Below are 72,089 nucleotides of genomic sequence, written 5' to 3'. Positions count from 1 at the left end.
AAGAGGGCACAGTTTTAGACAATTTCCCAGCGCTCCAATATAAGGGCTTACTTCAAGTAGTAATGATGGGGATGGGGAAGATGACAGGTCAGACCCATTGAACGAATGGTTCTGTTTTTGAATCAATAGGCAGTAGCGGTTAATTGATGGTGGTGGGACCAAGAAGCGTCAAGGAGAGCGCTCTCAGAAGCTTCTGGTACAGAGTTCTGGAACGGATGATGATGCCAATGTAATCAAGGATACTGGACTTAGCAATTCTGGTAGCGATCTCCAGTAGAGGCTAGGCATATGTCCCTGGACCGCAAGGCAGGCAGACCTGTGCTTGTTGGAAGGCGGGAGTAGCACTGTCGCTGGAGTAGAATATCCTTCCTTCGCTCCTTTTCTCGGACCGTCTCTGAAAGCATGGAAGAGCACCACCGTCTGAAGTTTGGCAAAGCGGCTCACTTTGAATGGAAGAGTCAAGGAAGCAGATTGAAACCAGGGAGACGTAGGAAAGAGTGGGGCCATAGACACCGAGGCATCTTCATAGGGAATGGTGCTTGTGATGAAACAGATAGGACACATCACAATAGAGCAACATCCTTGGGGGAGGGGGAAGGGAATGCAATCCAGTGTCCAGAAAGATGCGCCTTGCCAAGAAAAAAATGGGAGGAGGAAGGACGCTGGAGTGGAGTGCGGCGCTGTAAAGGGAAGAGGCTTTCAACCCTGGGGTTCTTTGATGTTTCTGGAAAAGGAATGCAAGGTGTGCTGCTGAAAGTTGATGGGGGAGAGGGGAGTAAAGACCCGTAACAACTGCCTTGAGGAAGAGGACCAGTGGTTGAGTGGGTGGAGGTGAGAGAAATCACCTGAAGCAGAGACAGCATCCCTTTTCAGCGCCATCAATATGCTCCATGGGGTATCTTTCTCCAGCACTACCACATGGCTTGGGGACAAGAATGGAAAAGCTCCACTGATTGATTTGCACCGAGTTATGGATTGATCCAGGGCATGGGATGGCAGCAGAGTGAAGCGTGCAGACGCAAGGTGGTGGAGATTAAATAGGAATCTTACAACATTGTTTTTCTTTTTGTACTGTAATTTGGAAGGTTCCAGCAGGAAGGCTTGTTTTCTGTTTCACTTTGTTGTAAGAGCTTTAAAAGAAGACAAATAGACAGGAATCCGCTTCTCGTCCCTTACTGGATTCCCCGTTGTCTACGATGACGCAATTGGAGAGGTCCTAGGTTCATTCATTCCACTTCCATGAGTTTCTGTACTAAAATTCCTTCTCAGAGAGTGTGTCCTTTGGACTTTAGCCAGGACACCATCCGTCACTTTCTCTCAACAGCTTTTATTATAATTTCACGAGTCTTAACTCGCATTCTAGTCAGTGCAGGATACCAAAGACCATTGGCAGAGTGTTTATCAAGTTACTTATACAGATTCCATTGTAGATGAGTGACTGATAGTTGCTTTTTACCTATTCTGTTGGCATCTGAAGTCAAACCTTTAATTTGCTGTCATGCAACTGGTTGAAGTCAGTCTTCAAGGATGATAACCTTTTTTCATGAGTATGTTTTAGAGCAGCGGTTCTCAACCTGAGTCGTGACCCCTTTGATGGTCAAATGACCCTTTCACAGGGGATACCTGATTCATCACAGTAGCAAACTGACAGTTATAAAGTAGCAATAAAAATAACTTTATGGTTAGGGGGTCACCACAACATAAGGAACTGTATTAAAGGGCCGCCACATTCGGAAGGTTGAGGACTACTGCCCTTGAGGTTGTAACGAGTACTGTACACTGCATTTGCAGGTCTGATTGGCTGTCCTAGCCTATTTCCAAACCAGATATGCCACTTTACATCCCAGGGCCTCAGTGAAGCCAACATAAAAATAACTGCTTTCCTCCAAGGATCTCGTTTACAGTGTTCTACATAAGAGAAAGATACTTTAGAATAAAATCTCTTTCTTGAGTATATGGGCAATTAAGTTGATAGTTTGATTGTTTGTTTTAATTTATTATTGTATCCTGAAAGAGATCAAATTGCTCTGGAGAGAAAAGTGAGCCCGGTCAGATAGCACTGTCCCTCAGACATAGGTGCAATTGTGATCTTTTCTGGTTTTCAAACAATACATTTTTATTGAGTGCTTACCACCTGACAGGCACTTTTCTGGGTGCCAGTAATCTGAGTATAAATAAGTCTCTTGCAGTGTTCCAATGTTATTTCACTGTGTTGTAATTTTAAGGTGCCCGGGTGGCATGTGGGTTAGGGATTTGGCTGCGAACTGCCCAGTGGGCAGTTCAAACTCACAAGTTAGTCTTCCAGAGAAAGATGAGGTTGTCATGTCCTATAAAGAAATCTGTCTCCTTTGATAAAGATTTATGGCCTCAGAAACACTATGGAGGTTCGTTATGCCTCAGAGTCTACATGATAGCTGTGGGCTTGGGTCTGGAAGTTCAGCATTGAGCGGCTTTTGGAATGTGTTGCAGTTCAAACCCTCTAGTTGTTCCCTGGGAGAAAGATGAGGCAGTCTGTTTCCAGAAGGATTACCTCCTCAGAAGCCCCATGGAACTGTTCTCCTTTGCTCTATAGGGTCACCATGGGTGTGGGTTTGGTTTATAAATATGTATTTTACAGCAATGTGCTTACTGTACCCACTGAACTGCAACTATGTGAAGAAAGGAAGAATGCTTTATTTCTTCAAATCCACATGGTCTAGCACAGTGTGTGACAAAGGCTTCTTGTGTAAGTTAGATTTTAAACTCAGAGTTGGAAGAGATATTTATGGAATACCTAGTAGAGCAGTCTCTTAAGACACGGTGCAAGCTGTCCTATTAAATACAAAATAAGTACATTTAATGAACTTGATTTGTTCTGTGACCTCAAAAGTGAAGCAATTAAGTGGTTCTGGTGAGAAATAACCTTGTACATGAAAACATTTTCTGAGAGCGCCAACAAAGAAGAAAGCACTGAATAATCCTGTTTATGAAAATCAAAGAGAGTTAAGGCCATAGAGAAAATAAAACATTGGTTTTCATTGCTGTCATCTTGTAAATTATTTCTATGAGTCACTTTTTTATTTTGTAACTGAACAAATTGCAAAATGCATTACAAACCCACAAATTGTTATAAATGAAGATGCAACTTCAGATGAAAGTCTATGTGCTTCTATTTAATATAAAGTGGATTTTCAAGATATTTAACATGTTTGGTACATTGTGTGGTTATGCCATCAGTCAAAGAAGGGATTATTGGCTTTCTTTCTGTCATATGTTACCCTAGAAGAGAAGAAAATATTCTTACCAAGGAGCCACTGGTGGTGCCAACTTTGACTATACTTGTCTGCTAAACACATTGGTGGAGATTCAAGTTCACCCCCAACCTTGGAAAAAATGCTTAGAGGTCATTGAACCCAGCCATTGAAAACTCTATTAAGCACAGTTCTCAGATGTTACATGAGATGACCAAAGTAGAAATGGACTCAATAGCTACTAGTACTGGTATATTTACTAGATTGGCAATTATTTATTATCAATGGGTTGAATTAGTCAAATCTTTTATCACATCAGTTGTTACTTTAACCAAATAGGTTACAAGAACAGGTCTTCATGCTATACGACACCAACACCCCAAACCGCCGGTTTATTTTCCTTAGTTCAATTTGTCACTAGTCTGTTTTGACTCCTTGCCATCAAGCAAGTAAATTGTCTGCATTTTCTTAATGTACAATTTGCTCTTTGTTTTGTTTTAGGCTTAACTGAGTAATTGATCCTTGAGCAAAGAAAGTTTATTAACATAGAGTCCATGATTCGGGCCCTTGTTTCTACTTTCTAAATTTGCCTCTACTAGACTCCTTATTCAAAATAATGAATACTCAAAACTAAATTTGAGCTTCAACATTGAAATTTGAAAAAAAAAAACCAACAACAACAATTGTTAAGTCTCTCTCTAAGACTTTGGAGCATAGATGGAAAAACATTTTTATATGAATGGTTCTTTAGGGGATAAATTATAGTTCAATGATTATTTGGGAAATTATAACTCTTCTCCTCATCAGAGGAAATACAAATTATTCTAGAGTATTTCTCTTTAGAAGTTCCTTACCCATTTTTTCCTTTTATATTATCATTTTCATTTTCTGAAGTGAACAGCATGGAATAGTAAAATGAGATGACACTTGGGCTCTGAGAAACCTGAATTGGATTCTCGATCCTGGCATTTAATGACTTGAGACCCAGAGTAAAGTCATTCATTTTGCTGTGCCTCAGTTATCGCTAGCAATAATAGATAAGAGATTTCAAAGGGTAAGTTAAATCACTAATTACAGCAGGATTAATGGTAGAATGAATTTTCTTATAGAGATATGTTTACTTTGTAGTATAAAACTATGGGATGTGGTAACAATAAAATTTCTTTGAATCATTAGGCTTCATAGGCTAACCATACTCACTAATTCTGGTCTCTTTTTACTTTTTGTACCTGGGTGCATGTAGGGAGAGTGTGCACTATTGTGAGCTTTAAAACAAAACCAAAAAGGAAATATTTAGCAAATGCAAAGCCCGATATTTAGATTTTTTACAGATAGCTTGGTGAATACAGAATAGAAGAATTTTATCATCAAAAGTGCAACCAAGCAAAAATCTAGCAGTTCTAATTGACTAAATATTTCCATATTTATTCACGAAATATTTACTGGGTGCCTACTGTGTATTGAGTCCTGAAGATGAAACTATAAAAAATATGAGAATATCTGCCTGCATGGAGCATCTATTCATGTTGTTTATGACTTTAACCTAGAAATCGGCTCAAACTGTTTTGAGAGGGAGACAAAGAGGGAATTCATTTTTATATTACTTCAGTAAATGCGCTATTTAAAACTATAGGAGATCAGGGCTATAATGGATTTATTTTTGCCAATCACTTTGTGCTTTTACATTTGCTTGAGGTCTTACATATTAAAGGGGATATTCATTGCTTGAGAGTATCTTGAATTTTCTGAAAACCATGCACCCTGGCAAATGGCATTCTGTGGATGAGAGAACTGGATAGATTGTGTCCCATAACGAAGAGGATCAGGGGAAATAATAGTTGACCTCAAGCTATTTCGGGACTGATTCAAAGGGAAGGGCGCAGAGTGAGTTTACATTACTCCAAAGTAGGACTAGGACCAAAGAATGGCGTTTGTTTTTCAAAAAATATTTCTGCTAAAAACACCATTTTCTATTTGGAAGAGGCATTCCTTCGACAAGAGGTCGGTCGTTGAGGGGGAAGGATTGGCCAGCTTTCCCTTTGCCAAAGGGTAGCTCAGCAGAGACTCGGGGTTCAAGGTTCAAGTTGGGTGGGGCCCTGGCAGGATGTCCTTTGGATTCTATAACTCGGCAGCACCACATTTTAGCTCTACAGTTCGCGTTGCAATATGTCGTATCCTAAAGAAACCCAGTGCCGACCTCATATTTCCAGATGACTATCCTGAGTGGCTGATGTGAACAAGCGTTGCAATTTTGCAAGCGTGCAATTCCTCTCCGTGCTGGTCAAATGTATGAAAGGAGTCAAATGAAACCTCCAAGATGTTACTTCTTCCTCCTCATCCTCGCGATGATGCTCTATCTTAGAAAATGGATCTAGTTTCCTGATGTGTTTTGTTTTGTTTGAAAATGCTGTCCCCCTGGAGATTTGCCTGTCTAAATCCATTTTCTTGTCATTATTAGAAATGGCATGTTATACTAATGCCCAATATTAATTTCTATGCCACCTCTCTATATTTCATCAGCCAACCCTCTATGAACGTTCTGGATTTCGATTAGCATGTCCTAAATTCCTGGCAAGCTAGATTTCTCTAACAGACCTCAATTCATTCATTAAATGCCTGCTCAGCCTTGGAAGATATATTGATTTTTTTCCTTTTTTTGTCAGCAAAGTGACAAATACCATTTTCATGACTATAATAGAGATTGATTACGTTTCATGGAGCACAGAGGGCTGATCTGAATGAGAAAACCTTTGGGCTTAACAGAAATGAAAAAAAATCATCTGAATTAATAATAAAGTTAATGAATTCACCTGTTGGAAATGTAGTAACAGTATTTTGTAGAAATATAAAGAGAGAAGGTTCTGGAGGTACACAAGTACTGTGATGAATTACGATGAGTTTTGAAGTTTTAGAGGAACTGATTTTGTGAAACTTTTCAAAGAAGTTAAAGGTGATTGTTTCTGAAGCCAAGTTTCGAAAGTTTGCCATCGACCGCCCTCCCCCCAACACACACCCGGTGAGCGCTCGGTGGTGGTCATTATTTTGAAAATCATTTCTCATTAATGTCAGGACAAAAGTAAATTAAGAGTGAAGGGGATTAAATTTGAAATATTAAGGAATCCATGGGGGAACCGTTTACATTTTTTATATGATTTACGTAGTATAAATTTTAATTGGAAGTGGTTTTCTTTTCTATTGGCTTCTTTTTGCAAGGTCTAGTCTACACTGAATATTAATGTATTTTTATTAGTCTACCCTGCTGTCTGATAGCCTTTACTTTAATAGATTTTTAAGAAAAAAATTTCATGTCTCGTAGATTTAAAGCATTATTGCCAGGAACAATCTAGTTGATTTCAACTCACAATGACCCCATGTATCAGAGCAGACTTCCCCAGAGAGTTTCTTTGGCTGGCATCTTTGTGGAAGCAAATAACCAGGCCTTTCTCCCTGGAGAAAGAGTCACTGGATGGTGGGTAGGAATCTTCAGCTTTTATGTTTAGCTGTCGAATGCTTTATCATTTACACCACCGGGGCATTAACAAAAATCAATATAAAGATGATGCCGCATATTTTCTGATAATCACTAAACTAAGTAACACAGTGAAATTATGATATGGGGTTGAAAAAGCTGTGATGGTACTGAAAAACATTGCTAGTAGAGATTATAGAATTATTTTCCTGGAGACATCTTTAAAACCAGAAAACCAGCTCATGTCTGTTTAAGGAATATGTCTATTTTCTATTTCTATCTTGTGCTTACGATAAGACCTAGTACAGAGTAGGTACTCAGTAAGCATCTGATAAACTAGTAAGCTATGTGATGGCACTGACTTGATGGTAGAAAGCTTTCTGTTTTGAAAAAAAAAAGTAAACTAATAAGCAAATTTTTCTCATAGTAGGAAGAAATAAAAAATAAATGCTTTATATGGTATGTACATCTGTCAACGGGTAGTTTGGCTGTTTCCACCTTTGGAAAGATGAAAGATGCCCCATTGAACCCTTGTGTACAGGTCTCTGCTTTCAATTCTCCTAGGTCTGTGTGCGCCTAGCCTGGCATTGCTTGGTCAGCTGTTAGTTCAAAGTTCAGCTCTTTCCGAGCCCCCATGTGTTTCCCAGAGTGCTTGTACCATGTTCCAGTCTCATCATCAATGTGAGGGCACCGCAACAGTAGGACACCTGCTGGCATGCATTCTCTAATTGTTTCACAAGTTTCGCCTCTACTATCAGCTCTTCTTGGCATTCATTTTTAATCCTTTCTAAATGTTCTTTGTATCAACCTGACTGACTGCCAGTTGTTTCTAAAATGGGTGGGTCACTGACCCATACTGGGGAGAAATGAGTCTTCAATTCTATCATTCTGTGCTCAAAATGGCTTGCAATCTCCCCCAACAGGCATGGACTTGGTCCTCTTATCAATATTATATCTGGAGGAAATCTTTTCTATTGTTATCGTTTCATTTTATCAAACTTTCTAACTTTATGTATAGGGAAGGTATGATTTTGCTCAAGAACTTGCTAGACTCGTATATCCTCACAGGGTATAAAATAAGTAGATGGGAAGCTTAAGGGGCAAAGCTTAAGACAATGATGGTGAAATAATTAATTGCAAAAGGAGAGCGAGGATAGCACCACTTGAAGAATGTTATCAATGTCATTGAACAATGTACACCTTCAACAAAGAAAGAAATTTAAAAATCTACGGAAAGAGGAAACATATGGAAAAGTAATTAAAAATGGTATAATCTATATACACATCAGCAAACTATTCATTGCCACTGAGTGATTCCAAATCCCATCAACCCTATGGAGGACAGAGTGTACCGTTCCTTAGAGTTTCCAATACTGTACATTTTTATGGGAGCAGACGATCTCATCTTTATCCTTTCTCTACGGAGTGGCTGGTGGGTTTGAACCACCAACCTTGAGGTCAGCGGTCTGCAAGCAGCACTGTCCGAGCTCCTTATAATAGTTAGAGACCCCCAAAAGCCAAACCCATTTCAGTTGCGTTGATTCCAACTCACAGGGACCTGATCCAGAGTTTCTAATACTAAATCTCTGTGAGAGCAGATAGCCTCAACTTTCTCCAGTGGAGCTCTGGTGGATTTGAACCTCTGACCTTGAGGTTGCCAGCCTAAAGCTTAAACTCACACCACCACCAAGGCTCCTTACAAGGATTGCTAATTGCCTTTACACTACACCAAACACTTCAGTAAGTAATTTTCTCCTCATTTCTGGTCTGCATAGGTTTCACTAGCTATTCCTTTGCTTGTGATGTATAGAGTCAGGAAGCCACACATGTGACTAGTAGTGTTATTAATAAGACAAAGATGTGATTTAATTGACATCAAACTATTTTATATTCTACTTCCCCCTTTCATATTTATTATAATTAGAATGAAGCTAGAATCCAACTTAAAACCAATTGCTAAAGAATAAAAATTTAATGAAATCTAAGAAGTATGTAAGTCTACCTAAGTATAATAAATTTTATAATGAAGCTATAAGGTTTTTAATCAATGATGTTTAAACTTGAAAGATATTTCTGAACTTAAAATAATAATTACTTTTATATTACTTTTAGCTATGTAGGAAAAATTACATAGATATAAAAGTAATCATTTTAATAAATGGCTAGTAAATGGAGATGTTCATGTCCATCATGCTTAGATAAATGATCATATTCTAGAGGAAATAAATAATAATTGAAAGTATGTTTGGAAGTAGGTTTAGAAGAGATATCTAATGAGTGAATAAGTAGCCCAATGCATAATTTAATTTATCCTATAAACTCTAATATAGTATATATCTATTTCAAACTCTTACTCTTTAACAATATAAACTTTTCTCCATGAAATAGAAAGCTTGGTTGGTTAATTAAAATGGAATATTTTGACAAAGTAGAAGTCAATATATACAGCATTAACTTTTCAGTATGATTTTTAAAGGCCAAAATTTCACACCTGCTTCCTTCCATACTATCTTAAAAATTGACACCATTTTCTGAATTTGCTTAAAATCTGTACAAGCATTTAATAGATTTAGAAACAAAATTTTGCTACTTTCAAGGTTAAATTTTCATTAGTTTCTTATTTTTAAATTATGAAGCTCCTTGGTAAATTGCTAGCAAACAAAATCTCAGTGATACAGATATCTGTAAACTATTGCTCTTCACTTTTCTATACATTTCCCAGATCCAACTTCTGTTAACTAAACCTTTTCTAAAAACAAAGTAATAGACAGACACACAGCGATGGATGAATACATGTTACTTTTTAAAATTAAAATTTAAAAATGGGATCAATTGCATATTTCTATAATTTGCTATTTTAATACATTGCTCATATTTCTCCTAAATACTAAGCCACAAAACACACATGAGTTTTCACCATTTCTGACCATAATTCCATAGATTTTCATAATATCTTTGTACCCTGCTATAACCCGCAGTATTCTTGTAGACTGTCTCTCGCGTTCTCTCTGAGTCGTTGTTTATAGGGGTGTGCGTGTGAGAGCGTGCAGTGTATCTGCCCTGTGCGTGTGAGAGCATGCAGTGTATCTGTCCTGTGCGTGTGAGAGTGTGCAGTGTATCTGCCCTGTGCGTGTGAGAGCGTGCAGTGTATCTGCCCTGTGCGTGTGAGAGTGTGCAGTGTATCTGTCCTGTGCGTGTGAGAGTGTGCAGTGTATCTGCCCTGTGCGTGTGAGAGTGTGCAGTGTATCTGTCCTGTGTGTGTGAGAGCGTGCAGTGTATCTGTCCTCTTGCACTCAGGTGGGCTTTTTGCAGACTAGATTATTAGGAGCAAATTTTTGTTTGTTGAAAAATTTGGGTGTTTTAAATTTGTTAGGCATTGCTGATTTCCTCTGGATCAGTTTAAACTCCTGTATAGAAGCATCAATAATTACCTTTTTCCACTACCTTCATCAACCCTGAGTACTGTTTATTCTCTTTACATTTTAGCTTTGCTAATTTATCTACTGATTCAAACTAACTTCTGTTTGTGGGAATGGTCTGAGTTGAGCGAGATGTCTGATAGTGAGTACTTGAAGTAGAGTGATCAGAAATATAATAGTCTGTTTTCAAAAGGATTTTAAGAATCGATAATAGAAATAATTAACTAGAACAATCTGAACATCAGTCATTCTTAAAAAGTACACTGCTATATTGGCATATAGACAAATTTGATGGAGATTTAGAGTAAGGGTTTCAGCTTTTGACAGAAAGGAAGATACTGATGTTCCCATGGGGCAAAGGTGGCGATTACTATTGCACACCTGGATCAGACTAAGGCATTCTGATTTGCATTTCCTTTCCAGAGTGTTTTTCTTAATGGTCTCCCAGCCCTCTCTTCCCTCAACCTACCTAACATTTCCTTCAGCTCACATTTTTCCCAGCGACTTTCAATATCCCTGGTGCTTTGCAAAGATTTAAATACCTAATACGATAGTTTGTGAGTTTGTTCAAAATTCCAATTTCTCATCCCATCTTCAAGGTTCTGATTCACAATGTCTGGAGTGGGTCTGATAGTTTGAGTTTTCAGTTAGAATGTCAAGTGATTCTCAAGACTGCATCTTGAGAAACACTGACTTACAGGAGAGTGAACTTATTTATCCCCTAGTCAAGACTCCTCCTAATTACTTTCCATATCTTTATGACCTCCCATGACTCTCTTCCCATCCTTTGCCAATTGGAATCACATGTGCGCCTTCAAATTGGATTCTATCTTGTTGGGAATCAGAATCAACTCCATGCAGGAATGCCGGTTCTCTATTCTCCACCTTATTCTCAACCCCCTCCCTCTTTAATGATTTATAAGTTTCTATATACCAAAAGGATCCGTTTCTGTAGCACTTATCTGTATCACCCTTTTGACACTAAGAGTTGTGTTGTTATTTATGGTTCACATTTAATTCTTCTCCGTCTCCCTCATAATGCCTTCTGCATAATTTTCACTGTATAACTGTGTTCTTTGAGTGGCTGAATGATAATGTAATTAGACTGCTACCAAGCAGGTCACAGACACTGCCCTTCAACCCCATGAAGCCACTTCTTAACATTTTACAGCTTCCTGTACTCCAGGGAGATTCCATTATTCTTGTTTTAAAGTGAATATTGCTTAGTTTTTATGAATAAAACATATTCTAATTCTTAGTGTTTATTTGGGTCTATTGACTACATATTTAAATCATTCTTATGAAAGTTAATCCACGCCAAGTTTACTTTTAAAGTTTTGATTGAAATCTAGTTTTTTATTTGGTTTTCTGTCTCCAGTAATTTCATATCTGTATCTGTAATATAATAATGTGGTGAGGCCTTTCTAATAAATGCGCTATTTGTCACAGGCACAGAAGCTTCAGTACATTTTATTTCTGTGCTGTATTCTTGATATATTAGGCCATACCAAGGAGCCCTGGTGGCACAGTGGCTGAGAAATTTGGCATTAACCACAAAGTCTGCAGTTAGAAACAACCGTCCACACCATGGCAGAAAGATAGGATTTTCTTGGTATGGTGGTTACAGGTTGGGCAGAGATCCACATGGTTGGCAGTTCAAAGCCACCAGCAGCTCCTCTGGAGAAAGGCTGGACTTTCTACTCCTCTAAACAATTCCAATATGAGAGACCCCCAGAGGGGTTGCCGTGCGGCCACATTGACTCGACGGCTGCGAGTTAGGTTTGAGGACAGACTTACGCTTGCACAATCCTGGAGGGCCGCTTTGAATCAGAATTGAGTTGATGGTGGTGAATTATACTCGCATAATTTTTATAGCTATAAATGAAACTTGCTACTGCATTAGTAAAAATGAGATGTAGTCTCTGTTATCAAAAATGGCAATTTTCTGCTTATGGTGAATGGAATTGGTATTCAGGGAACTACAAACGTTTGTGGAAGGATTTTGCTATATTCCGTTGCATTTTTCTATACACATTTTGGAGTGTCCTCGTCCATTTATGAATTTTATTCAAGATTTTCCAAAAGAAAAACTAGGATTCATTAAGTCACACATCCTGAGCCAGGTGCTTTCCCCGGTGCTGCTTCATAACATCAAAGACGGTCACTCCAGTTGCAATCTTTTGACATGCAAACATTGGAAAAATGGAGGCAATTCATTAATTTTTCATTTTCCTGGACTGCAAAGATCTTGACAAGGAAAATGACATGCACTGGACATAGCTTCCTTTCCCCTAAAACTAGCAATTTTGTACATTGTGGAATGGCTCTGGCCAGGCTGGTCTCCTGTAGGTTTGACTGTAGAGGAGCAGGTGTGGGCTCAGGAAGTCTCTTTACAAGGGTCTCAGTGGGGCTTCCCTCTACTGCCTCCGCAGGAGACAGCTCATCTGTTTAATCCTTATGTTTTAGTCAACCTTTCTTATTATGCAGACAGGCCTTGAAGGCTCAGCTGGGTGCTGACTCTCCGAATGAATTGATGGGGCTCTTTGATCTTAACTGTGTATTGCATCTGTTTCATCTCTCCTGTTAATGTACACTGTTCCAAGTTCCAACTTTAGCTGATGCTCCGAAAGTACATTCATCCATAAACAAACAAATAAGTAGATACATATTGCAATTTGGAAAACTAAGGGACTCATCTCCCTCTTCACTGTGTATTTCTTTTTCTTGTCTTTTTTGGGGGTGTGGATGCATAGTAACCTTTCTGAAAACATCTCTGTAAGCGATCACATAATACACCTTATGATAACATAATACATGACTTCATTAACAGGTCATGTGGGAGTAAAAGGTGTACAGCACACTGTAAAAATAGAACCATCCTGCTGGAAGCTTTTCCCTCCTTTTCAGACTGACCTGCATGTAAACATCGGTTCGAATCAGACCAAATCCATGTGGAAAAGTCATTGTTTGTTATAGGATGCTCAAATTGTTTCATTTTATTTAAAAAATTAAAAATAAAATGTGTAAGTTACTGATGTCTTAATGCAATAGAAAGTGCTGGAGGAAGAGCCTACTGGCTAATGATGGGCTTATGCGTTGGGTTGCTAAGCGCAGGGTCAGCAGTTGGAAACCACCAGTTGCTCTGCAGTAGAAAGACAAGGCTTTCTACTCCTCTCCTCACGACAGCCTGGGAAGCCTCCACGGGAAGTTCTGCCCTGTCCTGTATGGTCACATTGATGCAGTGAGCTTGTTTGTTTTGAGAAGAGGTGAGATGTGGCAGAAACAGCAGCAGATGTTTGCCAACACAGCGAAGCATAGAGAGTTATCACTAGTTGAACCAGAAAAGATGAAGTTTTCTTTGATTAATCTTTGATATTTCAATGGGGTATTTTGTAGACGTGTGTGTGTGTATATATATATATATATATATATATATATATATATATATATATATATATATATATATATATATATATATGATTCCCCATGAATCTTTGATTATTCTTAAGTGTAACAGGAGCCTGTGATGATAATGTCATGCCCAAACTGTCAGAATAAGTTCAGCCAAGCAAAATGAAAATAAAACACAACAAAAAACATCCTAGATGCTTCCCAAGAGGTAGAGGACTTTGAGTTATCAGAAGACTACTCTTTAAGAGGAGGATTATTTTGATATATGTATATATTTATATCCTTCTATTCTAAAACTTCTGCTTTATCTAGTCTATATTCTCCTAATATAGACTAAATAACTTTTAGTGGATTATGATAATACACATTTTATTTTGGAAAATTAAGAAATGAAATTTCATATATCAAGAATTTGACCCCCAATTATAACTCTATAATATTGCTGTTTTAAAAATATCCAGCTAACTGTCTTTTACTCAAAAGTATCTTACAAACCCCCGCATGGTACCCAAGTGTGAACTCGGGAGATTTTTTCATCACTATTTCTGTACTTCCATATGGATTTGTAGAATAACTGTACAGGAAGGAAATGTGAAAGGTTATTCAATCGTTCATCAGGCTGAACGGCTCTGAGACTCACTTTAGATAGTCCTCGGTTTGTCTATCTTGCCACCGACTGGAGGACTGATATTTAGTTCCCGTCTCGATGAGAAACAGAGATCTCACAACCAGCTGAGCAAAGCTCTCCATGGGTGTGGGCTCCATATGGGGGCCATGCACTCTGTTTTCTTTCCATAGCTCATGTGCCTGTTTGCTGTGGATCTTGGCCTGTAATGATCCCCTGCTGCTTGAACTCCTAATGGGTTGAAGTTGGCCATTCCCATGCGACATGAATCGAAACCATCCAGCCTTTCTCCTTTCACCTTGATGCGTCCTTATGATTTGCAAGTCTCCAAAAGCTCTAGTCTACATTCGCATAATGGCCATTTGGCTTCCTGACATAATGCTCAGGTCCACGTGGCTCATTACATTATGATTTAAAGTTGCCAAATTGCTATCTGCACATCCCCTTGTGTTCATCAATTCTGACCAATATTCACTCTTAACTTGCTATCTTATTAGTTTTCCAAGAGTGCCTGGTAATTCAACTGGGCTCTATTTTCCTCCCTAAATGTGAGAGGTGATTCCCTTCTGCGGTCCTTCGGAGAAGATGAAGCAGTCCTTTACAGTGGGTGTGCTGCAGCAGACGTAGTATCTAGCTAGCACTGCAGAGTGAAATGCCCCACGTATGGGCCTTTTCACGTTGCTTTTCTTCTGGGACTGTTGCTTGGTGGCCTCAATTGAGTGATCCATTCATGAAGTCAATCAGCATTTTTTTAAAAAGTAAAAACAAAAATACCAGAGTATAGTATATACAGTCAGAATATTCATTATTTCAAAATATATCTTGACTGTGTGATATTTGAAGTAATTTCTTACCATGCAATGGAAATTTTAGGCAAAAAAAAAATAAACAACCAAAGTACAAATGAAACCATCCAGCATGTTGACTTTTGTTGGGACTTCTGAATTTAGAGTATTTTTTTTATCATATTCTATTTCTCCCTGCTATCCTCAAGTAATCAAGGGAATTAGTTCATGATAAAGAAAATAATAGTGAGCTTAGAAATGCTTCCAGAATTATAGGCTGCAGCAGCTTGCTACAGGAACAATATTCTCACCGATAAAACTGTTTAGCCTTAAGTGGTTGTAGTCAGAATAGATAGGAATATTTAGTTACACACGAGAAGCATCCAGATCACAGAAAAAGGGATTTCATTAATACCTTACTTTGTAGCGTGGCCAAATAGAATGAGCATAAACTGACTGCATGTTTGTGTTATGACAAGAAAGGATGTAATAACTATCACTCTTTAAAGACTCCCCACGTTACAGCCCAGACTTTTCCATTAAAAAAGATTTACCTTTACCACGTGTTACCTTTCTTTTTGTTAGGGACGCATGTCTGCTTTGTTTATTTGTTTGTTTTCGTTGCCTTTGGATTCACCCAAGTTAAGCTGAACTCTTCTATTTGTACACCCATGCATTCTATTTCAGTACTCAGGAATGTAAAGGTTATTCAGTGAGTGAAGTATGAGACAGAGAAGATAACTCTGTCTTTGTGGTTGGACACGGAAGGTTCACTATCCGCATGATGATTTCTAAACCCCAAGGAGCACCATCAGCATCACTGTGGATGGTGTTAGAAATAGAGGGTCAGTTTCCCTGTGCCCCCACCCAGTTCTACCGAATTAGAATCTGCTGCATGGCAAGATCCCCAGGGGATCAAGTCAGGTCTGACTTGCAGTGACCCTGCGAACAGCAGAATGAAACCCTGCCCAGCTTCCTCCTCACAATCCTTCTTAAGTTTCAACTATCACGATAGTGCTTGGTGGCTGCAGCCATGGTGTCAATCCATTACATTGAGGGACTTCCTCTTATTTATTTATTTAAGACCATCTACTTGCGCTGTCCTTCCTCATGGACAGGTCCCTCCTGATGCCAGCTTCAAGTTACATGAGATAAAGCCTCACTGCCGTTGCTTCTGATAGCATCCTGACCGTACAATATCTAAGGCAGATCTGCTCATGGTGGGAGTCCATGGTAGAGTCAGTATTCTCTGGATAACTGTTAGGTGGACATAAAAATTGAAAAAGTGTTCGTAAATCAGTGAAGCAGTGGGTGTGTTTTTTGTCTTACTTTGCTAATTTCTTTTACTTAAAATTAGCTGAAGGAGTCCTGGTGGTGCTGTGAGTTAGGCATTGGCTGCTAACTGCAAGGTTGGCAGTTCAAATCCACTAGCCACTCCAATGGAGAGAGAGGAGATTGTCTGCTCTCAGAAAGATTGGCGGTTTTGGAAACCATATATAGGGTCAACTGTATGGGTGTGGATTTAGTTTTGATTTGTTATAGACCAGTATATATTTTTAAAAGATTAAAATTAACAAGTGGGGGGGGTGGGATTAGGGGTTTTTAGTCCTAGAACTCTGATTGAATATCTATTGGTATTTAAATGAATGACGATAACAATGATGTTTCCTTTGCTGTTTACCAAGTGACTGTGGTTTCCTCCCTTAATTGTATTTGTTTGATAAGAATATACACACAGCAAACCATAACTCCAATCCAACCATTTCTACATTTAAAATCCAGTGACATCAAGGACATCTTCGAGGTGTGCAACCATCTCCCTCTCCTTTTCCGAGTCGTTCCTTCCTCTTTGGCAGCAATTCACTGCCTCCCGAAAGTCCCTGTCAAACCTCTCATGTTGTTATTGTCAACTGAACCCACATAGGTATGTTTTCATCAGAGTGAAGCACTAGGCCGCCATATTTCCTAGTAAAGCTAGTGCTTGGTTTCAGGAAGAGGTAGGGGTTATAACAGGTTTAAGTTTTAAAGCTTATACCAGGGTAATAATTTCAATAATTTCTTCCACCCTCTATGGCTACATAAAGTCAAAAAGCCATGAGATTTTGAAATTCTGTTCTGCCTCCTTCCCGACTGCCTTTTGAACAGGATTCTCTGATTTATTTCAATTTATCTCTAATCAGAATGTCAATAATGATAATCAGCCATCATCTACTTCTGGTCTCGTGGCAAAGGAGGCAGTTGATGGAAGCAATTAGTCTCCTGTCATTTCTTCCTCTGTTTCCCCAGATGAATACAGAGGCCTCCTTGCATCTTGGATGTCCACTTGTCGATTTTTAAGACACCAAGCCCTACATAACAAGGTAGGCAGTAGAAAAGCAGTCCTTACCATGCTATCAGGCCAATTGACTAGGATGCCCTATGAACGATGTTCCTAACTCTCTGACCCAAGGAGCCAAATCCCACGAGGCACTTAAGCAACCTCAGCAGCTACACTCTTCCCTGCTTATTTTAGTCTTATATGTTTATTGTACAACTTGTTGACGGATGTGTGCTTTATTGACAGTAGCAACAATACTTGGCTGTGCGGCTCTAAACTTAACCAAATCTACTCATCAGGATCAAACCCTCTTCTTTCCCTCTCTCCTATCCTGGTTCTACAGATTTGCCTTGTCTGTCTTGTCTTTTTCTGTAAGCCAGCATATACGTTTAGTCTTAATCCTCAAATATCACATTTAACCAACATCTCTCCCCTATGAATTATTCGCCAGTTAACAGACAAAAATAAATAAATAAATCTCACGGCTACTGAGTCGATTCTAACTCATAGTGCTCCTATGGGTCAGGGTAGAACTATTTCGGTGGGCTTCCGCACCTGTAAGTCTTTGCCAGAGTAGAAAGCCTCATCTTTCTCCCTTGGAGTGGGCAGGTGGTTTCAAACTACTAACCTTGAAGTTAGAAACCCAATGTGTAAACTCCAAGACTCACAAGCTGCCTAACCCCCTTGCATATTCCAGTGTTCTGATAGCTCCCCTTAGGTACCCACAAGGTTGTGGTTGGCAGCAGTATCTTCTAAAATTAGGAAAGGCTGACACTTTACAGGTGGTTATGGAAGCACCAGTTCACATTTGTTTAATTGAACTGAAATTTGTAATGAGCAGTGGGTTCTAAAATTGGCATGTTTGCAAAGAAAAGGAGAGCCACTAGGTCTAAGCCCACTTGAGAACTTTCGAGCTACCAGTTTATGATTCACTAATACTGGGAGTGTGTGCACGGGAGACAGATGAGGCTGTATCCTCTCGTCAGGCAATAGGCTCGTCAACATCCTGTGGAGCAGTTCTGCCCTTTGCACGCGGCCCCTGTGCGTCAGAATTGCCTGGGTGGCCGTGGGTAGGAACCCACCAACGCTGGTAGCCTGCACAATGCGGCCTCTCGGGTTCCATCCGAAGTCCTCAGTGCTGGCCATTCTGCTGGCACGACGAGCATGGGCACAGCTATAACCTCAGGAAGGTTCTCTGTACTGGACCTGTCCCCAGAATGGTTCCATGTCAGGAGGCAGCTGCTGGCTTAAACCTTTTACAGAGAAGATGTTTCCTGAGAGGGGGCTGCTGCAAGAGCGTCGTATTTCTCTGTGTATCCAGTGAGGAAAATCGATTCATTCAACACACGTCACTGAAAATAGCGAAATAACTGAGGGCTGGCAGGACGGGGCAGCAAGGTTAGGTGGTGGTGCAGGAGGACAATCCGGGTCCCCTGCTGAGCCACGAGGCAGGTGGCGACTGGGGGATGTTGTCTGTTGGCAGCAGAGAGTGGAGCATTTCTAGTCTTTTCTACAAAGAAACTGGAACAGACCGACTGTCCATTCAAGTAGGGACAATGCTGCATTTAAAAATGTTGCGAAAGTAGTTAATGTTTCACAATGAGAAGTGCCCATCGATGATATAAATTCGCATGTCAGCAAAGACTACACTGAGCAAAGTATATCTTCCTCCAAGCATGTTGCCTACGCCCCGTTTCCCTGCTGAAAGAAAAAGAGGTAAGGCAAGAAGAGGGCTGGCACATTTGGGGGTAGTGACGGTAAAGATAGTTTCTAAACATAAAAACGTTGTATCCTCAGTAAAACACAATAACATAATGTGTGTGGTTATATGAAACGTAGCCTAGAATCACTTTCTATCCGCACGTTCAGGTTCACTACGAACTGCAATGGACTAGATGCCAGTGGATTGTTTTTTGCTTTGAGTATGTTGTATTCTCAGTCATTTTAATGTCTGTCTGAGATTCTTCAGTACGGCTAGAACTTAACCATTGAACCGGTGATCTCTGGTCTTTTGCTCTTACAAATACTACTACAATTAAGACCTTCGCTGATTTCTTTGCTAAGCATATGCATAAGAGAGATCACTCTCTCTAGTTTATATAGATTATATAGAGTAATAAGCATAGATAGTCGATGTCATATAATGTACATATGCAACAGAGCTTAAAAAGTTCATGGAAAAATGGAATTGAGAGATGGTGACATTTTTCCATGACTGTTTTGAAGGCTGTCCTCTACATGTGCATGGAATTATGTCTAGAGGATTTTAGATCTTTCTGTCGAAGGAGCTGTAAGTGACCCTGAAACACTAGCCTTGCAGTTAGCAGCCAACCTCGTGAGCCCTTTCTGCCACCCAGGGATCTGTAAGAGGACTTGAACAAACTTGTGGAAACATGGAATTATATGTCAATGGAATTCTCCCACAAACGTCTTCAGGTTCCTTCGTATGTGTATGTAATAATTTCATGCTTTCAGAGTCCGTGCTTTATTTGTACAGTTTAAGAGTTAAACCAATGGGCAGACACAATAAAAGTTAGCATAATAGGCCGGGTGTTAGTAATCACTGCAAATATCGTCTACTAAGAATGTTACACTGATCGGGTGTTTGACTCTTACACCTTTCTGAGGACTACATCATTGCTATTGCTGTTGCTGTTCGTTATTTACGTCAGGAAGCCGGGACTCGATTTCACCCCGATGCTGGGCTCTGGATCCCTTGCTCCTAATTGCTGTACTGTGCTGCGTCCGCAGTGCAGAGCCTCTCTCGGAGACCTACTGTGGAAAGGAATCTGGGGGTGTAACAATAAGTGATCTGCCGCTAACCCAAAGTTGGTGCTCTGACCCCACCCCGAAGAGGAAGATTTCTACTGTCATCGAGTTCATGTCTTGGAAACCCCCAGGACACTTCTGCCCTGTCCTGCAGCGGCAGTAGGAGTCAGAATTGACTCGCTGGCAGTGAACTTGGCTCTTTGGGAGTTTCTTCAAGAGAAAGATCTGGCTTCCACAGAGATTACAGGCAAGAAAGCGTGGAGGCAATTCTGAGTCAGGATTGACTCCCTGGCACACAACACCAGGTATCAGTATTGCCTTTGCTGTTGGCATATATCATTTGATCTTTGCAGTAGCATCGTGAGGTGGTGGTAGTGTATTGTTTTGCGTTCTGAGGAAGTTGTTATTGTTATGAGGTTTAATGAATCACCCCCCAAATCCCCGAATTATTAGTGGGGAGCAGAATGGAGTGGAGGCAGAACGTCTGACTATTAAGACCACGCACAATGGAAAAGGGGTTTCTGCGTCCTCTCAGGCTTGAAGGGCAGGATGGAATTAGCGTACATCTGAGTTGAATTAACCATAGTCAGGTGAGAATGGGGCTCAGGAATGATTGTAGCAAGAGATGGGTGGCTGTGTGCCATGTGCAAATGAAGTCTCTGAAGCCAGAGTAAGGACCCATTTCTATTGTGAGGATCCACAAGGGATTCTTCTCCATGAAGGGTACTGGCATGTCCCTGGAGGGATTGTTTTGGGTCCACTGACTGGTTCAGCCTTTAAAAAATCCCACACCTATGTGTTGCACTTACATAATAAACAACCCCATGAAATAGAGCTTTAGGTGATTCTAGTCTTTCTGAGTTGGAATCTAGGACCACGGGGAGCAGAAAATCCACAATTATCCACCCTGGAACATAGAAGGGAGAGAGAAAAAGGAAGTGCGCCCAGGCCCCTCACTGGGCTGTCAGCCTCTCTCATTCAGCCTCAGGTTTGCAGCAGATTGCTAGCAGAGCTTCATGTCCACAGGTGCACCGTGACCGCCTTACCAGCTGTTCTCCCTCACTGCCATCGAGGCAATGGTGACGCACAGACACCCCTGGGTTTCTGAGATGGTAACCATTTATGGGAGTTGAAAGCCTAGGCTTTCTAAGGAGGAGCATTGGTGGTTTCAAACTGCTGACTATGAGAAGTGAAGCCTAATGTGCACCCACTGCACCACCAGCGCACCTGGAGATGCTGTTCAGTCAGACTCTTGTGATTCCCGCGTGCAGAGGACCGCTTTAAAAAAAATCGTGATTGCTTGGCCATCTTCTGAGAAATCTCTGGGTGCATTTGAACCTATACTTTTTCTGCTGGTGGTCTACTGTTTAATCTTTATGCCACCCAGGAGAGGAAATTACTTGTATCTGTGATTCTTGCTCTTAAATTCTGTAGAAATCAGTTTGGTCTTCTAGGTCCTGCGTCTGTGCCAGGCCTCTTGTGTTTAAAGCAGCGACATTTCCTTATTTTAGATCGCCTCACCGTTTCTTGGCCTTTTGGCGAAGATCAAGTGTAGATTGCCTCAATGAATTTAGGGGATCTTTGGCAATATTTCATAGGAAAGAAGGACTTGGCATTTGAGGATTGTGTATTTTGTGGATATAATAAAAATAACAATAACTAAGCTACACAGGGAGTGTTTCCTGCTGGTCTGGAAATACACAGACTGTCGATGTATTCTCTGGCTTAACACTGCAACCTTCTCCTCTGGGTGTGATTTGCATTGTTAGTTCCACTTGATGTAAGGTGGTTCTGATAGTCTTTTGTTGCTGTTGAGATGAACACTTACAATAATGTGAAAGTCAGCTTTTGTCAAGGAAGAAACTACCTTTTAATTGGACGGGACACGGTTCCTACTTTGGCATTTCCCCTCCCAGTCTGCCCAAATGTTCCCAATAAGCCATCTACAATTTTGGATTCTGATGGTTTTATTATTATTATTATTCATTGGAATGATACATTGAGTCTCTGAGTTCTCATCATGTACTGACTGCATACGAGTAATTGCTATAATTTATTTTAGGATGTCTCTCTTTGGGGATATTAGATCGTTTCCATTTGCTCTTGCATAGGCTATGACAATGCAAGTCATTCTATGTGCAGTGTATTTTATCCTCTTTGACTCTCTTCGAGAGGGGGAGCAACCCTTTTCCAGTCAGAGTCAGGACAGGTCTTTACTCATTCTAGCTTTTGGGGTTAGAATCATTTATAGGTGTGAAGGGTAAATATCCCTGAAAAACCTTTCAAAATCTTAAGAGAATTGTCTATTTTGAAAGACATATTTGGGGGGGGAGGTTCTTTGTCTGATATTTAGAGTACTTTGATATCATTACTTGATATTTGAAAAGGGTGCTTTTGAAGAAGGTATTGCAATAATAGCTCACTATCGTCGAGTCAACGGTGACTCATAGCAACGCCTGTGAGTTTTCGAGACTGTAACAATTTATGCGACTAGAAAGCCCTGTCTTTCTCCGCAGAGCTGATGTTGGTTTTTATATAGGGTGTGATTTTTTTTTATTCAAATAATATAAAGAAATAGGGCTTTGAGGAGGGTGGTGGGTAGTGTGTGCATCAAACGCATCCATTCTTCATCAACTCATGAGACATGCCATGCGCTGTTCCCCATGATGCTCACTAAGGCTGGTGTTGACTGTGATAGACAGCTTCGACGAGAGGAGTTTATCAGCAAAAGTCATGCGTGACACTTTTACCCTGGCCGTTACATATTCTTTTTCTCTTGTGCTTTCACTCAATCAGACGCATTGCTTCACATGAGCCCAAGACAGGAAAGATAAAGAGTATTTGCTCACAGAAATCGTTTTTCTTTGTTAAAACAATTCTTGCAGTCCTATTTCCCCACCAATCCCAGTTTAGGCAGGATTTCGAAACCTTCTTGTCTTTCCAGGACGAACGCATCTTGTTCTGTGGTTGCAGAGACCCTGAATTCATCTTATCTTCTTGCCTGTATCTTAGGGAGCAGCTAAATACAGTTAGCGATGTCTCAGATCAGCCCTTTAGGCTAAATGAAGGAAGCGCAGGTTCTTTGGACCCGCTGTTCCAGGAACATCCTTATGTGAAAACAAAATATCAGTTTAGGCTATTGGCTATCATTATGCATGGAACGTACTGTAACTATAACGTTCAGATGCTGAGCTCCCATTGCGGACTTATTAGGGAGCCTGGTGTATATCATTCCTATGACAATGTACTTCGCAATTGAACCTGCACTTTTTACCACATTCTTCCGTCTCAGAAAGACCTAGGAGATTAGTGATGAACATAACTTTTAGAAAATTATCTTTAAATTCGATTTTTTACCAATTTTTAAGCCCCTTCCCATACACACTTTAAAATTTTCAAAGTTTAGCTTTGTACTTTTTTATGATAAATAGGAAAAAGAATATTTTATTAAACTGTAAATCTAATGAAATTGTAAATAATTGTACTGGTCTCGTGTGCACATAAAACTATTCACTGATCGAGTGCTTCGCTTTTAGAAATATTGCTGTCATGCGCTAGAAATGTGACTATGTTTATATTTCACTCAATTCCCTACCTGTACATATGGGCATTTATGAACAAATGCTTGCATCTATATACACATATACTTACCTATTATCATATCAGTAGACTGGCTTTTTGAGGGTTGTTTTGTAGACAGTAAAGATGTCTGTCCCCCAGCCCAAAGTTACAGAAATTATCTTTAGCGAAGATGCTTCCCTTCATATATATATATATATATATATATCTATATATATATATATCTCCTTGACATCAATAAGATTCAAATGTTGATTCAAGTACAAGTTCCCAGAATTAATGGGACCTGTTACTCTTCTTTATATTTATTTTTGTGTCTCTATGTACTATGTACATATATGTAAGTGCGTACACGTGTGTGGGATGGTGGGTGGGGACAGCTGGAGATGACTTCATCTGGCTGGAAGACTGACTCATGGGTGGATTCAAGGTAGCCCAACTGTGAAGCTGGCTCCTCTCGGCAGCAGTCTGCCCACACTCATTGCCAAGGTAGCACAGGAGTGGAAGAGGAAATACCAAGGCATCTGAAAAAGGAAATCTGATAGATGCTTGAAATTTCTCCTTCAGTTTCTAATATTCTCCAGCCCTAAGATACGAGGGCGAAGTCCTCCCTCCGGCAACTTCGCGCAGCCCCCACTAGCTAACTCCAGACCTTGGGAGCGACACGCCAGAGGGCTGGGCGTACTCTTGTCCTAAATCAATCTTGTCATGCCTCGGAAAGCTATGCAAGATAATAAGCAGCATTCACCTGATTGCCTTCCTGCTCCGAGCCAGCTGGTGACGCGTGTCTTCCTGATAACCGGGAGTTTCAGATCTAAGGCAGGGATAAAGGGCAGCCGGGAGCTTGCTGAATCTAAATTTGACAGTCGATGGCGGAGGAGAGGGTCAGAGGGATAGAAGCCGAGGCACGGATGCCAAAGGAACAAAATGTATCTGCTCTGTTTGTAATGATCAGATGTCTCTCTGTCTGGCTTTCTTGCAGTGGGTGACGGATCACCCCCACCAGCTGGCTCATGCCACAATTAACAAAGTTGCTACGACGCCCGCAAAGTTCTATGGAAAGATTTGTCAGTGTTATGAGGGCACTCTTGCCAGGATCACAAGGGACAAGGAGAAGGGAGTCCACTTTGGCGGAAGGTGGATCGGCAAGATGAAGCTCTTATTCTGCCCAAGGTACGTTCCTTTCTGGGTTGCACATCTGTAACGGCTTTTCATGGGCTTCGTGTGCTGTGGTTGGTGGGTTCTTTTTTGCTTCATGAACAAAATGATTCCTAAATGTTCCCTATGCTTCTTAAGGACTCACGGCATCATCTGTAAAAGCTTGGTTTTGTTTATGTTTTCTTCTTTTTTTTTCTTTTCTTAATCTGGATCCTCAGTAGTATAATTGCTTTGATTCCTGTCCTGAGAATGCAATATAAAGTGACATTTTGCCGGTTGTGGGTTGTGGCTAGCTAATCTGTATTAGTTCTCAAAGCCACTCTTTGGTAACAAGTATTATGTAGCATCGGTTTATTTTGCTCAACAACATAAATGTTGTTCCCGTGTTTTAGCCACTGTACTCACCAGGTGGTGAGGAGGAAATTAAGAGACTCACGTAGTTAGGAGATTACTTGAGACTCTATATTTGTTTCAAAAATATTCAATGTGGGGGAAGGAGGACTGGCTTTTTAAATAGCAATTAGAAAGACTTGCATTTCTAGAAATTTGGTATTATTTCCTGATGCCAGTCTGGCCATTGACTTTTCTACCTGTGTGTTTTTGCTCTGATTTGATTTGCTTGATTGGATATTCAGGCTCTTGGGAGTTTGTCCAAATTACAGCCTTCCCATATTGCTAATTAATGAGTGTGCATATTGATGAGAGGAGGTTTGTGCCTCAGAGTACCCTCCTGTGCACTTCATCTGAGTATGAAGAGAAAGGAGGGGGTCTCAAAAATATGCAGAAGGCAAAGTTTGGGTTATTTATTCCATGTCACACAACTGCTGTACCATGGAGGCGATCCATCTGCAATATAATTGGGGACACGCATGAGGTTCTCCTCCCTCTCCACCATGGCCATTCAGGCAAAAAGCAGTAATTGTCTATTGCCCATTTCCATTGGTATGCTGTGGTCATAGCATTTTTAAAGTACTAGGAAACAAAATTTGTGGGGAAAGAATGCACCACAGGTATACTTTTAATAAGCCCATTTACACGGCCTCATAGTGTTCTGCCCCGGCATCCCCGGATTGGAAACATGGGGAAAATAAGCATCCTCAGTGTATGCTGCTCAAGTTTGAAAATGAAATGATATATTCATCGAACGGAAAGTGAGTCAGCTTCTAGGATCACATCTTTCCAAACCTCTCAGTGTCCAGATCATTGTAAATGCTGCCGATTGAAATTTTGGTTACAGTTTTTTGACATCACGCATTTCCCAGTTTCTACTGATTTTTTAATGATGCTGGTTAAGAAGAGCTGAGCATGGAAACATATACCAGATTTTACAATCCACTGGGCATCGAAGACAATTGTCAGGATCTTGGCGCTTCTTATGTCTTAGATGTCACTGCATCCCCTCCCAGTACCTGGCGCATAAAAGCATTCAATATATATTTATCCAGTCAGTAAATGAATGGATTTCAGTGTCTCTACTCTTACTCAAATATGCTTAACACTGGCTTCCTCCAAATCAGTCCCGTTTGTGGATAGTAGAAACAAGTAGCTGGATGGCATAGTCAGAGACAATAGGGAGGATTAAGTTCCTAAAATAATATATTGTTGGTTTAACCCAAACCTCCATAATATTTTGTGTAATTGAGTGTGGACATTATAAGAACTCGGTTGGAGGAGCAAAGGTCTATGAGGATTAAAAAAGGCCAGGCAAGCGGTTCACAGCTGATACGCCTGTTTCCTTAAAATGGGATTATCTTCGGAAATGTGTAGAAATGAGCTCTCATCCGAGTCTCAAAGGAATTAATATTTTGGGCAAAATGTGCCAATGTAAAGAGTTAGAAGATTAGCGGTGCCTAATGAAAGCAATGCATTCTTTGGCATGGAAATAGAAATATAATAAACGTCCTGCAGGTGAGAGGGGCTGTAGCAATTTTATTGAAGATTAAAGTTTGATTGACCTTTGTGAGGGTGATTAACCCCTGTGAAATTAAAAAGCCAGAGCTGAATTATTCTGTCCAATTAAAATGCAAACATTGAGCTGATCGGTGTCATTCAAATCGTCGTCGTCGTCATCATAAGTCTCTGGTTTTAATTTTCACTTTTGCACATCTGAATGGGATGCTGCTTGGGAAAGAACCGTAGGTCTGGCCAGAGCAGCCAGGTGGCAGAGAGTTAGAGAATTAGGGACAGGCAATTGAATGCACGTGGGAAGAGTCCCAGGTGCTATTGTCCCCACCCCCATTCAAACCTGCAAAGCCACCTGCCTCAAAAAGCAGGAAGCCTGAAAGCCACTCAGCACAGAGGAAACGGCATGCTCTTTGTACCCAAACACAATCGAGGGGCGCTCTATACAGGTAAGGAGTAAGACCATTGGCCTCTCTGTGCCCCCAAACCAGCACTTTAAACTGCATATTGCATCCATGCTCAGCCCCCTGAAAACCTGTGCTCTAACAGTCCCGATGCAGCAGCTCCTGGGCGCGAGTGTTTCTGTTGTCTGGAATGGTATTTTCTCCCTGGATATAATCAGTCTTTTTATTAAGTTCAAAAGTGTCAGAGGACAAGCAAACAGTCATTATTTCTAAGGTGACTTAATGGTGCGGTTTCCTTGTTCCTTGAACAATTGTCTGGAAGCCTTCGTAAAAAGAAAACCACAGTGTGTGTATTACTTTCAAAAACAGAATTCTCTTTTGCTTTTTGTTTAATATCAAGTTAACTTTTTTGACTATGTAAGCGAATATTTTTAGTGCGATGTCCCACTGCACAGTGAAAGAGCCTCCCTTTTGGGTGCCGATGGACTATTAAAATGATATCAAGGGTCTCCATTCTATGTGTGATTTTTTTTCTCTCTTTTCATCAAAGAACTCACTCTGCAATGTGCCAAGGTAGGAAAGTTAAAGTCGAAGGCATTAGAGTATAAAAATTAAGATCCCCAGGTGCTGTGGTTTATTTTCACAGGCTTTTCATGCACCCTTTGTCACATCCTCCTGACAGATAAGCCCCTACTCCAGACTTGTGAAGAGAGGCAGAGTTGAAAATTTTCTGATAGAGTCCCTGAGATGATTCAGCTAGCAACAGGATTCTGGCCTTCTCCAGAGAGTTGGATAATACCTTGAAGCATAGATTAATAATATGTTTAACTAAGATTTGTTTGCTATAAGGATCGTTTCCTAATTCCTAATTGTGGACTAGTGCTCCACTATAAATTATAAACAAATACATTGCTCAGTCCCTTGTCTGAGAAGGCATCGATGATCAGCTTCAGCTGTGGCACATTGAACCGCCATGCTTTAAGCCCAGTTGCTCCATGATAATGTTTGTTTTCTTCTGCAAGGCAATTTTAGTTCAAAATTATGCACTATGATTAAAATAAATCCCGACAATAGTTGCTTTTCGTTTTGGGGTATAATAATCTTTCCTTTGGATTACTCCTGCTTTGCCAGAAGTCAAAGGAAAGACTGCCCCGGATGAAGCAGCATTCTCTAAGTGTAAAAAAGGCTAGCGTGCCCATCTCTTGAGAGCATCCTGCCCCATCCGTATTTCCAGTAAGTATTTTCCACGCAGGACGATTGCGGCTCACCGAGGGGAGAATCCTGTTGTCTCAGGGTCCCAGAAAGGGTTGGCGAGAAGAGCAAGGGGAAATAAGATGGCGTTTTGTCCAATCCCTGACCCCAGCGTTCGTTTGGCTTGCGTGTCCTTCAAAGACATTTTTATGTCTTTATGTTGGGCAATCTGCTTCCCTCCAATCCACCCAGCTCAGCGCTGGCATTTTCTCTCATCGTTGAGAAAGAATATGCTCGGCCATTAACAAGCCAAAATTAATCCATTTGATATTTTCCTGGACCACGTATTTTAGCCGGAGTCCTTCTGTTCAAAAGGAAGATTGTTTAAACAGTGGCCAACAGCGCTGCTTTAGTCATGGCTTATTGTTAGTGAGTCAACAACCTAATTCAAGCCTACTAAGAACATCATATCCAGTGCTGCACGAAACAAAAGCCATGTGGCAAACTCATGGGTCTCCAATATTCTTCATTTTTGTTTGTTTTTTCTTTTAATCCATTGAAGTCAAAAGTAGTCAAGCATACAGTCTCCAGGATATTAATTTCTTTGGTAGACTACAATTGTAAGAACAAAAACATTTTTGGTTAGTCTTGTAATATGTTGCACAAAATCGTTATGTGCCAGAAACAAGAAATGTTCCTATGTTAAATCCAGGCATTAGTTTTCAAGGCAATTGGAAGGAAATGGGATATCATAGCCTGCAGCTTCTTTGATACAATCCAGTGGTATTTGGGTTAAAACGAGCACACTACTTCTACTCTAGAATCTGGAGAATGACTTAAGACCACCTTGCCTAAAGCGTCTTTAGCACTAATTAGCCTTTCTGAGGTCATCACTAACTGACCCCTATTTAGTTTCACCAAGTATTTATTGGGCACTTGGTTAGTTCCCTGTGTGATATAAATGGTTAGCTAGGGTTCTGGGTTGCTGACCCAAAATTTGGTTGTTTGATTCCACCCAGAGGCTTGGGATGTTCTATAAAAAACAACAACAAATAGTTATTGAACAACAACAAAAACAAAACCCCCAAATGCTGTGGACACACCTGGGCTCACCATGACTTAGAGCTGATGTCATAATAGGTTTTGGTTTATATTCCAGGTTCTGCTCTAGCCCAGTGAGATAAGTGCATCAACCACATTTTAGAAACTCAAATGGGAAAGTAATTGGCTAGAAGCCAGGGGCCCAGCCTGGCACTATTGGAAACTGCTGTATGTCGACAGTCCTTCCCTAGAACTATCCTGTAATATCCATAGTTTTCTATCTTGTTGAAAGGATTTTTAGAAAATGTATTTAAAACTTTGTTGTTTTTTTTTTCCAAGATAAAGAACTTTACTAAACTGGAGCTTTGAACCAGTTCATTCTGGTTCAAGCCCATGCTCAGAATTTGCATTCCCACCCCAGATACACTAAATCAGAATCCACATTGTAACAGGATCTTACATGAAGGCCCCCTGAGCATCTACAGGAATCACCTGGGGAATCTTGAGAAAATGTAGGTTCAGCTTCAATCTCAGGTTTCCAACTGAAACACAAGAGCTACAATGAAAGAATGTACAGCATATCATTGAATAATTTAATTCACCCCCAATTTACAACAGATGAGGTGAGAGACGTGGTTTATAGGAATTTCAGTATTCACTGGTGCATCCAGTAATGGGCTTCACTCAATTGGCTCACGTCCTGGGGACCAGAATGTATTTTCTCCAAATATTAATCATTTGATGCATTGAAAGTCATCGCATGGTCTGGTTATTATTCTTTTAAGCTATTGTCTTTATACTGTAGTTTCTCTTTAGACAATATAACTCCTTCACCTTTTAAAATGTTGTCGGGACCTACTTTTTGTTAAAAACATTCAATCATTCTATGTAGCAGAATATTAGAGCCCGGCATTTCTCATCCCCCCTCGGGTCTTTGCTTTGCTGTGAGTCAACTAACAATTGGTCAACCTGCCTCCTAAACTTTAAAAATTCCTACTCTTGAAACTAGCTATCAGTACCTGAATTGTGTTAGAATTGTTTGTGTCAAATATGCTTACAGGACTAGGTTGAAAAAAATATTTCTGGTAAATATAGAAAAGCAAACATAAGTTTTGGGGGGTTACAGCACTATGACACAAGGAAATCACACTCTTTTTGTGTGTGGGGGGTTAATTTATTGTGAAAATAAAAGGATTCGATTGCGTTAATTAAAAAGCAAACCTCTTCAAACTTTTACCCGGAAAAAGTTGGGTGCTTCTACCTGGAGACCTGCTGTAGTTGTGGACCGTTGATTGGGTTTGTCTGTCAGGCCAGAGAAGACCGTCGTGAGGACACTGTAGTTAGTTTACCCAGGAGAGGGCGTGGTGCAAGGCAGGAACTGAGGACTGAAATGGGGCTGAGCATGCCAATTGCTATTAAAATTAGGGAATGTAAATGCAATGCTTCATTATAAAAGTGTGGTGTTTGAGAAGATGATTTTCGGAATCTGAAGAGGGAAAATTGACGTGCATGCACACCAGTTGGTGCTACAGCAACTTCAATGCAGGGCAACCCCAGGTGGGTCAGAATAAAATTGTTCTCCGCGGGGATTTCCGGGACGGAGTTTTCAGACAGGAGACCACCAAGTCTTTCTTCTGAGATGCCTCTGGGTAGGCCCCAATTTTATTTACATTTATATCTATGCATCTATATGCTTTCCACAAGAAAACAATTTTTGCTTATTGATATATTACTGAAAAGCATAGCTTTTCTCTAAAATTATACGTTTTTGCATACATGTACCTAATTACCCAAATTCTGTACAATTTATATATATATATATATATATATATATATATATATATATAAACTCACAGCCCTCAAGTTGATGTCAACTTGTAGCCACTGGGTAGGGCCTGGCAGAACTGCCCCTGTGAGCTTGAGACGGCACCTCCTTTGACAGGAGTAGAAAGGCCCGTCCTTCTTCTGCATAGCAGCTGCTAATTTCAGACTTTTGACCTCATGGATTATAGCTCAGTGTATAACACCTTATACCACCAGGGTTCATCTGGGTGTGTTATTAATTATAATTATTCAATATCTGCTCAACACTGAGAATTTTTTTTCATTTCCCAGTTTCCTTATTTTTTTTAGGTTATATCTGTACCTCAATTGTTTACCACTAGTTAGCTATTTTTTTAACTTATCAACAATTAAACTAGTTTTTGAGCCATATTAGAATGTCAGCAGAATTGTTAGCTTGATTAACTTTGGATAAAGAAAATAAGATTCATGATATTCATTTGAACTGAATTAAAAATAAAGAGAATTGAGTAGAATTGGTAGATATGTTTATGACTATTTTCAAGATAAAAACAAATTCCTATTATGATTGTGTGGTTTAAAATCAACTGGGTGGCAGGAAGTTTTTGTGCTGTTGTGATTCTAACAGCAGATTACATTACTTTGTAGCAAAGAAAATTTAAATAATTTAAATGTGTAATAAATAAGGCTTCCTGGGAGCATCTGCCCTAAGATATTTTAAGCAGGAAACAAGATCAAGTTTGACTAACATTCCTTCTAATTATATAAATATTTGAGAATCCATTAACCATTTGAGTCCTGCTTGATGATGATTAAACTCTTAGGCAGATGTGAATCAACTTTACTATGTGGAAACATTGAAGAAAACATTTATGGAAACTATGATCCAATTTCTGAACATACAGGCCAATTAAAGACTGAGATTTAATTTAGGAATTTTACTCTGTCTGCATGATGTATATATTAATGAAGACTTCTCTCTCCCCATTCTTTGTTTTTGTAAGCAAAAGGAGATTTTTACTTATTGACATATTACTGAAGAACCTAGCTTTTCTTCAAAATTACACATTTTTTGCATAAATGTGCCTAATTACCTGAATTCAGTTTTGATTAGCAGTGTTAATTGATGCAGCTGTGGATGGTTTCTGTTTACCTAAATTACCATGTGCAAACAGCAATATGTCTGGAAGTGAATATGCTAAACTGAAAATACTAATTAGCTAAGACAGATTGTTATTCAAGTCACATCTCAGAGCTTTCTAATGAAAGCCTGGATATGTCAGGGTTTTATGATATTCAGACAGAAATGTCTATATTACATATGATTTCTAAATTTAATTCATAAGAACAGATGGGATGTCAGCCAGGGTTCTACTGCTTTATTCCAGTATTAATGTGACAATTTTACCCAACTGGAGATGTATTCATATGCTGTTTCTTGTTGTGGCTATATTTTGGGGGTAATAAACTGGTGTGCGTTTGACAGTGTGCCAGCTATGTACACCCAGACCCAACTACATCTTGACCGATAGATTCGTAGATTATATACCCACCTTCTCTCCCAAAGATGAGGATAAATAAACCATCTTGCAGGTTCAATCACATTGCCATTTAATTTAATCAGATCAAGTAGCAGAAAGGTTGGATAAACAGTTTGCATGCCTCAGCTTAGCATTTTAGAGGGGGTTCTCTATTTTGCATCTCAAATAAATAGCAATCAAATTTGATCCCAGGATTCCAAGAATCGACCAGCAATGGCTTTCGTGTAGTCCTGTAGCTTCACTCATCTTAAACGAGGTGGCAGAGCAGGGCTTATTTGGAAGTGCTGGTCTTAAAGCATTGTAGCCCTTCCTGGGCCTTTCGTTTCCCTTCCTTTGTCCAAAAGCATGGCCTGCTTTTCTTAAGCTCTCCCTCCAAAAGAAGCATTACTCATTCAGCTCGCATCAATGGCTATGCAACTTAGACGTAGCTAAAGATGAAAGTACAAATCCTGAATGGCACATAGTGAGGAAATAATGGACCCATCTTCCTTTTCCCTAGAAGCTGAATAATTGCATTTAAGGCACAGTAAGTCTCCTCAGCCCCAAGGCTGTGAAAATAAGGCCTCTTGACTCAACCTTGAGAGTTCAAGATGCCCTATGAGATGTTTTAAGATGCTATGAGCAAAATGGGGATAATTTTCATGATGCAAATTTGAGCGTAATTATAGTTTGGCATATTTAATTTAGGTTTAAGTGAGAATTATAATTACCAAAAATTGAATTATTTCAATTATGCTAATTTTACCCAAAGTTTTGTATAATTTGGGTTCTCTAAAATGGGTTCAGAGCCCAGAAAAATATATAATGGTCTAGTACTAAAAAAGAATTTGTAGAATGGCTATACTCTAGTTTTGTTTCAGCTACAAAAATGTAAAAGTACTGTTAAATAGCCCAAGAAAAATACAAAGAGCATGAGAGAGCAATATAGCATAAAGTGGTCAAAATAGATACATATGATAAGAATTTGGGCCATTTATGTTGCAGATTCTATAACAATATCTAGTGTAAAAGATTTTTGCTACTAGATGAAGCTCACCTTAGTATATTTTAAATAAAAGGTATGTGTAATATAGCTACGGTGATTCCAGTTTATGCTTTGAAAAGTCATCTTCAGAAATGTCTTGTCTTTGATTACTGTGCTTGAAGCTTAAAATGCCTTGACAGTTCGGGGTGTTCCAAATGTGGAAAGTTTCTTTCTTGGGGTCTGAAGGGAGCTTGTTGAATGTTCTGTGGCCTATTCAAGAGAAGCACAGTTAAAGAACGAAACTGCACACACGCCTTCATAACGCTTCCAAGCCCGGACTTGAATTCACACCATGTAGTGCACCAACCAGTCAACCTACTTGCAAGTTGGCTGTGTTTAATACCTATACCACTGAGTTCACTAAGATAACCTCTAGGGAAGCTTACCTTCTATAAAATATACACTTGTCCAGAGAGCAATATTTGGCACATGAATTGCTTTGCATTAAATTTCCTAAATATTTAGTTGAAAATATTGGGAGGGGTTTCTCCTCTCCCTGTGTAGATGTGAACTTGTTCCATAGCAGAATCTTTTCTATAACCTTTGTTGACACGTGCAAGCATCTCTCCATGCCAATCTTCACATCAGAAAATGAGTTCATGATGTCAAATGAGAACTGAAGCTTTGGAGTTTTATCAGGCATTCTGATGAATTATCTTTAGGTAAATGACTTAACCCAAGTGTGCAAATTGGTTAAATTTAAGAATAAATATAGCAACCTCACTGACTCATTAAGGATTTATCACTTGTGCCTAAGGTTCAATAGATCTCTAAATGAAGTGTCTTTGAACTCTAATTGGCATGTGGTGGAAGCAGGTCTGACTGAAAGGCTGAATGACTTAATCCTTTGAAGGCATTCTGATTTAGTTTTATTACTTCTAAGTACTGCTAATCTATTCTAAGGTTAATTTGACTCTTTGACTTCTGCATACATATTGCTTTCTTTTCCAAAGGATGGATTGTAGGGTCCCTGAGGGATGTCTCTTTCTCTCCTAAACCTTCTATGCATCACCCCATGAGAGAGTCTTCTTCAATGGCCAGAGATCATGTAGGATTAAAGAGTAAGAGATACCCACTTTATACTTTAACTTGTATCTGAAGACACTTCAGAGTTTTAAAGCTTCAAGTACTTTGAAGAAAAAAAATACACAGGCTTGATCAGTTCCTACTAGGGGGGCAAAGGAACCCTAAGAGTGCACAAAGGATGACATCAATTTCATCTTGCGCCCTAAAAAGCATAATATAGGTTACATTGGAATGGATGCAAACTCTGCTTGAATAGCACTTGACCTGGTAAACAGCATGCTAGCCAGGCAGGCCTCAAGTTAGCTTTTGGACTCTTGTCATTTGCTAGTGCTGTGACCTTGGGGCATTTTCCTAACGCTTTGGGGCCTTAGTTTACTCATCTGCTTGAAGAGTTATATTCATGCCTACTTGTCATGATGCTACTGAAGAGTCCCGATGCTGTGGTGGGTTGCACTGCTAACTTCCAGGGTAACAGTTGGAAACCACCAGCAGCTCCTTGAGAGAAAGATGAGGCTTTCATGTCCTTTGGAAGAATTATCAGACTTGACTCCACAGCACTGGGTTTGAATTTAGAGTCTAGCGTGGTGGTGAGTTTGTAGCCCTGATGGTACCGTTGGATACATATTGAATTGCTCTCCACAATGACAATGGTTCTAAACCCATCAGCTTCTCCTAGGGAGAAAGCTGAGGCCACATGCTTCTGTAAGGATTTACAGATGCAGAAGCCCTGTGTAGTGCCACTATGATTCAGAATCGACCTGATGACAAAGGGTTAGGTGTAGTGGTGTTAGGATTAATAAACTGCTTAATGTATATCAGTATCTTCACCTGGTGGCTTGTACCAAAGTTTATACTCCTTGAACAATCACTGTAATTTCTATATGAAATAACAATAGTGCCATATTAAAAACGAACATCAGAGTCAAATGGAGAAAACTTTTAAGCGTGGCATTTATAAATTTAAACTTTTATGCAATAAAGGGATGCAACTATTCTACCAGTATTCATCCACACCAAATTGTGTGTGTGTGTGTGTGTGTGTGTGTGTGTGTGTATAATTTAATAAGAACAGAATTAAATGCCTGGCTTACTGAAAGCATATGGTAAATAAACTTGTGGTTTCCTTTTAAGAATTTCTGACAGCTGTATAACACTTCATAGATTAAAAATAATTCTGTCTATATTGTATTTGATCTTTATAGCAGCAGGTCAGGAAAAATTGCCAGGAGCTTATATTCTTTATACATGAAATACAGAGAGATGTTTAGGGACTTAGGTCATATCATCCACTGGCAAGAACTGAAGGGAGAAAAAAATTGCCAGAGTTGCAGGAGAGAGACATTTAGGGGGTTAGGGAATAGCATCCACTACAGGCAAGAACTGAAGGAAAAAAAAATAGCCCGAGTACTTTTTTGGACTGTTTGGAGAAGGAAGTTCAGGATGCTCTTTCTCAGTCTTACATTGGCAAGCAGAGTAATGTCCTAAGTGAATGGTGCCTCGTTTATGGATGGGGTCCAGGAATGAGTATATTATGAGGTTGAGGGCATCATCCAGGTTTTGACAGGCAGAATAGGATTAGTTTTCCCTCAGCAAACATTTATTAAGATACTCTGGCCGATTGTATTGTCGACAGTATTTAAGTATCAGCATTTCCACGGTGACTTCTAGAGCGTGGGTGGAAATGGGGGGGGGGCTAAATTTGGAAAAGCCAGGACCAAGAACTTGGATCTCCCTCCAGCTGGATGAAGGCCCAGAGTTGTGTGCACAAGAGCATGCTCGGGGAAGGGTGGCTGAAGAAATTAGCACAGGGAGCCCAAACCCAGGGGAAAACCTGTCCTTCGTGGAAGGTAGTCACCAAACCAAAACGAAGCTCACTGTTGTGGAGTCGTTTCTTTGTGACCCTGTAGAACAGAACAGAACTGCTTCTTTGGGTTTCTGAGGCTGTGCATCTGTAGAGGAATAGTCAACCTCATCTTTCTCCCATAGATCGTATGATGGGTTCGAGCTGTGGACCTTGTGGTTAGCAGCCCAATGTGTAATTTACTACACTCCCCGGACACCTCAAAGGTAGTCATGGGAGAGGGACTAAAATGACACAAGGAAGCCATTTCATACATTTGTATTTTCTTTGTGGAATAAAATACTTCAATGATTCAAAAAATATCTGACAGATCCTTGTACTTGAAGGGTCTTGGAAAAGGCATTGTAGAAATACGGAAAAGTGCACACTACTTCTAAAAGTTAAAAAATATTGTATCATTATAGATCAAGTTTTGGGACAATGGTATAATTGAAATAACAAAGTTTTCCTGGTCTATTTCTAAGCATAGCAAGTTAGACATTCATTCTTTCAATAAACATCAATTTCTCCCTGCACTTGGTAGTACAATAGAAATGCGAGTTTAAAGGCAGGTTGCCTGGGTTTTGAGCCTTGGTCCTCCCCTAATAGGGGCAAATCATTCGCATCCTCAGCTTGCTAATCTCTAAAATTGGATTGATCATAATGAAGGTGACATGGGGACTCCGAATCACCAAAATGCTTTCTGTAGAGTGCAGAGTCTAGGTTCTCCCCGCGGCCTTTGTTCTGAGCAATAGCCTGATGAACAGTTCCCTGGAGACCACTGTGCATTTAGGAACCTGCAACATCTGTGCAATACAAATAGGAACAGAGCCCACGTCCAAGTACACAGAGCATGATTTCTTAGTCAGCGTGATTGACTAGGCCAACCTCCACTGCTGGACTCTGATTCAGGAACTGCACGGGCCTAATTGAATGGGGTCTCGCATTCCCTTTTCAGATAGCACCCATGGTAGAAGTCTTGGTGCATTCGGACTTGCTCAGGGTTCTTATGTCCAGAAAGTCCCAATTAGATTTCTGTCATCAGCTTGTCAAGTTCGTCTTAAGCCCATTTAATGAGGTCTGCTGCGGAATGTCTTTTATGTTCCGCGGTCTTTCCGCTGTCTCTCAGCATCTTTCCACTGCGCCTGAGAAGCTAATGAAGCCACCACAGTGTTTGCTTGTCTGCCGCTTTGGGAAACACACCTCGTGTGTGTTTGGGTACTTAGATGGTGTTTTCTAGCTTTTAGAGTTTACATCCTGGTGGTGTATTCAAGTGCTATGGAAATGAGAGCAGATGGATGGGACAACCAGCCATTCAGGAAATTACATACACATTACATTTCAGAAAACCAGTGTACATATGTCTATCTGCATGTGCTCATATGCTGAATTATTTTTATGGCATCCAAATGGTCGGGATTTCAGTGAAGCAGCTACCTAGAATGTCAGCGTGAGAATTTCTTTCTGGAATTCGGAAGCATTTTGTCACACATGGCTCACTGTGGGGACAGAGTAAACTTGCTCTGCGTTTCCCTGCCTGCATCTAGTGTTTGTGGTTTCCATAGTGCTTGCCACTCTAGGGCCTTATGTCATACCTTTGTTTATTGTCTATCATCCAAATGCAAGCTCCATCGGACTAGGGTGGTACTCTGGCTTGGTCAATGCCATAGTGCTTGGCACGTAGTAAGCACGCCTTAGTGGATGGATAAATGAATTGGCCATCAGTGAGATAATGAAATTCTATTCAATTCCCCCTATGCTAAGCTAACATAGCAAAGATATTTCCTTTTATTTTCACTGAGCATATGATTGTCAATAGCGATGATGCTTAGCACGTAAGTACATTCATTTATAATGTGCCAACTACTGTCCTAAGTGGTTCATCTCTCAGCTCAAATTTCTTAGACCCCTTTGCTAAGAGGACCATTCTTCCTTTATGTGTAGGAAAACCGAAGCCCAAATACTATGTGACAGAGGCAAGATCGAACCCACCAGCCGACTCAAGTGTTGTTCAAACGTGGCTCCTGAGGTTTGAAAATAAGTCATTTCAGGAATTGATCTGCCTTTTCAATGTTCAGAAATCCTCACTTAATTAAGATCTATTAGTTTAAACCTTTAACCTTTGCCGTTTTTAACTGGTATTAAGTTCAACTCACCAGCACAAGGAGAATTACCCCCATTTTACTCTTAGAAGTAAAGTAGGAATTTGAAGGCAACCACTTTCTCTTTTGTCTGTTTCTTCGTGGATTTGCTATCCCCTTGCCTTCCTATGGAAAAGAGAAAGGAAGAGAAGACGAGATGATCAATGTGATGAACAAAATCGGTGGGTTATGATATTCAGAAGCCCAACTGGAAGAAGTGGTGTTGGAGATTTTACCTTGACTTTAGAAAAGCCCAAATGACCCACTCATGATTACTGATTTCATTCTTCAGAACACTCATGAGAGTTGCATAATCAAGTGTAGATCTGAAATTCAAACATATTGTAAACCTTTATCAAGGACTATACCTGCCCAGTTGGCTGACTAATTTGATATTGTACACCTCAGCACAAGTACCATCTACTGATTTAGGATTCGTCCTAGGTGAATGTTTGAGGAAAGGAGGAAGTCAACATAGACTTGTCTATCACTGACAAGGTGGTGACTATAGCTTCCAGAGACATCAGGAGTCACGAGGTAGACCATACATAGAGTACTTGCTTTTCACCAAGTTTTCAAGATGATGAGATCAGACAAGAGGCACATCACAGAATTTACTAAGGAAAAACCATCCTGGAGATGACAAATTCTGCTCATGATGTTTCTAATTCTGCAGCATTACCTATAGGCCTGCAAGTGAGCGAATCTCACAGCATTAAGGCTCAGATGGATGGAGGGTATTTTTACATTCAGTGACATGAGAAATGAGAATGTATCGGTTTCTTATTTAAACAACAGCAGTTCAGGGAGTGACATAAACAATGCTGCTGATGATGAAAGGATTTATCTGCGGCGCAGTGTTGAGTGCTTAGTCATCAGAGGCACGAGGGGAAGAAAGGAGTGTGAGAGGATGGTTTGAGTAGAAGAGAGGGGTAACATGATCACTATTGTCACCTGTCCATTGTTTGACACTGTCTCTCAGGCTTGGATGCTGCCTTCACCTTTGAAAGCTTGTATCGGAGGTAAAGGCAAATTGTTCATTTTCGTTTGTCAGTCAGTAGAATATTTGAAAACTACTTATTTTTTTGTCAATGTTGTGGAGAGTGGAAGGAAAGTGCTCTAATGTTGCTCATTTGTGTTTTTAATCAAAGAAAATTAGTGCTGAATCATATTTTTATGGCTTTGGCTATATTTATGGGTGGTGGGTGATGAGGGGATAAGCCAAACAAAAACACATTTTGGACCACCTGTAAAACAAATGAAAAACCTACTCACTGACTTTTTAAAGTAACCAATAGAGGATGGTTTCGATAGTTGGGTGAATTTGAGATATTCGAATTCAAAAGTGAATTCCATTTTATTCCTTGTCGTAGATGCTTTGTCAGACTCAAACCAATGATAGAGTCTGAAAGTTCAAACTTTGGGAACAAACACAATGAAGAGGACATTTTAGAGTTTGCAGAAATATGTGCATATCCTCTCCCTGTCGCTCAACCCCAGATGGGGTGAAACTGCTATAGAAAAATATGTCTCATATTATTAATTTTCAAGTGATGCCCTGTGAGAAGTCACAATACCCTTTAGGGAACAAATTGGTAGAGCCCCAGATCTTTTTTGGGAGGACTGCAAAAAAAGAATCAGGTTTCATATACTGTATCACTGGCAGTGTTGAGAATGCATTTGGTATACAGACGTATTGATTTGATTTGGGAAACAGGCTCTTAAAACCGTCCATAACCTGGGGAACAACTCGTGGAAGGCTTGTAGGCAATCAAAATATTTTCAAATCTTGGAAGCCTAAGAAACACTAGCTATTAGTGTACTTATTGGGGTGTGCCTTTCTAAATATTTTGTTCCTTCAACTAACCCCAAAGGCAGTGATCTGGGTCTATATCTGGCCTGGGTGGATAAGAAAAAGGAGGATTAAGGGACCTTCGGCAGGAATGTCTTGCTGAGGGTGTCTGCCTCCGGATGAATGCTCTGTGAGGTGTTGAAACAGGAAAGGTAACCAGTGATGGCTCTTCATTCCCGCAGAGATGACAGACCCTCCTTAGCAACATGATTATCACACACGTGACGTTACCACTGCCATTGAGTGGATTCTGACTCATAGTGAGCCTCTGAGACAGTAGACATGCCCCTGTGGCTTTCTCTTTATGGGAGCTAAAAGCCTCATCTTTCCTTTGCCTAATAAGTCTGAACAGATGAGCTCAGGGTTAACAGCCCAACAAGTAACCCACCAGGGCTTCTAATTGTGATCTAAATAGATACTATATTTAAAAATATATATGAACAAAAAAAGAAAAAATATATGTAAATATGAATCTTTTTTCCCCACACGCCCCAACCTGGTTTCTATTTGTCAGACATGCATGTTCATTGGGCAATATAAACATTCAAGTGCTCAACGGATAGATTTTGACGAATTGGGACCATTGACTTGGAAATAAGAATTAGCTAGTCAAAGGCTTTCTTCAAGCTCTGTGCTCCACAGAAAGAGAAGTACCTGGCACACAGTACATTCGATTCTTCTATCTCCATCAGAGTAACCCTTTTGAAATGGATAGTCCTTTCCCCATTTTGTCATCTAAGAAATCAGAGCACCTGTTCATCATTGAGTAAAGAGCATTCATCAGAAGTCTGAATTCAAATAAGTTAAATAATGGCATGATCGGCAAAGGGCCTTTACATAGCGCTCTAAGATTAACATTATGTATTGTCTGCTGCAAGTAAACATTAGACGTGCTTCATGGACACGATGTCTTTCTCCAGGCCTGGTGTGTGCAGTAGAGGGGCAGCAACAAGACAAAGGCTCTCGACGAGATGGATTGGTCCAGTGGCTGCAACAGCAGGCTTCAAAGAGGGGGTGGGGGCTGTGGGCATAGCATGGGACTGAGCACTGCCTCCATTCTGTTGTCCACCGGCTCCGTCTGAGTCAGAACCCAGTCCACGGCCCCACTGCCAACAGGTGTCCATAGGATCCACTGCCTGGGTTTTTGCCACCCTACAATGGTTGGCTTTGCCTCCAGTAGATCATTTAAAGTGCAGTTGGTAAATCCTTACTTCCTTTGCACTATATAACATAGCCATAGGTACCTGTGATTGGAAAGCTAATTCTGTTTCCTTAAGTTCTTTATATATTTTTACTTTATTACTTCCAGTGCAATTTTTACTACTATCTTCCTCACCCCACTGGGCTACTTGGATCCAGAACAAAGCCGCATGTTGTCTGGCATCTAAATAATATCCGGGGCCACACCTTCACCTCCATGCACGCAGACATGGTGGCGGGCAAGAATTAGGCATACTAAATCCTCAAATTCCAAAACTCTGAAGTCTTCATTCAAGCTATTGAAGACGATTATTTGGTGGACAAACCTAGTTTTATTGCGTAACTACTGTGTTCCAGATCGATTGCATACAAGGTCTAATACTGTCAGAACCACCCAGGAAAGGGAAGGAGCTACATTGTCACTATTTTTGTAGAAGACAAAACTGAAACTCATTGTGCTTCACTTCTCCAAGGTTACCCCGCTCCAAAATCCATACTCTGCCCGTCACAACACCACATGCTATCCTTGACCTTCAGAGGCTACCAATTTAAAACGGGAAAAAAGAACGAATCCCTTTGTTCAGACCACTAAGCGCTGACCCACTTTTTAACGGAGACTCTTTAGTCTGATCATTGACTGGCCAAGCACAGCATTTCTTTTGCCCTTAACATATGGGGAGGGGAGGGGAGGGGAGGACAGGGCAGGGGGGGGGGGGAGGGGAGAGAAAGGAAAGAAAAAGAGAATGTTGCATCTATCTACCTGTGGTGGCTCTTAGTGGAAGAGAATGATAGTTTTTTGGCTAATATTTTTATTTACTTTAAAGAGACTAAGGGCTGGCTCAGTGGTGTTGAACGGAAACAGAAGGGTAAACAGAAAACAGAAAAGCGATCCTCATGAGCAAAACAGAGCACAGGAGAATGACTTTGGGTTATTCCTTCCATCTTCTGAATCCGTCCACCATTAGCTGGATGAGACTACCTTGTGTTGCTTCTAGGCTGTGTTTGTCATCTGAGAAGTGTACGCTAATTTCATATTTTCCCAAAACTTTCTTTTGGGGTTAAGCCTTTTGGTTTTCTGCTGTTTATTATTTCAAAGGCATCTATATGCTAATATGTGTTACTCTGTTTATTTTCATGTTGGCCCCTTAGGTTATGCTTCACATCACCCACCAGGGAGGATCATCTCTCATGAAAACTTTCAAATTTGATTTTGAAAATTATTCCAAAAAAAAAAATCCAGGCATTCTCTCTCCCAACATGGGAGGAAAACATGCTCCAGAGAATCCTATAATTCACACAGAATGGACTGGGATAATGTTTGGGTTCTCATGTTACCAAAGTCCTCTTGAGAAGGGACTGTCAAGTGCCCCCAATGCACTTAACATTACGGCATTGAAATGTGGGAGGAATACTTAACGATGTAGCAACAGACTCTTAGATGTTGTGAAATTACTGTATTAGATCCAGAGAAGAGAAAGGAAAGGCGGTCTTCTCCCATTATCTGAGGTGTGGTAACTGCCTCTCCTGCTATAAATACCAGGGCGTAATTGTACATCAATGTTCCTTGGTATCATTTCTAGAAAGTTACTTCTCACAATATGAATGCCAAGAGCCGAGTCTGTTCTCACAGAAAGGATCAGGTAAAATTTTCTAGAGCTAACTTGATGCTGTTGTGGGTTTTTTATTCTCCCCAAGCATTTATTACAGGGATTTACTTTGGGGGGAAATTGTAACTGGTTTTGAAAGCAGATTGCTAACAAACAAAAGACAACGGTTATCCAATTACCTGTTTAAAAAAAATCTGTTTGGGGCTATTTCCTTTAGAAAACAAGCAAATCTACCCCTTGACATAAGATATTTGAACGTAGGGTACTGTACACTTCTTTCTTGGTTAGGAACAGGACTCTCTTGATCCACCAGCATTTCAGAAAGGCAAAGAAAATATCGCCTCTCACAGTCCTCTCCACTCTTCTCTCCCATGCTCTCTGCTTAAGGAATCAGAAGCAGTGGGGGATTCACACTCTAGATGTACATTTATTTTGCGAGCTCGAAAGGCCCTTGATGGTAGAGTGATCCCACATGGGGCTGTTAACTGCAAGGTCGGCAGTCTAAAACCACCAGCTACTCCTTGGAAGAATGTGAGGTCCAGCCCCACATCCAGATGGGTTCTAAGGGAGCAGTTGTGTAACTGAGGGGTAAATTAAAGAGACAGGAGCCAAAGCATGCCAGGGCTCACCTCTTCCAATGGATACTGGAATCAGAATGAGGGAGTAAGGTATATTCTCACGAGCCTATATAATCTCAGGCATGCAAGCCATGGTGAGCACATGCGTAACAGGAAGGGGCTGTACTAGAGGCATACACATGACAGGAGGGGGACTAGCTAGGGGTTTCCACAAAATAGGAAGGGGGTGTGCAAGAGAAGTACATGTGACAGGAAGGTACATACCCAACAAGACAGGTGGATTCTAGAGTCAAGATGGCAGCCTAACCTTGATCTTCTCTGAGATGGCTTCACCTTTAGGTGTCTTTGAATTCTTCTCCAGGAGAATAATCTACTATCTTTATCAGATGGGAGCAGGCCCTACTTAGGGTGGGACAGGTAATCAAGTCTGATGGCTCTTGATGGCAGATAACCACGGGGCAAGTAGCAGTCAACCACCAAGAGGATAGTAAGCAGCCATGTGCTTGCTAACAGTGCTGCAAAATTGGCATTATTATGGGCGGACATTGAGGGGAATAATTTTTACTTCGGAGAATGTGACTGGATCACATCTCCAACTTACAAACATGAAGGTCCCATGGGAGCCCCGGGAGTTTTTCCTCATCCTGGTCCTGGTTCTGTTTCCCACCGGAGAAACACCAGGCTTTCTACTCCTGTCAAGCGTTGCCCTCTCAGAATCCACAGGAGAAGTGCCCCGTCTGTCTCAGAGGGGTCGCGAAGAGTCAGAATGGACTTGATGGAAGTGATTTGAGAACTGGCCTCCTCCTCTCTCTCACCCATTGCTCTCTCTACTTCTCAGGGGCTGCACCTAGCTGTCATTTCTATTGTTCAAATGCTTTCACCGTTATCCCTCTGACCAAACCTTCATGCTGTAAGAAGTACAGCCCCGCTACTGGTCTTTCTGCTCGTGCTCCAAGATCGCTTTACCAACAGCAAGGTTCCCTTTCAGGGCTGGAAGGAAGGGAAGGTTCTCCTTCTGAAAGGTGAGCTGACAAGCAGACTGGGCTCCTGGCCAGACAGGAGACCAGAGCGAGTCTGCAAAAGGGAGCTGAAGACAGGTACCTGGATAACACGTGCCAGCCCTACTAACCTGCATGTCAATGCCACGCCACACCTCTTTACACATAGGAACAGCCACGGATACGACTGCATTTTGGTAAATGCAGTAGAATAAGTGATGGTCATTCAGAGAATCAACAATCATACCAACCACCATCATCCAATGGTTAGGTCTGTCATACTTCAGTTACCCCTGATTTGGAACGTTAGCGATGGTCACTAGTGAGAACCATGTTAAAATTATATTTTGGAAACCCGACTTTCCTGTTTCAGATCCTATGGAAACAAAAGGACTGCAGCAGGTGGTGTGCTCAACCTTGGCAACCTGTCCTTATCATCCTTTTGATGCCTATGGGCCCGGTGTACTAACAAGAGAGTTACACAGTTCCCTCTTCAAAACTGTTTGGAGACAGAGTCATGGAACTAACACATTTGAACTCATCCTCACTCAAGTGTCTCCCAAGAAGACACTTTCTCTTCTCTAGGGCTAATTAAAAGATAATTTCAACAGAAACTCATTTGTGTGCAGTTGGGCTTGCATGTATTAGAGCAAGTGAACCAGGCAGCCCAATTGACAAGGCTGGTATAATGTCTTCTCTTAATGATCTAAGTTCTCTGAGGACGGGAATGATTTCTAGAAAAACCTGTTAGCTGTAATGCCTTGAAGTGGCTAACAGTTTGTGGATCTGGGGGATCTGGCTGGCTCAGTTTACACCAGGATGGGCAACTTCTTTTTCTCCAAGGGCCAATTGGGTATTTATAACATTGTTTTTTGGCCATACTGGCCAAACCTTTGGATAATGACTGGAACTACATCTACTGGTATTGATGATTTCACTGGCCTTACAGGATTTGCAGGTGGGTCAATACTACAGTGAAATTTGATTGGTCCCAGCTCCACGAATGCTGTGAGGAGCAGCCTTCCTGGGTTCTGTAGAGCTCACAAGACAGTGTCTAGCACACAGCTGTGAAGCAATAGGAATGGGAACCAAACAGCCCTGAGCTTGACTCCCAGCATGTCTGCTCACAAGTTGAGGGAGCCTCTTGTCCTTCCTGTGCCCCATTCTTCTAATGGGTGATGGGAAGAGAAACAATGACATTTGCTTTATTTTTATAGTAGTTGTGAGGGTTATGCCAACCACTGGAAATAGCTATCCTGTTTGGTAAATTAGAGGTTCGGTCCAAATGAGGGCACCCCGCAGAGAGATGGATGGAACTAGTATCCACAATACAATACCAATGATCATGAAGATGGTCATGACACCATTTCATTCTGTTATAAAAGGTCACAACGATTCATGGCCAACTCGATGGCAGCCAACAGCAGCAGCCTTGCTACTAAACAAATAAACAGGCTTGCATGTGGATCTGAAAAGCATGGTTCTCACGGAAAGAAGAGTCAGATATTAATTGAACCTCCGCAGAGTTGGAATGGCTAATGTCCCTCCATATTCAGCTCTGATGTGTAATTGCCTGCTGAAAATAAGAAACATTAATTAAAATGACCCACAAAGGTACATGCTCACCGCACAAAAGTTCCATTGAAACTGAAAACCTCTTTGTATTTGGAAAGGCTCTAATGACAATAGAGCCTTCATTCAAAGCCTATCTGCAAAATGTATTTGTAGGGATCATTTGTTTTCATTCCTGCCCCGTCCCCACTCCCTCATCCCCCATCCCCCATCCCCCCTCCCCCCTCCCCCCAGGGAATGCATATAATGAAGACATGCCCATAGCCTAGTGCGTTATCTGGTGTTTTATTTTGAACATTCACACTTGGATTAAAGTAGACCACCGGCATTTTACAGTATCTAGTGTTGTATAGTAGAGGCTAAATAAGTAGCTGTGGGAAGAAAATAACCTTACCAGAATTCAAGGGCTACATTTCTAGATTTTTTGTGCTCATCTTTCAATCTTCCGTGATGTTAGTGTGTCCTCTTGCCAAATGGGAGAGATTTGAAATTGTTTAGAGTCACAAGTGAGAGAAGAAAAGAGATTTTCATTTATAAGATTGCCTCTCTCTTATCTCTTGGTCTTGCCTCCCAGACTGTCTGTCTGTCTCTGGAAAGCAAAGTCAATAAAAATGATTAGAGCCGACATCTCACAAATGTACACCCTTAAACCATGAAGCAGTAATGCTGTGCAGGAAATATTTTTCTGACCTTTTCAAATTGCATCCAACTGTCTTGGGAATTTCTCAGTGACTAGAGGTAATAAGGTTCAATCCGTTTTACTGGCTGGTTTCAAATTTAGTCCCTCCAAAGCTTCAACTTTATCTATTGTGTGCATCTTGGCCCTCGCTTCCATTCAGCATGGGAATCCGTGCATCTCATCTCTTTCCCCCTGAATTCTCAGGTGTTGCTAAAGGATCACACTGTGGAACCTATAACCATAACAACCTTCCACTTACTGCCCCACAAAAACAACATACCAGCCCAGGAATCTAAGTAGTTATGTCATCTTTTGAGAAGCTCTCTTGCTGATTCTAATTAGCTTTTAGAATATTTCTCTCAGTCTGACATCTCAGTTTTTACCTATGAGATTTCTGCTCCAGGAGTCTTCATTCAATAGAAGGTTTTTCGGTTTGTTTTTTTTTGTCCTGACCCCACTAAATTCTACCACTAGTTCACTGTGGAATATTAAAGTGGCAAAGTACCGATGCGTTTCTTGTTGTGTTACATTGATCCCCCCACCCTGCGAGTCTAAAGGCAATGGCTTTCTTCACCCAGTCAGGAAGGGGGCCATCCACATGTGAGGTGGAACGAGGCAGCAGAGTGGCCCCGTTCTTCACCATGTTCCCTGAAGGAGAACAGTAAACAGAAGTTGAGGATATGTTTCTTGACCCCACGAAGTGCTGAATGTTGGCAAGTCTTGCCAAGGAGTTACAAGCTTGTCTTTTCATATTTGGAGCATATCCTTGCCTAATGTGATTCTGGGCAGACACAGGTGTTTTCTCCTTTGTCGGACGCGCCCAAGCTCGTGGTTCACTCTGCTCCATTGCTCCATCCGTTTTCCTTGGGCACTGCCCTCTGGAAGTTCTATTAGAACCGGCTAATTACACATGGAAGTTCCTGTGAGCTCGTGGAAGCTCCAGTGACACCCTGAATCTCTTTCTCACTTGGAAGACGCTCAAGGACTAACAACTCCCAGGAGAAGAAAATCTTTTTTGGGTTGTTAGAGTCTGTGTTTGCCAGTACAGTTATTGTCCTCTTTGATCATCGTAAGCTATTCATCTTTGTACACATTAGATCATTTCAAACACCACTATCCTGAAAAATAGACCTGGGGAAGGAGTTGACTTTTTTTAAAATTAACTCTAGTGCATTTTTCTTTAAAATGAGTAGATTTATATCAACGTTCACCTTCATACTATAGTTTAATTTTCCTATTAGACATTTGAAACATGGCTGTGTAAAAATGAGATCAAAATGTCTATGTCCAAGAATATGTGCTGTTTTTTTTTAAGCTTCTAATTTGTCATTTGAAATCCAATCCAGCTTGATGTAAAAATCACTGTCTGCATAGGGTGAGTGACCATGTATTAATGGGGGTGTTTTGGCAAATTTGCAAAATCAGGTTTACCCAGTCATCTCTTAGTGTTTTTAATCACCAGGTGTGGAAGTGTGAAGATTTTCAGGCAAGGTAATTAAAGCATGTCTTCTGCGTAAACTGAGTGATTGCGTTCCAGAGAGCTTGTTAATGCTGTGGGGTGTGTGCTCTGCAGATTTGTCCGGGTACGAGGGTACATTGTCCATGTATGAGGGTGGATTCTAACTTGAATTGGGATTCTAAAGCCAAACAGATCGCAATTTTCCCCTCTGGCCATCACCCCTTAGTAAATTGGTTGCTATGTTGTAATCATGAACCCTTTCAGACAAGAAGGTCAGCATGACACGTGCAGTGTCTTTTTAAGAAATCCTCTTCCTACCTCCCAGGACGTGGAGGCAGACGCCTTCTGTGACAAGCATAAAGAAATGGGAACCGGGGAGGAGAAAGGAAGTAGTGCTGGGACCTATTTGTATTGGGGTTATTTTGCTCTGCTGGGCTGTCTTCTGATTTTAGGAACAGCTGGGGAATTAACCAAGAACTTTCAGGTAGAAAGGCACCAGGGCAAGGAGAAGCTTAATGAGCAGGCTGTGTGTCAGCTGTTCCTTGTGAGTAAGTGCCATTTACCTGGGGTATCACAACATAACACAGGTGGCCTCACTTAATCCAGAAGCCCAGTGAGAGAGGCACCAATATCCTTGTTGGACACGGGCAACGTTTAGCATTAGAGAAGTTAAGCACTGAGTTTGCTGGTCAGTTACAGGGGCATTATTTGAGAACCCCAATCTTTACATGTTAAAGTCGTTGGATTTTTTACTTTTCCCCTCTTTCTCCTCCTTCTCATTTCCTTTCTCTTTTTCTGTTCTCAAAGAAAATGGAATGAGGCCCGTTTGTTAGGTTAAGGCCCTGTCCTCTGAGGCCACCTGCAGCCCCAGTTACCCAATAAGCAAGGCCAGTGCTGGCTTTCTTGGGTTTAGTTAAAAATTTTGCCGTGAACGTCTTCACCTTTTTGTTTTCTGGTTCACGACATCCAAGATTCTGTCTCTCCCACCTCCACCCCACCTCCCTACAAAGCATCTTTTCAAGCTTGCGGTTCCTAACTTGGATGGAACACTCAGTAAACAAGGTAAGCACAGGCTTACTGGTGCTCGCTTGTACTTTCTGATAGAGCATCACCCCTGTGAAGCTGTTCACTACAGATGAGACAGTAAGCATAATTAAGACTGTGCTCCTCACGCTTGTTAGGTAAGCTATACCTGGCAGCACAGCTTTGTTCCTGGTCCGTCATTGGAGCCGCTAATAGTAGGACTACTTATTGAATTATTGCACAGGTGGGATAGGAGCCGAGGGTCGCTGGCTGGTATATGAGTTTATCATCACATCCTTTTTCTGATTACCTGAAAATAATAACACAGGTGGCAGAAGATGGTGATTATATGATGCCATTACAAGCCCACGTCCAATTTTGCCTAATCGATCTTTTGGCTGTGTCGATACTTTGCCAGGGTTAACAAGAAGAAAGAATAGATTTGGGGGAGCAGGTGTTCCCGAGTAGATGTTTGATGCTAACCTAGTAAAACCCATGCTTCGTAGAAAATTATATGTTTCTCACTCAGGATTTCTAGGTAATCAAATACCTTTAAATCACTAGCTAAGGCCTTTTCTTCCATTTGCCTCAGAATATCAATGTAACCAACATAAGTCGTTTTGATGGTCAATGCAGGCTTGTAATTGTGGCATTAGCTCAGTGAAGATATGGTTGCATAGGGATTCAATTTCACTCTGAAATCAATGCTCAATATACTGCAATTTGTTTCTCAGGGCAGGGCCTTGGTTATTTATTCCAGGTTTAATGGGCTCCTTGTGTTACCACAGCATCCCTGGGCTCCTCATTCCAAAGCCAAATGAGACCTCATTCATCCCTAGGCCTATCAGAAGGCAGAGCATGGATTCAAAACTAAGGAGTGTGAGAGAAAGGCTAATCACCAATATTCACAGCATATGTAAGGGCAAATCAAACAGCATTGCTACAAACCCCAGGGACTTTTATGAACCCAAAGTATCAAAATATGATGCTATTTTTTCGCAGCATGTCGTCCATCTAGAGCCATCTGAAGGTGGCATTACCTTCTCTCCAAGCTTGCCCCAAAGAAATCTCTGTGTTGTGATTGATGCTGCCTCAGAACCGCAGTTTGGGCAACCTTCAAGTCAAATTGTGTTGTTGTACTCTTCTCCTGAGTATTGGGAACTGAAACAAGACTAAAGTAGGGCAAGATGGGGCTGTGAGGTGGACAGGGTAAGAATTCACAATGGAATTCTCAAAGGACAGCTCTTGCTCCACCAACCCCCCGCCCCCCAAAACAAACAAATGAACAACAACAAAAATGAGCTGGCTTATAGTCAAGGTGCAGAACCAAATTTCTTCTTGCAATGTTTCTGGCCTTTTTCTCACCAATGTAGTTTTCAGTTTTCTTAAAACTTCCTATTAAGCCCCTATGATTGTTTGGTGTCCTTTAATAAACTATGTCAAGATTTCCATTTGGAAATCCCTCCCATAAACCGTTGAATCGGTCTCTCTGTCTTGAATGGAGCGGGCCCAGCAGATCCCCTGGAAAGCCATTGTTTTAGTTGGACATTATTTTTAAAAGCATCCCAATGATCATATTGGGACAGGGGTATTACTGAGAGAATCCATCTCCAGTCACCTGCCAATCAGAGACATTTTATTTGAAATGAATCCTAGAAGCCATCCTTTCTGGCCTCTCCTCGGTTGTCTCTGTCCACCATGAGTGTTCTGAAACGAGGTCTGCATCTCACTTGAAATGAACCTCTCCAGGTTTTTGAATGAGCTCCTGGAAAGGCGTCCTGGTTCCAGAGGTGAATATGATAGCAAGACCTCACTCCCCTCTAGCTCAGGAGGCCTGATGTGACATCACTGGGCTGTGCCTCACAGAGTAAGCCCTTCAAAACACCAGCTGCTCCTCGGGAGAAGGACCTGGCTTCTTACCCCACTAAAGTCTCAGCGACTCGCAGCAGCGTTTCTACCCTGTCCTTCGGGGTCACCTCGGGTCACTGTCCACCCAATGGCCGCGGGTGTGGTGTTTTGTTTTCTCCTAGAGCTTGGGATGGACCTGGGGACTTACCTTGACTCTCCTCGTTCTTTCAGGACAAAGTCCTTTCTTTCTTTGAGCTTTGCACAAGGCTTGATGGATTCCTACTCTTATCCATGTTGGAGATAACCTCAAAATAATAGAAACAGAAACAGTGGTAAAATGAATATACTATTCTGGAACTATTGGCCATCCCCACGGTCCATCTTCAACATGTCGCTTTCCATGACTGTCGGAAGGATGGAGCAGGACAGTAGAGGGGCATCTGCCTGTGTGCCTGCGATATACCGGAGACCTCTCCTTACTGTCAACACTGTAGCAGTATGTATTTTTCCTTAATGGGAGCCTCACTGGTGCCCTGTGGGACCCCTCCCCTTGGCCAGACAGTGCATCCCAAGAGACCAAGGGTGCAATATTAGAGCCAGAACTAACAACATGGGGATACAAGTTAAACCATACCTGGACTGATGGAATTTCTAGACTGCCTTTGGAAATGATGAGGAGCTCACTGTCTGTCTTTGCAATGTCTGTCTTCGGTGTTAATGCGACGTCGGCAGAAGCGCAAACTGGAGAGAGCGCGATCACAGCGGTCCCTCCTCTTGTCTTAAGTCTTCATTTCTTTGCCTCAGGCATTGAGCGAATGATTGAAAAATGACCACCTATTAGACTAATGGACAAGTCAACAAGTAGCATGAGATTCAGACACGCTCTTTAGAAACATTAATGTTTTATCAGATCTGCCTAGATAAACACATAACAGATCAGCCTTATAACAATGCCCACGGAGTCTTCATGGTATTAACATTAAATCGCTTTGAGGGAGCCCATGAAATAAGTTCCTCTCCTTTCTCTCTAGCTTCCAAACAGAAGGTGTCTCCTTCAACCTCAGAGGGCTGGGCGTTCGTTGTCTTTGTTTATGGCCGCAGCATTTGCACGGGTCTTTTCCTTTAGGCTACTTTTATTTTTATCATTGACGTTCATGAAGACTTAATCATTAGCCCTCTAATTTTCCAGGGGAGGAAAAAAAGGTTGATTTATTGAATGGCCGCCGCTGCAGCCGAAGATCAATCTGACATTGTCGGTTAATCGGAGAGAATAAAACACATTCGTAATTAGAAGAGAAAGGGACTTCCCTTGTTCATTCCAGTTTATAACAAAAAGCCCCTCGCGCCAGTGTCTCAGAAAATAATGCATTCAGACTGAGTCGAATTACCGCCTAGCAGATCCTATTTATCTGTAGCTTAAAAAGCAGCTGCGTTTTTGTAAAAAAGCAATGAATGTGGCAGTCCTACTTAAAGGTGGGAGAAAAAGAACACCCCTTGTTTTGTAATAAGGGGATTTTCAATTTGAAAGAGCGAGCGAGCCTGTTGTGTGAAGTACGGTTATTACATTGACTGTGTTCTATCTCGCCCACCAGGAGGCTAACAACGAAGGGGCCAGGGATGGAGGCCAGTGCTAGGCGGGTTATCTCCCAGCCTCAGATGCTGGCTAAGTCGAAGGAGGCAGAATCGCTTCTGGATGACATTCCGGTCGGAGTGATTATTTGGAAGAGAAAAAGCCTGCCTGTTCTTTGTAAGGTAAACAGTTCATTTCATCCGTCAGCTGCATGTTTCACTATAAAATATGGTTATATAAAGAGATCTGTAAAGTGTACCTTAAAAAATCATTTTAGGTCGAAGGCTATCCCCCTGACCCTGCCGGCACACTGATGAATTCTTCGAAACCCGACTTAAACAAAGGAGGCACTTGGGGCCCCACCACACCTAAAGCCATGCTTTGAAGGATCTGCCAAGCTCACTTTTAATCATGAGAACGAAATTACCCACACGGAGTCAGCAGAAAATGAGAAAGGAGAGCTCGTGCTGCGAATAATTCCAGCAAGTGCCAAGGGGCTAGTTGAGGAATGGCTTCATGAGGTGAATATCTTTAGCTTGTACTTAGGGTTTGGTTAGCATATAATCATTTTCTCTCGTAGGAGCGATGGCTGTCCTAAGTGCGTTTCCTAACTGAAGAGTGTGCAGAGAATGTATCAGGAGCTGGACAGATTACTATCCATCTCATCCTCCTTGTTATTTATTCCTGCTACTTTTACATTTTCTAATGCGCCACAATCAATGCCCGGGAAGGGCTCTCCTCGAGCCAGTGACTGTTAAGAGCTGCATGCCTCTGTGCTGTCCCTGTGCGTTCCTGTCTGGCATTTCTGTCTCGTCTACGTCCATGCCCTCGTTCTTGTTGTCTCTCTGTTGTGAACTCAGTGTGGGAGCCTTGTCCAGTGTGTGGAATTTCAGACGTGGGATGAATTTCCTTTGAACTTGGGACTAGCAAACAAAGAAGAAGAATGTGCCACATCATAAGTTTTCCATTTATAGCACGGGAGAGAAGGGGGTCTCTGACAAGGCTAACGTTTTCCTTTGGGAAAAGCATGCTTCAAGTTAAACCACACTTTCTGGGTGAAACGAGTTTAAAGGTCTCTTCTCTCCTTTCTCTTTCTCTCTTTCTGGTTTACCTCCCTCATATTTGCTTCTCCAGCACAGAGCCTTCCTATCCCAGCTCTAGGTCTGCGTTAGTCTCAGTTTCTCTTCCTTTATCTAAAGATTGATTCCAAGAAAGGACAATTTTTTTTTAAATTTCCAAAACTCATTACTCACAAGATAAGATTCATCCTTAAAAAAAAAAGTTACTCTTTTATGCCCAAACGCATGTCTCTGGAGAAAAACAAGTACTAGACTGTTCTTCAAGTAAGGATAATTTTGACAGAAACGAGGGACAAAAGAAGCAAGGTGTCCTTTATGAGTGGCTCCAGCTTTGTGCCAGTCTCTGCTGGCCCAGTAGAGCCACTCGGGAGGGACAGCAGCAAAAATGCCCAGGCTCCCTGTTGAGTCTCTATTTTCCCAAGCAAAGGTGTGACTAGACATTTTGAAGTGACCTTACAGTACTGGTCAAACGGACATCAGGCCCTCCACAGAGAATACAGCGTCCAAAAGAACACTCAACGGTTCTCCCATTTGCACACATCCCACTGACATCCTTACGTGGCACCAGGATATGATGCGGTTGAGTCTCTTTCTGAAGTTCTGTGACAGTGGGAGAAAGGGAAAGTACTGAAAAAGCTGCAAAACAAGGTTATTCTTGGAATTGAGCATTTCGCAGGGAAAAGGTTAGGGCCCTTCCAGTCCTTCCTGAAAGAAGGAAGAAGTGTCGGAAGGGAGTCGAGGCAGCTGGAGGTGGGGGGAGAGGTGGAGTTGGGGAGGTGGAACGTAGAGGCAGGTGAGCTGCTGTGTTTATTTTAATACATGTCGTTTAACCCTCGCCTGAAAACAAATTGGAGAGGTTTGGGAGTGCATTAATCTGGACCCAATTAGCATGTCTTTCTCCTTCAAAAGTGCAACCTGAGATTAATGAATATAAACTAGCGTTTCAGATGCCGTGCTTAAGTCATTTGCATGTTTCATGCATGATAATTGAATTTATGTATGCACTTCCTTTCATTTAACTATTTCCAGCCTTCCCTTTGCAATTCCCATAAATCAAGATTTCATTATGGCCCTAGTAGCCTTTCTGAAGAAATAGCTTGCCTAGGCTTCACTCCTAATAAGTGTCTCAAGTTCTTGTTCCTTTTACTTTAATTTGGATGATAATTCTCTTTCAAAGGGGAAGGCAGTGCTAAATACTCTAGAAATTGGAAAACATGCACGCCAAGTTTTATTATCAGAAGACCAAAACCAGGAAAGTCAGTGTAATTTATGGCAATGAGTTTTCAAATGATACCAAGAGCCATGTAAATTTAATTTGGCATTAAAAGTATTCTTGGATTCTGGGCCTGGTGTTTTATTTTTTATGTTATGGAAAGATCTCCATGCACAGGATTGTTTCGGGCCTAGATCATCTGTTTTTGGAGATGTGGGTGGAGGGATGGAGTTAGCTTCTTTGAAGGCATGTAGCATGAGCAGTAAGCACTGGTGGTCTCTCAGTGTTCCCTCTCTCTCTAGTTTTCCTTTGTGTTACTTATAGACAAAAGGCTGAATGTTTGCACAGCACAAACAGACCTGCCCCACCCCTCCCTGTCCTCCAATAAAATGCCTACAAGTTGGCAATGGAAATGCAAGAAAGCTTCCTGGGAATGGAGTGACAAGCAAGCACGAGGCTTCAGTTTGTACCAGTGATTTGTCTGTCTCTTGTCTTTCCTTCTGTGTTTCCAAGTTCCACGTCAAAGTGCTGAGCTTTTTCCCAGGAGTTCCCCCCAGTGTCCTTTGTTTCTGGCAACTTCGATGGTTGAGTGTTGCTCAGTGTCTCCTACTCTCGTTTCCTGGTCCTTGTAGTTCAGAATGTCGTTGAAGGGTACCACGTGGCTAATCTGTGCTGTCACCGTTTAAGCGTGCTTCCTGTCACTTATGTGTAGTTTGAAATGTTCCTCCGTGTACCGTGAAATGATTGGTCAGTGTTGGTTAGGTTGGGAAGTCGTGTGAAGAAAATAAGTTTTGCATCCGACCAAGATAAACTCACTCTAGTGCTTTATGGCTTTTTATTCCTATGTGATAGTAATAAAGTCTCATGTAGGGATGGAAGCCATGAAATACATTGTGAAAAATCATCACCTAACAAGGGCCATCAGCGTAGAAAACGTTAGCGTGTGGAGATGTGACGTGATGGAGAAATGACGTGGTGTGTAGCTCTGCTGCTTGCTTGGTGCTTCTGTGAGTTTCTTTATCCTTTGGTTTCGACAGATAAGGAATCTAGGTCGCAAGAGTTGATTCATCTTCGTAATCATTGATTTACGCATACATTTGGGTTGGGGAATTTCTGTTTTCATACATTTTTTCTCTGTTTTCTATGAACAACTATGCTCTAGGGGAACTATTAACCGCTCGCCAGTCTGGTAGGAAACGTTCACTCCTCCTATGCCTTCTTTCTCCAACTGTGTGGTCTTTCTTCTGAAACAAAGAAGAAATAGACAAATCAGAATTGCCCTCTTGGATTTGTGGTCCAGATTTCTCTACTCCCAAGCTTCACAGATAAATAAATAAAGGTATTCTTTGGATGGGTTACAGATCTACAACCCCACAGAGCTGCAAGTCTTCTCAGGGTAGTAGAGAAACCGCCTGGTTGTTAGAGGAAATGAGGCCTTCAGAGTGGAGTTGGCTTCTAATTTCCCTGCTCTTTAAAATTATTTGACATGGGACAAGTCATGTAAGCTCTGTGAGTCTCTTACCTTATGTTCAAGATGGATATGAATCATACCTACTTCTAGGGCTGTTATGAGGATAAAATGAGGAAATATATACAGTGCCTAATAATAAATTTAGCTTGTTCATGTAAAAAAAACAAAAACCAAACTCATGAAATACTAGTCTTTCTCCTTTCCCTCTTTCTCTCCCTGCCCATTCCTCCTCTTCCTTCAGATGTTAGTCTAAATACTCTTGGATCCGAGCAGCAAGTACCATTGAGCAAAGAAAAAAGACTTCGTCAAGATGATTTCCAACGTGACTTAAATACCTAGGTTGGACCAGTAGTTTATTTTTCCACTTGAATGGTTTTTAATGTCTACTCTTGGCCTGTATTTATTGGACTATTTTCTGAATGTTTTCTTCTTGCTAGAACTGTCTTAACATTGACTGTTGACCTATATTCATGTTTACTGTTTCTCTGTGTTTTTTTCAATGAGAATTCTAATAAAAAATATTTCTGATGTGTTTTGCCTCTGCATTCTCTTTGCACAATGCACATTTCAGCCAATGCTCTAAAATGGCTGGGCTGCCCCAATAAGAAATGGTGTTCTTTCCTTAGCCACCCATCCAGACCAAGTGACAAGAGACCCACACCTCCCTCATATTTATGTGGGCTGGGGGTTTGTGTAGGGGGAATGACGTTGGTGCTGGTACAATCTTTAAATACCCTATATACTCGAGTATAAGCTGACCCAAATATCAGCTGAGGTAACTAATTTTACCACAAAAACTGCATTAAAATGTGCTGGAAAAATCAGCTTATGCATGAGTATATACATTATATAGAAATTCTATTTTGACTTTATTTCTCAGATCTGTCAAATAGTTGCTGATAAAGAAAATACTTTTCAAATATACCAGTCCTGAAACGTAGGGAAAAACAAAGCAGAATGACCAACATAATCTATGTGTTCCATCAAAAACATAAACTGTATAGAAATCATATATAAAAACATTTTAAAATTGCATTTTTATCTGAGGCACTTTCATTAAAATTTAATTAGCTCTTTAAGATGCATATTTACTTGGATATCCTCGGCTCTCAATAAAGCACAAGCTTACTAACTCACTGGCATCTAGTCAATTTTGACTCAGTGACCTGATAGGACAGAGGAGAATTGCCCCTATGGGTTTCTGAGATGGTAACTCTGTGGGGATAGGAAACCTCATCTTTCTCTTGGAGCATCTTGGGGACTTGAAGTCTTGACTTGGTGGTTAGCAGCCACCAAGTCAGATTAACTCACCATGCCAGCAGTACAGATGCTGATTCCTGTGACTAAATGAATAGGAAAAACAAGGAGAAAGGCAGATGGGAAAAAAGGAAGGTGAAAGGGATGGAAATTAACAAAGCAAATAAATAAAAGGCAATGTATCACCATAAGAAATAATCTGACTAGGTCAGCAGGGCCAGCAGACCCGCCTAGTTACAAGGTCTGCTAGAGTGAAGATAAGTTAAAGTTTTCAATAGATAGCCTGTTTCCCTGAAAATAAGACAGTGTCTTATATTATTTTTTGCTCCCAACGATGCAATAGGTCTTATTTTCAGGGGATAGCTTATTTTCCCATGAAGAAGAATATGGTATATGTTTATTGTTTTATCAAAAGACACCTCGCACTTCCTGTCTACTCCGCCATGCCGCGGCCAACAGTGAGCTCTTTGGTGGCACCCATCGCTATGGTCCAGAGTCCAGAGTTATGGTAGCTTCGGGGGGGCTTATTTTCAGGGAGGTCTTATTTTTGGGGGTGCCTTATATTTCAGTGAGAGGCAAAGCTGTAAGTAGGTCTTATTTTCGGGGGATAGCTTACTTTCGGGGAAACATGGTAGTATTGTGCCACTCATGATAAAAATGGAGTACGTGTGGCGTAGTCCAGAATACTAAGAGATGGAGTAGAGAATACTCCTAGGGAAGCTAGCTTCATGTAGGATATAGAATGGCAGCCAAATTTCCATAGGCGTACGTCAAAGGTTTAAAACTTCATTTCACAAGGAAGTCATGAAAACCGAGCGAGTGATCTTGGAAGCTTATCCTATACAAGTGTTCTACCCTGGAGAACATATTTACTTCTAAATATCTTCACAAGTTTCCCAGCAGATAGCAGATTTCAGTGGACACACATTAATTAATTTCTGCTGAGTCTCAGTGGGCTATAATTAGCTATTACCCATGTGGGGCAGGATGAGTCTAAGCTGCCAGCCTGCCTGTGGTTCAAAGGATGGCCAGGCTTTTCCCCAGGTATTGCCCTCCCTCTAGTGTGTCTGTGGTTAAACACCAACCTTTACTCTAACTCTGAGTCAATGTGCCAGAAGGGTTTGCGATCAAGTAGGGTGCAGCGTCTCCCAAAAACTGAGAAGTGAAACTGTCACCAGACACAGGCCTTTTCAGGCCTGATTGACAATAAAGAATCTCATTGGATTTCTACAGAGAAGTGGATATAAAAAAATGTGTTGGGCAGTAGAGAAGAATGTTTCTATAAAAAGGGAATTCACTCGGCAAGTGACTGGGTAAATCTAATCTCGCCCGTGGTGCTGGCATGAACGGTAGATAAGCACCAGCGAAGAAAGAGTGGGAAGGAGGGGCAGACCCAGCCGCCCACTTTGTTTCTCTCCCCAGAGGTCTCACGGACATCATCTCAATCAGTGGAGGGTGATGTCCAGGGATCTGGGCTTGAACAGTTTGAGAAAACACACACACAAAGACATTGCATATTCTCAGATGCCCAAACGTCACTATGAAATTGTTAAGCCTTCCAAGAAGGTGAATTAAGAATGCAGAACTCTTTTCCCGGTCTTTGAATGGTACCAGACACTCTGACGCTCACTCACTGCAATGGAGTCCATTCTGACTTAGAGAACCTGCCTGATGAAGTAGAACTTCCCCCTTGAGTTTCTGAGGCTGTAAAAAATTTTTTTTGGATGATTTTTTTTCATTTTATTGGAGCTCTTATCACAATCCATACATCTACCCATTATGTCAAGCACATTTGTAATATGTTGCCATCATCATTTTCAAAACATTTTCTTTCTATTTGAGCCCTTGGTATCAGCTGATACGCCCCCTCCTTCCCTCATGATCCCTTGATAATTTATACATTTTTTTTAAGTCTTACACCAACCACTGTCTCCCTCCACCTACTTTTCTGTTGTCCGTTCCCCTGGGAGGGGGTTATATGTAGATCATTGTGATCGGTTCTGCTTTACTGCCCCCACCTTCCCCTTCTCTCCTGGTGTCACTACTCTCATTATTGGTGCTGAGGGGTTTATCTGTCCTGGATTCCCTGTATTTCCAGCTCTTAACTGTACCAGTGTACACGCTCTGGTCTAGCCAGATTTGTAATATAGAATTAGGGTTATGATAGTGGAGGGGAGGAAGCATTAAAGAACTAGAGGAAAGTTGTAAGTTTAATCAGTACTATATATTGCACCCCGACTGTCTCATCTCTTCCTTGTGACCCTTCTGTAAGGCATGTCCAGTTGTCTATAGATGGGCTTTGGGTCTCCACTATCACTTCCCCCTCATTCACATTGATAAGATTCTTTGATGCCTGAACCTGATCTCCTTGACACCTCATGATCACACAAGCTGGTATGCTTCTTCCATGTGGTCTTTGTTGCTTCTCAGCTAGATTGCTGCTTGTTTATCTTCAAGCTTTTAAGACCCCAGATGCTATATCTTTTGATGGCTGGGCACCATCAGCTTTCTTCACCACATTTGCTATGCACCCATTTTGTCTTCGGCAATCATGTTGGGAAGGTGAGTATCACGAAATGCCAGGATATTCAAACAAAGCGTTGTTGTGTTGAGGGAGTACTTCAGTAGAAGCCCAATGTCTGTTTGCTACCTTAATACTTAACATATAACTATATGTACATAGGTCTATTTCCCTATGGTTTTATATAGATATATTTACATAAGCACATGCCTGTATTTAGACCTCTATAAATATACTTTGCCTCCTAGTTCTTTCCTCTAATGGCCCTTGGTCAAGCCCTACCAGGCAACCTATGCCCTCCTCACCATTGATTTTAGATCACTTGTTGTTCTCTTGTCCCTGGGTTTGTTAACACCCACTTCCTTTCCCCTATCTCTCTGTCTCCTGTATCCCCCATGAATTGTCCATCCATTATTTCTCCTCCAGATTGTTTATCCTGCCTATCTTATCTAGAAAGACATGCAGAGACAATAATAAGCATAAAAACAAGGCATAGCAAAACAAAACAACAAAAGTAAACAAAACCACAACCAAAAAAACTGAGGACAAAAAAAGAAAAGGCTATAAATAAATAGTTCCAGGTCTGTTTGCTAATGTTTAGGAGTGTTTTCCAGTTGAGACTGATGGGGTGCCATGTCCTGTCCCCAAAGTCTATTTTTGGTATTTCCCTGGGACATCATTGCTTTGCTCCTCTGCTGCTTTTTTGCACACTCTTAGTGTTTCAGCCTGATGGGATCAGATCGGGCACAATTCCTACATTGTCTCCAGTGTTGTCCCCCATAGCACTATGGGTCAGTGAGGGACATCATGTCTTGTGGTGGGGCCATCTCCTTGGGGCTTGGTGGGCCAGAATATGGTTTACTCTCTTTCCTTCCCTCTTCATTTGCTCTTGTGTGCTCTCATCAGAAACACCCCTCTCCCTGAGCTGTAGCCTCAATCCTAACTATGTGGACACCCCAGGCCCTCCCCCTAGAAGGATTCACTTCAGAGGACAGCACTTTGACTGTAACTCTTTATAAGAGTAGAACGCCTTGTCTTTCCCTCTCTTAGCAGAAAGTAAATAGTTCATTTTAAATTCCAATTAGAAAATATTTACTTAACTTTTTGATCATTGTTTGGTTTATCTCTGTGGATTTAGCCATATTCCCTTACAATTTGATTTCTTTTGCTGTATTTCTTCTGAATGTATATGTCAAATATTGATGTTTTCATTCACTTTTTAAACTCTCACTCTAAATATCTGGAATGCAAGGAATTAGTCTCAAAATGGATGGAAATGAAAAAATTTCCTTATTCTACATATAAGAAATTGAAGCACACCAGCCTGTGCGATCATGAGGTGCCAAAGGGACCAGGTATAAGGCATCATGCAAATATGTCGGCCCATTTGTCGACCACTGGAGATCCCCTCACAGAGGGGTTTAGGAGAGGAGATGGGTCAGTCAGGGTGCGATGTAGTACCGATGAAGAACACAGCTTTTCCCCAGATCCTGGATGCTTCCTCCCCCCAACTACCATAATCCGAATTCTACCTTGTAGGACTGGATAGGGCAGAGGCTGTACACTGTGCATATGGGAGCTGGAGGCACAGGGAATTCAGGGTGGATGATACCTTCAGGACCAGGGGTGTGAGGGGCGATACTGGGAGAGTAGAGGGTAAGTGGGTTGAAAAGGGGGAACTGATTACAAGGATCCACATGTGACCTCCTCCCTGGGAGATGGATGGCAGAGAAGGCAGGAAAGGGAGACTCCGGATAGAGCAAGATATGACAAAATAACAATCTATAAATTATCAAGGGTTCATGAGGGAGAGGGGAGCGGGGAGGGAGGGGGAAAAAAGAGGACCTGATGCAAAGGGCTTAAGTGGAGAGCAAATGCTTTGAAAATGATTAGGGTAAAGAATGTACGGGTGTGCTTTATACAATTGATGTATGTATATGTATGGATTGTGATAAGAGTTGTATGATGACATAATAAAATGTAAAAAAAGAAAGAAAATGATTAGGGCAGAGAATGTATGGATGTACTTTGTACAATTTATGTATATATGTATGGATTGTGATAAGAGTTGGATGAGCCCCTAATAAAATGTAAAAAAAAAGAAAAAAAGAAATTGATTTCCAAGTTTTACCCTTGATTACTAGCAAGGCAAGGAAAGAGGAACTTGGGACCTTTGACTCAGAATCAGTAATTCTGGATATTGGAAAACTGCAATGCTGCTGTGTGAGTCTGGGTGGACTAAAGAAACAAACCCAGGACACTCACATGTACGTAAGAAAGAGCTTATATACAAGAGCAATTGAATACTGAAGAAACATCCCAGCCCAGTCAAGTCCATAAATCCAATATTAGCCCATATGTTTGATACCAACCTACAAAATCCCCTTCAAACTCACGAAACACATGCAACGACAGCAAGTGCAGGTCGATCCCAGGTCAGTGGGTAGAAAGTCCTATGGATCCAGTGGTGGTGTAAGCATCTTAGGTCTGGGGTGGGTCTCCATGTGGCTTCTTCAGCTTTATGGCTCTAGCGTAGATCCATGTGTCTTGTCAACAGGATGCTTCCCAAGGAGCGTGTCTGTGTCCCGCCTCCTGTGAGCTATCCCCTTTGTGCTGCCAAATGAGGTCATCAAGCTGCAACCTGATTGACAGGCCAGACTCCCCTGCTTCCTCAAATTGACAGATTGTGTTTCTGCCACAGCTGCAGTTGAGTTGAATATCAAAGGAGAACTGTACTCGCTTGGAGTTTCCTTATGCTGACTCCCATGAGCTGATTTTTAAAATAGATTGTGAGGTCTTTCTTCCTGGACACGTCTAGGTAGACTCAAATCTCCAAACTTTCAGTAAGCAGCCCAAATTTTAACTGCTGCTACTACCCAGTGACTCCATCTGATGACTCAGAACAAAACTCACTGCCTTTGAGTCAGCTCTTACTCATAATGAAACCCAACTTGATTCAGACTCATCGCGATCCTCATAGGACAGAATAGAGCTGCCCCTTGGGGTTTCTGAGGCTATTCATCATGACGGAAGAAGGCTGATTTTTGAACGTTGGATGGCTGATAACTCGAACTCTTTCCTACAGTTAGAGTTTGGGTTAGTAGTCCAACATATAACCCACCATGTCACCACGGCTCACCACGAGTTCATTCACAATGTTAATCATTCAATATAAGTGTCTATATTATTCCTTGCTAATATCATAATGTATCTAAATATCTCTTGAAAGAGAAATCAGGAGAGAAGGGCAGTGTAGATTATGGAAAAGAGGTATCTCTGAATGATTTGAACTGTTTGATATAGAGTTGATTATCTCAAATGAAAACCTTCACACTTACTTCACAATAAAAATTATTTGTAAAAGGATCTCTGGGTGTTGAGAGATTGTCTATATTTATGATCTATAGGAAAGAGTTTTTAAATTGTAATTCTGTTGCACTTACTGTGCTGGCTTGGTTGAGAAGCCTTTGTTCATCTTATTCTATCTGGAATAATCTAGCTCCATCACTTATATCTTCTTCCTGAGTTTCATACAATCAGAAAGTAAGTGGGAAGCTAGTAGAATTTGCTACAAGTGAAGCAATGAGACAGAGGCTCTTCTTACTTAAGAAGATCTAGTGCTTCTCTGGAGCTGACACAATATGGTTAACTGGAGACTTGTGGGACTGACTGTTCAAACCCATGCATACATGATCAAAAGTCTGCAGACTTTATATTTCATAATAAACACAAATAATTCCCATTTCTCTGTAGAGAAGTGGATACTAATGCATATTTTACTATTATATTTTACCTTTAATTTGAAATCTTCAACACTTCTCCTGTAATTTTTTCATGTGAATTTTGCCTCCATAAGGTTTATTTTCGTATTAGATGTTTTTATCTTCTATGAATTGAATTGTTATAAGACAATAGTAGCTAAAGATTAATCCATGATTAGCATCTATAGTAAACAAAACAACTGCCAGAGTATGGTGATTCCTGACAAATCTTAAGGGACAAATCAGTTCACAGTATTAAATAGGACACATTATTTACTAGTCTCTTACTAAAACCGTCATATATAAACACATGTCCTAATGTGGATAACTGATCGACATGTAGGAAGTCTTAAATCCAAACTCTGTGTGGAGAATATATTACTATTGGAAGGTAGGCATCTATCTCTAAAAATACGCAAGAACCTATGGAAATTAACAAATGGCTCAAATTGATAGAATTCCAATATAACCTAGTAAAATATTAAATATCAGATCACTATGGTTTTGGGGGTAAATGAATGGTTGTTTCTGTTAGAACTCAAGAACTCAGGTTTCACACCAATAAACCTGAGTTTGCAAACGTATTTTTACTTTTAACATATAATGGTAATAATCCATTCCTCTCTAGCCAATAGAAACTAATATTAATAGCTATTGTCCTCAGCTTTAGGATATCCAAATATTTAAAAACCACCTGGTTCCCCAGCATCTGTCAGCAGTTAATCTCATGGCTTCTCTACCTGCCACTCCCACTTCCTTGTTTTCTGATCTACCAAGATGCATAGGAAATAAGAAAGCAATAATTCATTGAGAACAATAATTAAGAGCCATGCCCTTTACATAGTCATTTTGGTGAATCCTCTCTCATTGGGAAGGTTTTGCCCTCTTGTTTTACATTTTGGAAACTAAGGGTCTGAGAGTTTGTGATGTACTGGATTCCTTTCCAGTGTCTGCTCATATCTCTGATATCAGTTCTTAAGCTCAGGTATGGCCCATACTAGACGTGCCCATTAGTAAGCTTTTGTCTTTCAGCTCCAAATCCCCCATCTATGCTTTGTATATGGACACACACACACACACACACACACACACACACACACACACACACTACCTTCCCCCTTTCCTTTTTTTCTTTGAGAAGTTCAATTTGCCCAGGAAAGGAAGGCATTGGCACACCTTAGTTCCCCCCGCCCACCACCACCACCATACATACCCCTTAACCCATGCTTTCCCATCTGATGTGGAAAGTACAGTTGAGGGACACCTTTGTTACAACCTACTAGAATACATGACATACTGAGTTAAGGGAAATTAAATTTTAGGGTCAATAATTCATTTAGCCATCTTTGGCAACACATGGAATCGTGTGAGCTAGAACACAGAGCACATTTTCTGGTGACATCTGATAAATGGCAGGGTGGAATTATAGAGAAGAAGCCCCGACTTTGCCTTTAGTTAGGTACATGACCATGGGACTGACCTGACTCTGTTTGAAGCCTAAGTTTTTCATCGGCAATCTGGATACTTTCCATCCTACCTCTCCGGGGCTGTTCTGAGGCTCTCCTCAAACAGAGCATAGCATATCCATAGAGTTGTTGTAAGGGTAGCATGAGCTATTGTTTACAATACTGCTTGGAACCTGCTAAATGCCACACAATCATATGCTATTATTATTATGACTATAAGCTCCATCCCCATTTCTTACCTCCTACTTGCTCTACGTTCAGCTTGCTTTCTAACCCATGATTCATACCTATAAACCTCTCTGGCTAAGGTCACCAGTAACCTCATAACATAGCTAAATATAATGTACTATTTCAGTCCTTATTTAACTGATATCTCCATAGCAATCCACTTAAAATTTATATATTTCTTAGCTTCGATGACACAACAATCTCTTATTTATCCTTTGACATGTCTGGCTCCAGCTCCATGTTTTCCAGGATTTTCTACTTCTGTCCATATATTTTATAGGACATTACTCCAATCAGGGCCTGGATACAGCTCTGCCTAGAAAAAATCCTCTAAGCCCATGCTTGAATAACTTTTCCCTTGGTTTCTTTTATGAGTTCTAAAACAACACTTCTAAAAAAAAATTAAAAATCAAAACTTCCCATTGCCTCTAGTATGCCTCTTCACCATAGTATTTCAGAGGTATAGCACTTGTAACCTATTCAAAACTAAACTAGTAAACTTCTGTGGTAAACCTGGGCTTCCGCCACAGCGTCTCATCTCAGCAGGTTACATGAGTATAAAAGACAAATGTAGGAGGCATGCCAGATAACTTTCTTTTCCCATTTCCAATACGATCTAAGTTATATTTTATTTTTTGTCTCTCACGTATCTCTTGAGCCCATCTACTTCTTTTTGTGCTCCCTGCCACCACCCAGGCTCCATAGGTGGGGGCTGCTGATTGGTCTACACATGGCATTACGCCTCTGCTCTAAGCCCTCTCTCGGGATGTGTCTCACAGGGCAGTGAGAGATGGCTCTTTACATTCCCACGTGACACATCAGCTTCCTCTCCTCTTCAAAACCCTTTAATGTCTGTCCAATGTTGTGAGACTCAGGGCCAGAGACTTCACACTGGCCAGCCTGTGATGCCCTGTCCCTCTTTTCCTTTGGTTTCTCCTCATCTTCCTCAAACTCACTACCATCGTGTCAATTCTGACTCACCTTAGACGTGCCTAGTTCCTCAAGCATATTTGTACCTTCTCATCTTATACTCGTGACTATTTCCTTCTGGAACGCAGTCCAAACACACCTCGCCATCTCCTTCTTTCTCTGTAACGTCTGTTCAACCTTTAGACTTCCCTCCGCTCATAGCCTACCTCCCCAACACTTCAGTTAGCTTCCTCCATTATGTGCTCCCCACAAAGTATGCTTTCCCAGGGAATGTGACTGTGTTTGTAGTTAATTATTCGCTGATGTGACTAATTAATGTCTTTTTCTTGTTATAAATTATACCTCATCAAAGCAGAAACTGCTTCAGATTTTGCCCTCCTTTTTCTCCAGCACTTACCAGGGGACCTGACACAAAGAAAAAAATTCGATATTTATTTAAATTTTGACAGTATACCACATTCAATTCACATATCATACAGTTAAGGAGTCTAAACGTATTGAAACAAGTTGCGTAATAATCACTACAATCCGTTTTATTACATGTTTTCTTCCTTGTACTCATTGGGATTGACTCCCCATTACCCCCAACCCCACCTGCCATAACTCAAGACATTATTAATCCATTTACTGTCTTTATAAATTTACCTATCTTCAATTTCATATAGAAGAAAATATACAAAAAGAAAAATAAAAACCCTTCAAAAGCAATAGCAAAAAATAGAGAGACTTCAAGTTGAAATGATAACAGGAAGTAATCAAAACTAGAACACATTTAAAATGGGTCAAAAGGGAGAATAATTGACAGGGAATTAAATTTTAACCTAACGGTATCTGCACTAGTCCCCTTTTCAATGTTTTCTGTCTGATTACAAGGCTATTAAACTCCTCGGTCAATGGTCAGAGGGGATTCACCAGAGGTTTAATCCATGTAGGACCCTTGCAGATGGATTTTGAACTTCCACTGTTCCCAAAGCTTTCTGCAAACTACGTGTTTAGAATTTAAGCAACAATACCATTCTTTCTTAAATTCTTGGTTTTTGTAATTTTCAACCATGGGATCACAAAGATCGATGTGCTTCTTCCACGTGGACTTAGCTTTCACTTGACTTCAGTGAATGCTTGTTTTAAGATAAGTCTTTAAGATCCCAGATGTGTTTTTTCTTTTTCTGATAGCCAGGCACCATCTGATTTCACCACACTTTGCTATAACAGCCATACATTCAGTAAAAAAAATTTAAAAAATCAATATTTATTGAATAAATTATTTTCCCATCCTGCATTAAGTAATCAGAATATTTTGTGCTTCCTTTTGAAAGCCTCAACTGATTTTTAGAACTTGATCACACAATCTAATTATCATAAGAGATTTGAAGATTATAATAGAATATTTGGCTAAAACAACAAAAATTACATTGCATAGATATTCTCCCCCATTTAAAAGGGAGAATAATTGAAGCAGAAGTTGTATAAGCACCCTCAGATAAAATATACAACATTTTAATAGGTGCATAGCTATAATTAACTTGGAACTTAACTCGCATTTTTATCAATGAACTTGCAGAAAAATGAAGCATTAAGTAATTGCTATTGTGACATGCTCAACATGCTATAGTTGAAGTACTGCGCCCAGCTGTAACCTCAAACGACCTTCAGGTTTGCCACATTCTTTAATTTTTTGATTGAGTCAATGGATTATTTGACACATCGACAGAGCATAGAAATTATCGAATAACAAAGATGCCTTTCAGTCCTCATTATTAGCTCTCTGAACTTAACATGCAAATTCTTTTGACACAAAAGTATAATATTTCCTTTTCTATGACTTATTTCCATTTTGCCTTTTTGGTGATAATGGTAGCAGTTCCTGCACAAAAAAAGTTACATTCATTCAGATAACATTCTCTTCTAATTAAAATATAATGAAAAATAAAATAAGAACTTCATGTCACATTTACACTTTGCATTCTTATTATTCAGAGAGACAATTACATGCTTTTATATCCATGTCTCTGAAACAGGTTTAAAAAGGAAACCCTAAATGATGATGGAAAAGTCCTTGGGCTGCTAAGGTATCCTTTGGGTGCCTAAATGTGTCTAGGTGGCCTGGTAAATGGCAGCTCAGAAAGCGTTTACATCAAATAGACTGTCGTGGGGGAGTTTTTTTTTGTTTTGTTCCAAGCTCATTTTCTCTATTCAATCAGTATCCATTTTAAAAGTTTGTGGGAAATTTCTGTGATCTTTGAATTCTCTTTTTCCGTGAACTTTCTGAAGTCTCTTGGCAAATAGAGTTTACATATTTGTCCATCATTTCATTTGCTTCCTTCATCCAACCTCTGGCTCGCTTATAGTTCCTTACAGTAATCCCTCTGAGCAGATGCTCATGTCTACTCAAGGAGAAACAGGTATTTGTTATGACCTGATTTACTTGAGAGGCAACTAACCCCCAAAGCATCCCGTGAGTTCCTACTAATTGATGGGAACTGAACTACACACGAGTGGGGAAACAACGAGGTCGCCATATCTGAGTTCCCCTGGCTACGTAAGGGAGAGGAGAATTCCTCTCCACACTAGCCCAAGGTTCATTACCAAAGGCAGAGTCCAGGCACGCTTCCCTTCCCATTCTTTTGTACTGGTTCTGATACCAACAATTCCTCCCAAAGCATTCTACTTCTATGCGGACTTCAATAATTTATTTTAATAGCCCCACAGAACTCCCAGACAATACTCATGAAAAAAGGGTCTTTATTATGGGAGTTAACAGGTAAACAAAAGCCAGGAACTCTTGTTGCTGTCCACAGCCACACCTCTCCTCAGCTAGCCATTAGGTCTCTCTACTTCTTAGCCTCTCGGCCACATGGTCCTTTGGACTTTGTCTCTGTGGCCAGGAAACCAACCTGCTTCATAGTGTCCTTGTCTGTGTTCCTCTCTTCTGTCCTATGGTCTCTTAGCCTTGGCCTCTGACTCCGGTGTGGCTCCTTTGCATCATCCCCTGTCTTTGTACCACAGCCTTGAATGCTTCAGGTCTCAGTCTCTACCACTTCGGGTAGAAATCCTGAACATGTTCCATTGGTGGCTCCCCTGATGGTCCTGACATTTCTCTCTCTTCTGCTTCTGAGACAGCTCTGACACACAGAGGAATGGCTTTCATGGAGGTGTAGTCTTTGCCTTTCAGTAGACCACAATCCCAAGGAAACTAAATGTGGTGACTTGAGTCACACCCTCTATTACTGTGGAGACTCAGAATACATCCCACCTTAACCCTATAACAGAGAACTCCCTGAAAAATAGGATTATAGCCACAAGAATAGAGGCTAGAATTTATACTACATCACATAAAGGATTGTGGCTAGAAGAGCCAAATTAATTGACTACATCTCAATGAGAAATAGACACTCAAATCACACTGGCTTCTCTTTAGCACAAGATACTCTGGCTCAACTGGGAAAAATAAAAATGATGTAAGACATTTATGGTGTTAGATAGACAGATGCCATCAAGTTGACTGCTGCTCATAGTGATTTTATGTACAACAAAGAAAACATTGCACACGTCTGTGTCCTTATGATCACTGTCACGTTCAAGTCCAGCACAGTGATGACTCTTATGCAAATTCATCTCCCTGAGAGCCTCCCTCCCCCTTGTTGTTCACCAAACATAATGTACTTTTCTAGTGATTGATCCCTCCTGATGATATATCAGAAGCAAGTGAGTCAGATAATGTTCCATTGTGAGCAATACAATTTTCATTGTTGAGCTACGACCTGCATGGTTGGCAATTAGAAACCACCAGCAGCTCTACAGACAAAAGACTGGGCTTGCTACTCCCATCAGCAGTTACAGTCTGGGAGACCCGCAAGAGGTCACTATGAATCAGCCTTGACTCAATGGCAGTGAGAGAGTTTAAATTCTCAGACGTAAGGCACCAGGCACATTTCTTCTTTTCATCTGTGTTAGCCTAAGAGCTACTATAATTCTGCCCACAACGGGTGACCCCTATAATATTTGAAATACTGGCAACATAGCCTTACATCTCAGCACACAAGCCACCGCGGTACAGCAAACTGACAGATGGTAGTGATAATGAACTATAATAACCGATATATTTGAAGATTCACCTATCTCCAATCAAGACTTTTCAAGGATGAAAGGTTTGTCAAGAAAGGGGCATCTCATCTAAAATTGAAGGATAAGTAGGGATTCTTGGAGAAGATGGGTGGAGGGGGAGTGTAAAGCACTCAGTAAAAAAGCAGCATATGTTAGACTTGAAAGAATCATCAACCACAGCAAGATTCAGATAAGCCATCATTTCAAAAGGCAAAGCTCATGCTGTCAACCCACCCACTGCCATCACGTCCACTCCCACTCATAAGACCCGCAAGGACAGAACAGACTTCCTGAGATGAAGTCTTTACCGTCAGTTTCCTTTTTCCACCTTTGAGCAGGTAGTGCCTTTGACCCTCCAACCTTGTGATGAACAGCCCAACTTAGTCCACTACGCAACCTTGGCTCCTTAAGCCATAGCTACCCTTTGGTGGCTAAAAAAAAAAAAAAAAAAAGACAATTCAAGTAGAGACCTAAAAGCTCTGACAAAAATAGAGTGGGGATTTTTTTTTAATCTTGTAGGCAATAAGAATATTTAATATACAAAGAAGTCAGACTATGATCAACTTTTCAGGAAAACTCTCCAGCCTTAAGTTGGAAAAGAACTGTAAAACTGTGTAATCCATGAAATAATTTCTCGGGGCCTAAACTATTGTGGTAACAATGGTGATAAAAATGATATAGGCCCAACAAGGAGAGTAGAGATAACAGGAGGATTAGGGGAGGGTGGAGGGAGGAAGGCGGGATTGATCATAAGGATCGATCTAGAACCCCCACCCAGGGGGAAGAATCCAGAAAAGTGGGTGAGGGGTGGCAGAGATGATGTAAGATATGGAAAAAAACAATCTATAACTTGTCAAGGGTTTGTGAGGGAGGGAGGACTGGGGAGGAGGGGGAAGAAATGGGGAGCAGTTATCAGGTGCTCAAGTGGGCAGAGAATGCTTTGAAAATGATGATGGCGGCACATGTGCAAATGTACTTGACACACTGGAGTAATGTGT

The sequence above is a fragment of the Tenrec ecaudatus genome, chromosome 6, assembly GCF_050624435.1.
Source record: "Tenrec ecaudatus isolate mTenEca1 chromosome 6, mTenEca1.hap1, whole genome shotgun sequence".
Lineage (NCBI taxonomy): Eukaryota > Metazoa > Chordata > Mammalia > Afrosoricida > Tenrecidae > Tenrec > Tenrec ecaudatus.
The sequence above is the reverse complement of the archived record's forward strand: the minus strand, read 5'-3'. Positions refer to the sequence as shown.